The following is a 72,089-nucleotide window of genomic DNA, read 5'->3' on the forward strand; positions in this document are numbered from 1 at the left end:
TTCCAGTCTACCTCCTGAAATCGGTTTCCTGCAATTCTGCCCCGCTTTCAAGTCCTCTTGGCAGCCTTACTTCAGTATATTTGTGGACGATAGCTGTCATTTATAACTCTGCAGGTTTGTGAATTACAGTGCCCCTGAGCTCCTTTCTTCAACTCGCTTTCTCGTCAGCTGGCCGCAACACCGCAGGATGGCTTCAGGCCCTAATCTGGTTCCGGCACGGCACGCTGAGCCTTTGGTTAATTCCTCTTCCTGGTGGGAAATGAGAGTTAAATTTGCCCGTCCAGACACCTCCAGCTAGTCTGTCATTGGTTCTCCCTATTCCTGTTCATCTTCCGCAGAAATTGCAAACTGGGCCAAACAGGAGGTTAAAGGCACTGACTCTCCAAGTCGGGAGAGTGTTAGTAAAGCGTCTGGAATGTTGCACCCGAGTACCAGGGGACGAAAACTGAGACATAATGGAACACGTCTCCCGATCACACGGTTGATCATACTCTGGGTTCCACATGCATGTTTTAGCTGAAGGAAGAATACCTTAAACCTGGAGAGTTGAGACCCGTGGAATGGGTACCATGCAATATGACTTCAAAGGGTCTTCATTTGCTCACCGAACCTCTCCAGTCCTATCACTGCTGCGTTTATGCCCCTGTACACACGCTTGGTTCTCTTTCGGAGACATAGCAATCCATAGGTTTTAAGATACTTCCTAGTCAGGTACATGCTTAGGCGTTTAATATGGGGTGTTGAGTCCATTTCCTTGAGCAAGGAGTAGCTCTTGTCTATTCCATACTTGGCTTAAGGAACTTTATCTGTGCTCATTTCAATCTCTGGTTTTATGCAGCACCCCAACTCACCTTTCCCCTTAAGCAAGCATAAGTTGAGTTTCTAAATTTGAGACCCTGTTCTGTTTTGGAATTCAGTTCCTGTGTAGCCAAGTTTACATTCCGTGTATTAGTGATATCTTATGATGTTTCTTTCTCTGTGTGACTTATTTCAGTTAGAATCATCATACCTGAATCCACTCATTATGCTGCTACGGGCCTGATGACATAGATTTCCTTGCTGAGTGATATTGCATTGTACGTAAGTACCACAACTTCTTTATCCATTTTTCACTTTCTGTGATATTGAACTTGTACCGTAAATCAGGTTCTTGTAAACAGAGCCGTCCCAACCTTTGGGGTGGCTGTGTCTTTTTGACTTTAATTTCCCTAAGCTATAGGACCATAAGTGGAAGTGCCCTAGGCTCTGTTGCTTTGTTTTTTAGATGTTTCAGGAAACACCATACACTTCTCCCGAGTGGCTGTTGGCAATTGACATCCCGCCCATCAGCATAACAAGGCTCCCAGTTCTCCATGGCCTGTCCTGCCTTTCTGGATTTTACACTTTTTTCAGATGGCCCTTTTGACCACGGGGAAGTGAGACTTCATTGTAGTGAAGATTTCCTTTGCAAGCTTGCTTGGTTGGCCAAAAAGGGCGTATGCGTTTTTTCCTGAATATATTCAGGAAAAAACGCATACGCCCTTTTTGGCCAAGTGCATCATTGTGGACGTTCTGCCTCTTTTCCTATGCTTTAAATGCAATTCCAGTCTACCTCCTGAAATCGGTTTCCTGCAATTCTGCCCCGCTTTCAAGTCCTCTTGGCAGCCTTACTTCAGTATATTTGTGGACGATAGCTGTCATTTATAACTCTGCAGGTTTGTGAATTACAGTGCCCCTGAGCTCCTTTCTTCAACTCGCTTTCTCGTGAGCTGGCCGCAACACCGCAGGATGGTTTCAGGCCCTAATCTGGTTCCGGCACGGCACGCTGAGCCTTTGGTTAATTCCTCTTCCTGGTGGGAAATGAGAGTTAAATTTGCCCGTCCAGACACCTCCAGCTAGTCTGTCATTGGTTCTCCCTATTCCTGTTCATCTTCCGCAGAAATTGCAAACTGGGCCAAACAGGAGGTTAAAGGCACTGACTCTCCAAGTCGGGAGAGTGTTAGTAAAGCGTCTGGAATGTTGCACCCGAGTACCAGGGGACGAAAACTGACACATATTGGAACACGTCTCCCGATCACACGGTTGATCATACTCTGGGTTCCACATGCATGTTTTAGCTGAAGGAAGAATACCTTAAACCTGGAGAGTTGAGACCCGTGGAATGGGTACCATGCAATATGACTTCAAAGGGTCTTCATTTGCTCACCGAACCTCTCCAGTCCTATCACTGCTGCGTTTATGCCCCTGTACACACGCTTGGTTCTCTTTCGGAGACATAGCAATCCATAGGTTTTAAGATACTTCCTAGTCAGGTACATGCTTAGGCGTTTAATATGGGGTGTTGAGTCCATTTCCTTGAGCAAGGAGTAGCTCTTGTCTATTCCATATTTGGCTTAAGGAACTTTATCTGTGCTCATTTCAATCTCTGGTTTTATGCAGCACCCCAACTCACATTTCCCCTTAAGCAAGCATAAGTTGGGTTTCTAAATTTGAGACCCTGTTCTGTTTTGTAATTCAGTTCCTGTGTAGCCAAGTTTACATTCCGTGTATTAGTGATATCTTATGATGTTTCTTTTTCTGTGTGACTTATTTCAGTTAGAATCATCATACCTGAATCCACTCATTATGCTGCTACGGGCCTGATGTCATAGATTTCCTTGCTGAGTGATATTGCATTGTACGTAAGTACCACATCTTCTTTATCCACTTTTCACTTTCTGCGGTATTGAACTTGTACCGTAAATCAGGTTCTTGTAAACAGAGCCGTCCCAACCTTTGGGGTGGCTGTGTCTTTTTGACTTTAATTTCCCTAAGCTATAGGACCATAATTGGAAGTGCCCTAGGCTCTGGTGCTTTGTTTTTTAGATGTTTCAGGAAACACCATACACTTCTCCCGAGTGGCTGTTGGCAATTGACATCCCGCCCATCAGCATAACAAGGCTCCCAGTTCTCCATGGCCTGTCCTGCCTTTCTGGATTTTACACTTTTTTCAGATGGCCCTTTTGACCGGGGGGAAGTGAGACTTCATTGTAGTGCAGATTTCCATTGCAAGCTTGCTTGGTTGGCCAAAAAGGGCGTATGCGTTTTTTCCTGAATATATTCAGGAAAAAACGCATACGCCCTTTTTGGCCAAGTGCATCATTGTGGACGTTCTGCCTCTTTTCCTATGCTTTCAATGCAATTCCAGTCTACCTCCTGAAATCGGTTTCCTGCAATTCTGCCCCGCTTTCAAGTCCTCTTGGCAGCCTTACTTCAGTATATTTTTGGACGATAGCTGTCATTTATAACTCTGCAGGTTTGTGAATTACAGTGCCCCTGAGCTCCTTTCTTCAACTCGCTTTCTCGTGAGCTGGCTGCAACACCGCAGGATGGCTTCAGGCCCTATTCTTGTTCCGGCACGGCACGCTGAGCCTTTGGTTAATTCCTCTTCCTGGTGGGAAATGAGAGTTAAATTTGCCCGTCCAGACACCTCCAGCTAGTCTGTCATTGGTTCTCCCTATTCCTGTTCATCTTCCGCAGAAATTGCAAACTGGGCCAAACAGGAGGTTAAAGGCACTGACTCTCCAAGTCGGGAGAGTGTTAGTAAAGAGTCTGGAATGTTGCACCCGAGTACCAGGGGACGAAAACTGACACATATTGGAACACGTCTCCCGATCACACGGTTGATCATACTCTGGGTTCCACATGCATGTTTTAGCTGAAGGAAGAATACCTTAAACCTGGAGAGTTGAGACCCGTGGAATGGGTACCATGCAATATGACTTCAAAGGGTCTTCATTTGCTCACCGAACCTCTCCAGTCCTATCACTGCTGCGTTTATGCCCCTGTACACACGCTTGGTTCTCTTTCAGAGACATAGCAATCCATAGGTTTTAAGATACTTCCTAGTCAGGTACACTCTTAGGCATTTAATATGGGGTGTTGAGTCCATTTCGTTGAGCAAGGAGTAGCTCTTGTCTATTCCATATTTGGCTTAAGGAACTTTATCTGTGCTCATTTCAATCTCTGATTTTATGCAGCACCCCAACTCACCTTTCCCCTTAAGCAAGCGTAAGTTGGGTTTCTAAATTTGAGACCCTGTTCTGTTTTGTAATTCTGTTCCTGTGTAGCCAAGTTTACATTCCGTGTATTAGTGATATCTTATGATGTTTCTTTTTCTGTGTGTCTTATTTCAGTTAGAATCATCGTACGTGAATCCACTCATTATGCTGCTACGGGCCTGATGACATAGATTTCATTGCTGAGTGATATTGCATTGTACGTAAGTACCACAACTTCTTTATCCATTTTTCACTTTCTGCGATATTGAACTTGTACCGTAAACCAGGTTCTTGTAAACAGAGCCGTCCCAACCTTTGGGGTGGCTGTGTCTTTTGATTTTAATTTCCCTAAGCTATAGGACCATAAGTGGAAGTGCCCTAGGCTCTGTTGCTTTGTTTTTTAGATGTTTCAGGAAACACCATACACTTCTCCCGAGTGGCTGTTGGCAATTGACATCCCGCCCATCAGCATAACAAGGCTCCCAGTTCTCCATGGCCTGTCCTGCCTTTCTGGATTTTACACTTTTATCAGATGGCCCTTTTGACCGGGGGGAAGTGAGACTTCATTGTAGTGCAGATTTCCTTTGCAAGCTTGCTTGGTTGGCCAAAAAGGGCGTATGCGTTTTTTCCTGAATATATTCAGGAAAAAACGCATACGCCCTTTTTGGCCAAGTGCATCATTGTGGACGTTCTGCCTCTTTTCCTATGCTTTCAATGCAATTCCAGTCTACCTCCTGAAATCGGTTTCCTGCAATTCTGCCCCGCTTTCAAGTCCTCTTGGCAGCCTTACTTCAGTATATTTTTGGACGAGAGCTGTCATTTATAATTCTGCAGGTTTGTGAATTACAGTGCCCCTGAGCTCCTTTCTTCAACTCGCTTTCTCGTGAGCTGGCCGCAACACCGCACGATTGCTTCAGGCCCTAATCTGGTTCCGGCACGGCACGCTGAGCCTTTGGTTAATTCCTCTTCCTGGTGGGAAATGAGAGTTAAATTTGCCCATCCAGACACCTCCAGCTAGTCTGTCATTGGTTCTCCCTATTCCTGTTCATCTTCCGCAGAAATTGCAAACTGGGCCAAACAGGAGGTTAAAGGCACTGACTTTCCAAGTCGGGAGAGTGTTAGTAAAGCGTCTGGAATGTTGCACCCGAGTACCAGGGGACGAAAACTGACACATATTGGAACACGTCTCCCGATCACACGGTTGATCATACTCTGGGTTCCACATGCATGTTTTAGCTGAAGGAAGAATACCTTAAACCTGGAGAGTTGAGACCCGTGGAATGGGTACCATGCAATATGACTTCAAAGGGTCTTCATTTGCTCACCAAACCTCTCCAGTCCTATCACTGCTGCGTTTATGCCCCTGTACACACGCTTGGTTCTCTTTCGGAGACATAGCAATCCATAGGTTTTAAGATACTTCCTAGTCAGGTACATGCTTAGGCGTTTAATATGGGGTGTTGAGTCCATTTCCTTGAGCAAGGAGTAGCTCTTGTCTATTCCATATTTGGCTTAAGGAACTTTATCTGTGCTCATTTCAATCTCTGGTTTTATGCAGCACCCCAACTCACCTTTCCCCTTAAGCAAGCATAAGTTGGGTTTCTAAATTTGAGACCCTGTTCTGTTTTGGAATTCAGTTCCTGTGTAGCCAAGGTTACATTCCGTGTATTAGTGATATCTTATGATGTTTCTGTTTCTGTGTGACTTATTTCAGTTAGAATCATCATACCTGAATCCACTCATTATGCTGCTACGGGCCTGATGACATAGATTTCCTTGCTGAGTGTTATTGCATTGTAAGTAAGTACCACAACTTCTTTATCCATTTTTCACTTTCTGCGATATTGAACTTGTACCATAAACCAGGTTCTTGTAAACAGAGCCGTCCCAACCTTTGGGGTGGCTGTGTCTTTTTGATTTTAATTTCCCTAAGCTATAGGACCATAAGTGGAAGTGCCCTAGGCTCTGTTGCTTTGTTTTTTAGATGTTTCAGGAAACACCATACACTTCTCCCGAGTGGCTGTTGGCAATTGACATCCCGCCCATCAGCATAACAAGGCTCCCAGTTCTCCATGGCCTGTCCTGCCTTTCTGGATTTTACACTTTTTTCAGATGGCCCTTTTGACCGGGGGGAAGTGAGACTTCATTGTAGTGCAGATTTCCTTTGCAAGCTTGCTTGGTTGGCCAAAAAGGGCGTATGCGTTTTTTCCTGAATATATTCAGGAAAAAACGCATACGCCCTTTTTGGCCAAGTGCATCATTGTGGACGTTCTGCCTCTTTTCCTATGCTTTCAATGCAATTCCAGTCTACCTCCTGAAATCGGTTTCCTGCAATTCTGCCCCGCTTTCAAGTCCTCTTGGCAGCCTTACTTCAGTATATTTGTGGACGATAGCTGTCATTTATAGCTCTGTAGGTTTGTGAATTACAGTGCCCCTGAGCTCCTTTCTTCAACTCGCTTTCTCGTGAGCTGGCCGCAACACCGCAGGATGGCTTCAGGCCCTAATCTGGTTCCGGCACGGCACGCTGAGCCTTTGGTTAATTCCTCTTCCTGGTGGGAAATGAGAGTTAAATTTGCCCGTCCAGACACCTCCAGCTAGTCTGTCATTGGTTCTCCCTATTCCTGTTCATCTTCCGCAGAAATTGCAAACTGGGCCAAACAGGAGTTTAAAGGCACTGACTCTCCAAGTCGGGAGAGTGTTAGTAAAGCGTCTGGAATGTTGCACCCGAGTACCAGGGGACGAAAACTGACACATATTGGAACACGTCTCCCGATCACACGGTTGATCATACTCTGGGTTCCACATGCATGTTTTAGCTGAAGGAAGAATACCTTAAACCTGGAGAGTTGAGACCCGTGGAATGGGTACCATGCAATATGACTTCAAAGGGTCTTCATTTGCTCACCGAACCTCTCCAGTCCTATCACTGCTGCGTTTATGCCCCTGTACACACGCTTGATTCTCTTTCAGAGACATAGCAATCCATAGGTTTTAAGATACTTCCTAGTCAGGTACATTTTTAGGCATTTAATATGGGGTGTTGAGTCCATTTCCTTGAGCAAGGAGTAGCTCTTGTCTATTCCATATTTGGCTTAAGGAAATTTATATGTGCTCACTTCAATCTCTGGTTTTATGCAGCACCCCAACTCACCTTTCCCCTTAAGCAAGCATAAGTTGGTTTTCTAAATTTGAGACCCTGTTCTGTTTTGTAATTCAGTTCCTGTGTAGCCAAGGTTACATTCCGTGTATTAGTGATATCTTATGATGTTTCTTTTTCTGTGTGACTTATTTCAGTTAGAATCATCATACCTGAATCCACTCATTATGCTGCTACGGGCCTGATGACATAGATTTCATTGCTGAGTGATATTGCATTGTTCGTAAGTACCACAATTTCTTTATCCATTTTTCACTTTCTGCGATATTGAACTTGTACCGTAAACCAGGTTCTTGTAAACAGAGCCGTCCCAACCTTTGGGGTGGCTGTGTCTTTTTGATTTTAATTTCCCTAAGCTATAGGACCATAAGTGGAAGTGCCCTAGGCTCTGTTGCTTTGTTTTTTAGATGTTTCAGGAAACACCATACACTTCTCCCGAGTGGCTGTTGGCAATTGACATCCCGCCCATCAGCATAACAAGGCTCCCAGTTCTCCATGGCCTGTCCTGCCTTTCTGGATTTTACACTTTTTTCAGATGGCCCTTTTGACCGGGGGGAAGTGAGACTTCATTGTAGTGCAGATTTCCTTTGCAAGCTTGCTTGGTTGGCCAAAAAGGGCGTATGCGTTTTTTCCTGAATATATTCAGGAAAAAACGCATACGCCCTTTTTGGCCAAGTGCATCATTGTGGACGTTCTGCCTCTTTTCCTATGCTTTCAATGCAATTCCAGTCTACCTCCTGAAATCGGTTTCCTGCAATTCTGCCCCGCTTTCAAGTCCTCTTGGCAGCCTTACTTCAGTATATTTTTGGACGAGAGCTGTCATTTATAATTCTGCAGGTTTGTGAATTACAGTGCCCCTGAGCTCCTTTCTTCAACTCGCTTTCTCGTGAGCTGGCCGCAACACCGCAGGACGGCTTCAGGCCCTAATCTGGTTCCGGCACGGCACGCTGAGCCTTTGGTTAATTCCTCTTCCTGGTGCGAAATGAGAGTTAAATTTGCCCATCCAGACACCTCCAGCTAGTCTGTCATTGGTTCTCCCTATTCCTGTTCATCTTCCGCAGAAATTGCAAACTGGGCCAAACAGGAGGTTAAAGGCACTGACTCTCCAAGTCGGGAGAGTGTTAGTACAGCGTCTGGAATGTTGCACCCGAGTACCAGGGGACGAAAACTGACACATATTGGAACACGTCTCCCGATCACACGGTTGATCATACTCTGGGTTCCACATGCATGTTTTAGCTGAAGGAAGAATACCTTAAACCTGGAGAGTTGAGACCCGTGGAATGGGTACCATGCAATATGACTTCAAAGGGTCTTCATTTGCTCACCGAACCTCTCCAGTCCTATCACTGCTGCGTTTATGCCCCTGTACACACGCTTGATTCTCTTTCGGAGACATAGCAATCCATAGGTTTTAAGATACTTCCTAGTCAGGTACATGCTTAGGCGTTTAATATGGGGTGTTGAGTCCATTTCGTTGAGCAAGGAGTAGCTCTTGTCTATTCCATATTTGGCTTAAGGAACTTTATATGTGCTCATTTCAATCTCTGGTTTTATGCATTACCCCAACTCACCTTTCCCCTTAAGCAAGCATAAGTTGGTTTTCTAAATTTGAGACCCTGTTCTGTTTTGTAATTCAGTTCCTGTGTAGCCAAGGTTACATTCCGTGTATTAGTGATATCTTATGATGTTTCTTTTTCTGTGTGACTTATTTCAGTTAGAATCATCATACCTGAATCCACTCATTATGCTGCTACGGGCCTGATGACATAGATTTCATTGCTGAGTGATATTGCATTGTTCGTAAGTACCACAACTTCTTTATCCATTTTTCACTTTCTGCGATATTGAACTTGTACCATAAACCAGGTTCTTGTAAACAGAGCCGTCCCAACCTTTGGGGTGGCTGTGTCTTTTTGATTTTAATTTCCCTAAGCTATAGGACCATAAGTGGAAGTGCCCTAGGCTCTGTTGCTTTGTTTTTTAGATGTTTCAGGAAACACCATACACTTCTCCCGAGTGGCTGTTGGCAATTGACATCCCGCCCATCAGCATAACAAGGCTCCCAGTTCTCCATGGCCTGTCCTGCCTTTCTGGATTTTACACTTTTTTCAGATGGCCCTTTTGACCGGGGGGAAGTGAGACTTCATTGTAGTGCAGATTTCCTTTGCAAGCTTGCTTGGTTGGCCAAAAAGGGCGTATGCGTTTTTTCCTGAATATATTCAGGAGAAAACGCATACGCCCTTTTTGGCCAAGTGCATCATTGTGGACGTTCTGCCTCTTTTCCTATGCTTTCAATGCAATTCCAGTCTACCTCCTGAAATCGGTTTCCTGCAATTCTGCCCCGCTTTCAAGTCCTCTTGGCAGCCTTACTTCAGTATATTTTTGGACGAGAGCTGTCATTTATAATTCTGCAGGTTTGTGAATTACAGTGCCCCTGAGCTCCTTTCTTCAACTCGCTTTCTCGTGAGCTGGCCGCAACACCGCAGGACGGCTTCAGGCCCTAATCTGGTTCCGGCACGGCACGCTGAGCCTTTGGTTAATTCCTCTTCCTGGTGCGAAATGAGAGTTAAATTTGCCCATCCAGACACCTCCAGCTAGTCTGTCATTGGTTCTCCCTATTCCTGTTCATCTTCCGCAGAAATTGCAAACTGGGCCAAACGGGAGGTTAAAGGCACTGACTCTCCAAGTCGGGAGAGTTTTAGTAAAGCGTCTGGAATGTTGCACCCGAGTACCAGGGGACGAAAACTGACACATATTGGAACACGTCTCCCGATCACACGGTTGATCATACTCTGGGTTCCACATGCATGTTTTAGCTGAAGGAAGAATACCTTAAACCTGGAGAGTTGAGACCCGTGGAATGGGTACCATGCAATATGACTTCAAAGGGTCTTCATTTGCTCACCGAACCTCTCCAATCCTATCACTGCTGCGTTTATGCCCCTGTACACACGCTTGATTCTCTTTCGGAGACATAGCAATCCATAGGTTTTAAGATACTTCCTAGTCAGGTACATGCTTAGGCGTTTAATATGGGGTGTTGAGTCCATTTCGTTGAGCAAGGAGTAACTCTTGTCTATTCCATATTTGGCTTAAGGAACATTATCTGTGCTCACTTCAATCTCTGGTTTTATGCATTACCCCAACTCACCTTTCCCCTTAAGGAAGCATAAGTTGGTTTTCTAAATTTGAGACCCTGTTCTGTTTTGTAATTCAGTTCCTGTGTAGCCAAGGTTACATTCCGTGTATTAGTGATATCTTATGATGTTTCTTTTTCTGTGTGACTTATTTCAGTTAGAATCATCATACCTGAATCCACTCATTATGCTGCTACGGGCCTGATGACATAGATTTCATTGCTGAGTGATACTGCATTGTACGTAAGTACCCCAACTTCTTTATCCATTTTTCACTTTCTGCGATATTGAACTTGTACCGTAAACCAGGTTCTTGTAAACAGAGCCGTCCCAACCTTTGGGGTGGCTGTGTCTTTTTGATTTTAATTTCCCTAAGCTATAGGACCATAAGTGGAAGTGCCCTAGGCTCTGTTGCTTTGTTTTTTAGATGTTTCAGGAAACACCATACACTTCTCCCGAGTGGCTGTTGGCAATTTACATCCCGCCCATCAGCATAACAAGGCTCCCAGTTCTCCATGGCCTGTCCTGCCTTTCTGGATTTTACACTTTTTCAGATGGCCCTTTTGAGCGGGGGGAAGTGAGACTTCATTGTAGTGCAGATTTCCTTTGCAAGCTTGCTTGGTTGGCCAAAAAGGGCGTATGCGTTTTTTCCTGAATATATTCAGGAAAAAACGCATACACACTTTTTGGCCAAGTGCATCATTGTGGACGTTCTGCCTCTTTTCCTATGCTTTCAATGCAATTCCAGTCTACCTCCTGAAATCGGTTTCCTGCAATTCTGCCCCGCTTTCAAGTCCTCTTGGCAGCCTTACTTCAGTATATTTTTGGACGATAGCTGTCATTTATAACTCTGTAGGTTTGTGAATTACAGTGCCCCTGAGCTCCTTTCTTCAACTCGCTTTCTCGTGAGCTGGCCGCAACACCGCAGGATTGCTTCAGGCCCTAATCTGGTTCCGGCACGGCACGCTGAGCCTTTGGTTAATTCCTCTTCCTGGTGGGAAATGAGAGTTAAATTTGCCCGTCCAGACACCTCCAGCTAGTCTGTCATTGGTTCTCCCTATTCCTGTTCATCTTCCGCAGAAATTGCAAACTGGGCCAAACAGGAGGTTAAAGGCACTGACTTTCCAAGTCGGGAGAGTGTTAGTAAAGCGTCTGGAATGTTGCACCTGAGTACCAGGGGACGAAAACTGACACATATTGGAACACGTCTCCCGATCACACGGTTGATCATACTCTGGGTTCCACATGCATGTTTTAGCTGAAGGAAGAATACCTTAAACCTGGAGAGTTGAGACCCGTGGAATGGGTACCATGCAATATGACTTCAAAGGGTCTTCATTTGCTCACCAAACCTCTCCAGTCCTATCACTGCTGCGTTTATGCCCCTGTACACACGCTTGGTTCTCTTTCGGAGACATAGCAATCCATAGGTTTTAAGATACTTCCTAGTCAGGTACATGCTTAGGCGTTTAATATGGGGTGTTGAGTCCATTTCCTTGAGCAAGGAGTAGCTCTTGTCTATTCCATATTTGGCTTAAGGAAATTTATATGTGCTCATTTCAATCTCTGGTTTTATGCAGCACCCCAACTCACCTTTCCCCTTAAGCAAGCATAAGTTGGGTTTCTAAATTTGAGACCCTGTTCTGTTTTGTAATTCAGTTCCTGTGTAGCCAAGGTTACATTCCGTGTATTAGTGATATCTTATGATGTTTCTTTTTCTGTGTGACTTATTTCAGTTAGAATCATCATACCTGAATCCACTCATTATGCTGCTACGGGCCTGATGACATAGATTTCATTGCTGAGTGATATTGCATTGTTCGTAAGTACCACAACTTCTTTATCCATTTTTCACTTTCTGCGATATTGAACTTGTACCGTAAACCAGGTTCTTGTAAACAGAGCCGTCCCAACCTTTGGGGTGGCTGTGTCTTTTTGATTTTAATTTCCCTAAGCTATAGGACCATAAGTGGAAGTGCCCTAGGCTCTGTTGCTTTGTTTTTTAGATGTTTCAGGAAACACCATACACTTCTCCCGAGTGGCTGTTGGCAATTGACATCCCGCCCATCAGCATAACAAGGCTCCCAGTTCTCCATGGCCTGTCCTGCCTTTCTGGATTTTACACTTTTTTCAGATGGCCCTTTTGACCGGGGGGAAGTGAGACTTCATTGTAGTGCAGATTTCCTTTGCAAGCTTGCTTGGTTGGCCAAAAAGGGCATATGCGTTTTTTCCTGAATATATTCAGGAAAAAACGCATACGCCCTTTTTGGCCAAGTGCATCATTGTGGACGTTCTGCCTCTTTTCCTATGCTTTCAATGCAATTCCAGTCTACCTCCTGAAATCGGTTTCCTGCAATTCTGCCCCGCTTTCAAGTCCTCTTGGCAGCCTTACTTCAGTATATTTTTGGACGAGAGCTGTCATTTATCATTCTGCAGGTTTGTGAATTACAGTGCCCCTGAGCTCCTTTCTTCAACTCGCTTTCTCGTGAGCTGGCCGCAACACCGCACGATTGCTTCAGGCCCTAATCTGGTTCTGGCACGGCACGCTGAGCCTTTGGTTAATTCCTCTTCCTGGTGGGAAATGAGAGTTAAATTTGCCCATCCAGACACCTCCAGCTAGTCTGTCATTGGTTCTCCCTATTCCTGTTCATCTTCCGCAGAAATTGCAAACTGGGCCAAACAGGAGGTTAAAGGCACTGACTCTCCAAGTCGGGAGAGTTTTAGTAAAGCGTCTGGAATGTTGCACCCGAGTACCAGGGGACGAAAACTGACACATATTGGAACACGTCTCCCGATCACACGGTTGATCATACTCTGGGTTCCACATGCATGTTTTAGCTGAAGGAAGAATACCTTAAACCTGGAGAGTTGAGACCCGTGGAATGGGTACCATGCAATATGACTTCAAAGGGTCTTCATTTGCTCACCGAACCTCTCCAGTCCTATCACTGCTGCGTTTATGCCCCTGTACACACGCTTGATTCTCTTTCGGAGACATAGCAATCCATAGGTTTTAAGATACTTCCTAGTCAGGTACATGCTTAGGCGTTTAATATGGGGTGTTGAATCCATTTCGTTGAGCAAGGAGTAGCTCTTGTCTATTCCATATTTGGCTTAAGGAACATTATCTGTGCTCACTTCAATCTCTGGTTTTATGCATTACCCCAACTCACCTTTCCCCTTAAGTAAGCATAAGTTGGTTTTCTAAATTTGAGACCCTGTTCTGTTTTGTAATTCAGTTCCTGTGTAGCCAAGGTTACATTCCGTGTATTAGTGATATCTTATGATGTTTCTTTTTCTGTGTGACTTATTTCAGTTAGAATCATCATACCTGAATCCACTCATTATGCTGCTACGGGCCTGATGACATAGATTTCATTGCTGAGTGATACTGCATTGTACGTAAGTACCACAACTTCTTTATCCATTTTTCACTTTCTGCGATATTGAACTTGTACCGTAAACCAGGTTCTTGTAAACAGAGCCATCGCAACCTTTGGGGTGGCTGTGTCTTTTTGATTTTAATTTCCCTAAGCTATAGGACCATAAGTGGAAGTGCCCTAGGCTCTGTTGCTTTGTTTTTTAGATGTTTCAGGAAACACCATACACTTCTCCCGAGTGGCTGTTGGCAATTTACATCCTGCCCATCAGCATAACAAGGCTCCCAGTTCTCCATGGCCTGTCCTGCCTTTCTGGATTTTACACTTTTTTCAGATGGCCCTTTTGACCGGGGGGAAGTGAGACTTCATTGTAGTGCAGATTTCCTTTGCAAGCTTGCTTGGTTGGCCAAAACGGGCGTATGCGTTTTTTCCTGAATATATTCAGGAAAAAACGCATACGCCCTTTTTGGCCAAGTGCATCATTGTGGACGTTCTGCCTCTTTTCCTATGCTTTCAATGCAATTCCAGTCTACCTCCTGAAATCGGTTTCCTGCAATTCTGCCCCGCTTTCAAGTCCTCTTGGCAGCCTTACTTCAGTATATTTTTGGACGATAGCTGTCATTTATAACTCTGCAGGTTTGTGAATTACAGTGCCCCTGAGCTCCTTTCTTCAACTCGCTTTCTTGTGAGCTGGCCGCAACACCGCAGGATTGCTTCAGGCCCTAATCTGGTTCCGGCACGGCACGCTGAGCCTTTGGTTAATTCCTCTTCCTGGTGGGAAATGAGAGTTAAATTTGCCCGTCCAGACACCTCCAGCTAGTCTCTCATTGGTTCTCCCTATTCCTGTTCATCTTCCGCAGAAATTGCAAACTGGGCCAAACAGGAGGTTAAAGGCACTGACTCTCCAAGTCGGGAGAGTGTTAGTAAAGCGTCTGGAATGTTGCACCCGAGTACCAGGGGACGAAAACTGACACATATTGGAACACGTCTCCCGATCACATGGTTGATCATACTCTGGGTTCCACATGCATGTTTTAGCTGAAGGAAGAATACCTTCAACCTGGAGAGTTGAGACCCGTGGAATGGGTACCATGCAATATGACTTCAAAGGGTCTTCATTTGCTCACCGAACCTCTCCAGTCCTATCACTGCTGCGTTTATGCCCCTGTACACACGCTTGGTTCTCTTTCGGAGACATAGCAATCCATAGGTTTTAAGATACTTCCTAGTCAGGTACATGCTTAGGCGTTTAATATGGGGTGTTGAGTCCATTTCGTTGAGCAAGGAGTAACTCTTGTCTATTCCATATTTGGCTTAAGGAACATTATCTGTGCTCACTTCAATCTCTGGTTTTATGCAGCACCCCAACTCACCTTTCCCCTTAAGCAAGCATAAGTTGGTTTTCTAAATTTGAGACCCTGTTCTGTTTTGTAATTCAGTTCCTGTGTAGCCAAGGTTACATTCCGTGTATTAGTGATATCTTATGATGTTTCTTTTTCTGTGTGACTTATTTCAGTTAGAATCATCATACCTGAATCCACTCATTATGCTGCTACGGGCCTGATGACATAGATTTCATTGCTGAGTGATATTGCATTGTTCGTAAGTACCACAACTTCTTTATCCATTTTTCACTTTCTGCGATATTGAACTTGTACCGTAAACCAGGTTCTTGTAAACAGAGCCGTCCCAACCTTTGGGGTGGCTGTGTCTTTTTGATTTTAATTTCCCTAAGCTATAGGACCATAAGTGGAAGTGCCCTAGGCTCTGTTGCTTTGTTTTTTAGATGTTTCAGGAAACACCATACACTTCTCCCGAGTGGCTGTTGGCAATTGACATCCCGCCCATCAGCATAACAAGGCTCCCAGTTCTCCATGGCCTGTCCTGCCTTTCTGGATTTTACACTTTTTTCAGATGGCCCTTTTGACCGGGGGGAAGTGAGACTTCATTGTAGTGCAGATTTCCTTTGCAAGCTTGCTTGGTTGGCCAAAAAGGGCGTATGCGTATTTTCCTGAATATATTCAGGAAAAAACGCATACACCCTTTTTGGCCAAGTGCATCATTGTGGACGTTCTGCCTCTTTTCCTATGCTTTAAATGCAATTCCAGTCTACCTCCTGAAATCGGTTTCCTGCAATTCTGCCCCGCTTTCAAGTCCTCTTGGCAGCCTTACTTCAGTATATTTGTGGACGATAGCTGTCATTTATAACTCTGTAGGTTTGTGAATTACAGTGCCCCTGATCTCCTTTCTTCAACTCGCTTTCTCGTGAGCTGGCCGCAACACCGCAGGATTGCTTCAGGCCCTAATCTGGTTCCGGCACGGCACGCTGAGCCTTTGGTTAATTCCTCTTCCTGGTGGGAAATGAGAGTTAAATTTGCCCGTCCAGACACCTCCAGCTAGTCTGTCATTGGTTCTCCCTATTCCTGTTCATCTTCCGCAGAAATTGCAAACTGGGCCAAACAGGAGTTTAAAGGCACTGACTCTCCAAGTCGGGAGAGTGTTAGTAAAGCGTCTGGAATGTTGCACCCGAGTACCAGGGGACGAAAACTGACACATATTGGAACACGTCTCCCGATCACACGGTTGATCATACTCTGGGTTCCACATGCATGTTTTAGCTGAAGGAAGAATACCTTAAACCTGGAGAGTTGAGACCCGTGGAATGGGTACCATGCAATATGACTTCAAAGGGTCTTCATTTGCTCACCGAACCTCTCCAGTCCTATCACTGCTGCGTTTATGCCCCTGTACACACGCTTGATTCTCTTTCAGAGACATAGCAATCCATAGGTTTTAAGATACTTCCTAGTCAGGTACATTTTTAGGCATTTAATATGGGGTGTTGAGTCCATTTCGTTGAGCAAGGAGTAGCTCTTGTCTATTCCATATTTGGCTTAAGGAACTTTATATGTGCTCACTTCAATCTCTGGTTTTATGCAGCACCCCAACTCACCTTTCCCCTTAAGCAAGCATAAGTTGGTTTTCTAAATTTGAGACCCTGTTCTGTTTTGTAATTCAGTTCCTGTGTAGCCAAGGTTACATTCCGTGTATTAGTGATATCTTATGATGTTTCTTTTTCTGTGTGACTTATTTCAGTTAGAATCATCATACCTGAATCCACTCATTATGCTGCTACGGGCCTGATGACATAGATTTCATTGCTGAGTGATATTGCATTGTTCGTAAGTACCACAACTTCTTTATCCATTTTTCACTTTCTGCGATATTGAACTTGTACCGTAAACCAGGTTCTTGTAAACAGAGCCGTCCCAACCTTTGGGGTGGCTGTGTCTTTTTGATTTTAATTTCCCTAAGCTATAGGACCATAAGTGGAAGTGCCCTAGGCTCTGTTGCTTTGTTTTTTAGATGTTTCAGGAAACACCATACACTTCTCCCGAGTGGCTGTTGGCAATTTACATCCCGCCCATCAGCATAACAAGGCTCCCAGTTCTCCATGGCCTGTCCTGCCTTTCTGGATTTTACACTTTTTTCAGATGGCCCTTTTGACCGGGGGGAAGTGAGACTTCATTGTAGTGCAGATTTCCTTTGCAAGCTTGCTTGGTTGGCCAAAAAGGGCATATGCGTTTTTTCCTGAATATATTCAGGAAAAAACGCATACGCCCTTTTTGGCCAAGTGCATCATTGTGGACGTTCTGCCTCTTTTCCTATGCTTTCAATGCAATTCCAGTCTACCTTCTGAAATCGGTTTTCTGCAATTCTGCCCCGCTTTCAAGTCCTCTTGGCAGCCTTACTTCAGTATATTTTTGGACGATACCTGTCATTTACAACTCTGTAGGTTTGTGAATTACAGTGCCCCTGAGCTCCTTTCTTCAACTCGCTTTCTCGTGAGCTGGCCGCAACACCGCACGATTGCTTCAGGCCCTAATCTGGTTCCGGCACGGCACGCTGAGCCTTTGGTTAATTCCTCTTCCTGGTGGGAAATGAGAGTTAAATTTGCCCGTCCAGACACCTCCAGCTAGTCTGTCATTGGTTCTCCCTATTCCTGTTCATCTTCCGCAGAAATTGCAAACTGGGCCAAACAGGAGGTTAAAGGCACTGACTCTCCAAGTCGGGAGAGTGTTAGTAAAGCGTCTGGAATGTTGCACCCGAGTACCAGGGGACGAAAACTGACACATATTGGAACACGTCTCCCGATCACACGGTTGATCATACTCTGGGTTCCACATGCATGTTTTAGCTGAAGGAAGAATACCTTAAACCTGGAGAGTTGAGACCCGTGGAATGGGTACCATGCAATATGACTTCAAAGGGTCTTCATTTGCTCACCGAACCTCTCCAGTCCTATCACTGCTGCGTTTATGCCCCTGTACACACGCTTGATTATCTTTCAGAGACATAGCAATCCATAGGTTTTAAGATACTTCCTAGTCAGGTACATTTTTAGGCATTTAATATGGGGTGTTGAGTCCATTTCCTTGAGCAAGGAGTAGCTCTTGTCTATTCCATATTTGGCTTAAGGAACTTTATATATGCTCACTTCAATCTCTGGTTTTATTCATTACCCCAACTCACCTTTCCCCTTAAGCAAGCATAAGTTGGTTTTCTAAATTTGAGACCCTGTTCTGTTTTGTAATTCAGTTCCTGTGTAGCCAAGGTTACATTCCGTGTATTAGTGATATCTTATGATGTTTCTTTTTCTGTGTGACTTATTTCAGTTAGAATCATCATACCTGAATCCACTCATTATGCTGCTACGGGCCTGATGACATAGATTTCATTGCTGAGTGATATTGCATTGTTCGTAAGTACCACAACTTCTTTATCCATTTTTCACTTTCTGCGATATTGAACTTGTACCGTAAACCAGGTTCTTGTAAACAGAGCCGTCCCAACCTTTGGGGTGGCTGTGTCTTTTTGATTTTAATTTCCCTAAGCTATAGGACCATAAGTGGAAGTGCCCTAGGCTCTGTTGCTTTGTTTTTTAGATGTTTCAGGAAACACCATACACTTCTCCCGAGTGGCTGTTGGCAATTGACATCCCGCCCATCAGCATAACAAGGCTCCCAGTTCTCCATGGCCTGTCCTGCCTTTCTGGATTTTACACTTTTTTCAGATGGCCCTTTTGACCGGGGGGAAGTGAGACTTCATTGTAGTGCAGATTTCCTTTGCAAGCTTGCTTGGTTGGCCAAAAAGGGCATATGCGTTTTTTCCTGAATATATTCAGGAAAAAACGCATACGCCCTTTTTGGCCAAGTGCATCATTGTGGACGTTCTGCCTCTTTTCCTATGCTTTCAATGCAATTCCAGTCTACCTCCTGAAATCGGTTTCCTGCAATTCTGCCCCGCTTTCAAGTCCTCTTGGCAGCCTTACTTCAGTATATTTTTGGACGAGAGCTGTCATTTATAATTCTGCAGGTTTGTGAATTACAGTGCCCCTGAGCTCCTTTCTTCAACTCGCTTTCTCGTGAGCTGGCCGCAACACCGCACGATTGCTTCAGGGCCTAATCTGGTTCCGGCACGGCACGCTGAGCCTTTGGTTAATTCCTCTTCCTGGTGGGAAATGAGAGTTAAATTTGCCCATCCAGACACCTCCAGCTAGTCTGTCATTGGTTCTCCCTATTCCTGTTCATCTTCCGCAGAAATTGCAAACTGGGCCAAACAGGAGGTTAAAGGCACTGACTCTCCAAGTCGGGAGAGTGTTAGTAAAGCGTCTGGAATGTTGCACCCGAGTACCAGGGGACGAAAACTGACACATATTGGAACACGTCTCCCGATCACACGGTTGATCATACTCTGGGTTCCACATGCATGTTTTAGCTGAAGGAAGAATACCTTAAACCTGGAGAGTTGAGACCCGTGGAATGGGTACCATGCAATATGACTTCAAAGGGTCTTCATTTGCTCACCGAACCTCTCCAGTCCTATCACTGCTGCGTTTATGCCCCTGTACACACGCTTGATTCTCTTTCGGAGACATAGCAATCCATAGGTTTTAAGATACTTCCTAGTCAGGTACATGCTTAGGCGTTTAATATGGTGTGTTGAATCCATTTCGTTGAGCAAGGAGTAGCTCTTGTCTATTCCATATTTGGCTTAAGGAACATTATCTGTGCTCACTTCAATCTCTGGTTTTATGCATTACCCCAACTCACCTTTCCCCTTAAGGAAGCATAAGTTGGTTTTCTAAATTTGAGACCCTGTTCTGTTTTGTAATTCAGTTCCTGTGTAGCCAAGGTTACATTCCGTGTATTAGTGATATCTTATGATGTTTCTTTTTCTGTGTGACTTATTTCAGTTAGAATCATCATACCTGAATCCACTCATTATGCTGCTACGGGCCTGATGACATAGATTTCATTGCTGAGTGATACTGCATTGTACGTAAGTACCACAACTTCTTTATCCATTTTTCACTTTCTGCGATATTGAACTTGTACCGTAAACCAGGTTCTTGTAAACAGAGCCGTCCCAACCTTTGGGGTGGCTGTGTCTTTTTGATTTTAATTTCCCTAAGCTATAGGACCATAAGTGGAAGTGCCCTAGGCTCTGTTGCTTTGTTTTTTAGATGTTTCAGGAAACACCATACACTTCTCCCGAGTGGCTGTTGGCAATTTACATCCCGCCCATCAGCATAACAAGGCTCCCAGTTCTCCATGGCCTGTCCTGCCTTTCTGGATTTTACACTTTTTTCAGATGGCCCTTTTGACCGGGGGGAAGTGAGACTTCATTGTAGTGCAGATTTCCTTTGCAAGCTTGCTTGGTTGGCCAAAACGGGCGTATGCGTTTTTTCCTGAATATATTCAGGAAAAAACGCATACGCCCTTTTTGGCCAAGTGCATCATTGTGGACGTTCTGCCTCTTTTCCTATGCTTTCAATGCAATTCCAGTCTACCTCCTGAAATCGGTTTCCTGCAATTCTGCCCCGCTTTCAAGTCCTCTTGGCAGCCTTACTTCAGTATATTTTTGGACGATAGCTCTCATTTATAACTCTGCAGGTTTGTGAATTACAGTGCCCCTGAGCTCCTTTCTTCAACTCGCTTTCTTGTGAGCTGGCCGCAACACCGCAGGATTGCTTCAGGCCCTAATCTGGTTCCGGCACGGCACGCTGAGCCTTTGGTTAATTCCTCTTCCTGGTGGGAAATGAGAGTTAAATTTGCCCGTCCAGACACCTCCAGCTAGTCTGTCATTGGTTCTCCCTATTCCTGTTCATCTTCCGCAGAAATTGCAAACTGGGCCAAACAGGAGGTTAAAGGCACTGACTCTCCAAGTCGGGAGAGTGTTAGTAAAGCGTCTGGAATGTTGCACCCGAGTACCAGGGGACGAAAACTGACACATATTTGAACACGTCTCCCGATCACACGGTTGATCATACTCTGGGTTCCACATGCATGTTTTAGCTGAAGGAAGAATACCTTCAACCTGGAGAGTTGAGACCCGTGGAATGGGTACCATGCAATATGACTTCAAAGGGTCTTCATTTGCTCACCGAACCTCTCCAGTCCTATCACTGCTGCGTTTATGCCCCTGTACACACGCTTGGTTCTCTTTCGGAGACATAGCAATCCATAGGTTTTAAGATACTTCCTAGTCAGGTACATGCTTAGGCGTTTAATATGGGGTGTTGAGTCCATTTCCTTGAGCAAGGAGTAGCTCTTGTCTATTCCATATTTGGCTTAAGGAACTTTATCTGTGCTCATTTCAATCTCTGGTTTTATGCAGCACCCCAACTCACCTTTCCCCTTAAGCAAGCATAAGTTGGGTTTCTAAATTTGAGACCGTGTTCTGTTTTGGAATTCAGTTCCTGTGTAGCCAAGGTTACATTCCGTGTATTAGTGATATCTTATGATGTTTCTGTTTCTGTGTGACTTATTTCAGTTAGAATCATCATACCTGAATCCACTCATTATGCTGCTACGGGCCTGATGACATAGATTTCCTTGCTGAGTGTTATTGCATTGTAAGTAAGTACCACAACTTCTTTATCCATTTTTCACTTTCTGCGATATTGAACTTGTACCGTAAACCAGGTTCTTGTAAACAGAGCCGTCCCAACCTTTGGGGTGGCTGTGTCTTTTTGATTTTAATTTCCCTAAGCTATAGGACCATAAGTGGAAGTGCCCTAGGCTCTGTTGCTTTGTTTTTTAGATGTTTCAGGAAACACCATACACTTCTCCCGAGTGGCTGTTGGCAATTTACATCCCGCCCATCAGCATAACAAGGCTCCCAGTTCTCCATGGCCTGTCCTGCCTTTCTGGATTTTACACTTTTTTCAGATGGCCCTTTTGACCGGGGGGAAGTGAGACTTCATTGTAGTGCATATTTCCTTTGCAAGCTTGCTTGGTTGGCCAAAAAGGGCGTATGCGTATTTTCCTGAATATATTCAGGAAAAAACGCATACACCCTTTTTGGCCAAGTGCATCATTGTGGACGTTCTGCCTCTTTTCCTATGCTTTAAATGCAATTCCAGTCTACCTCCTGAAATCGGTTTCCTGCAATTCTGCCCCGCTTTCAAGTCCTCTTGGCAGCCTTACTTCAGTATATTTGTGGACGATAGCTGTCATTTATAACTCTGTAGGTTTGTGAATTACAGTGCCCCTGATCTCCTTTCTTCAACTCGCTTTCTCGTGAGCTGGCCGCAACACCGCAGGATTGCTTCAGGCCCTAATCTGGTTCCGGCACGGCACGCTGAGCCTTTGGTTAATTCCTCTTCCTGGTGGGAAATGAGAGTTAAATTTGCCCGTCCAGACACCTCCAGCTAGTCTGTCATTGGTTCTCCCTATTCCTGTTCATCTTCCGCAGAAATTGCAAACTGGGCCAAACAGGAGGTTAAAGGCACTGACTCTCCAAGTCGGGAGAGTGTTAGTAAAGCGTCTGGAATGTTGCACCCGAGTACCAGGGGACGAAAACTGACACATATTGGAACACGTCTCCCGATCACACGGTTGATCATACTCTGGGTTCCACATGCATGTTTTAGCTGAAGGAAGAATACCTTAAACCTGGAGAGTTGAGACCCGTGGAATGGGTACCATGCAATATGACTTCAAAGGGTCTTCATTTGCTCACCGAACCTCTCCAGTCCTATCACTGCTGCGTTTATGCCCCTGTACACACGCTTGATTCTCTTTCAGAGACATAGCAATCCATAGGTTTTAAGATACTTCCTAGTCAGGTACATTTTTAGGCATTTAATATGGGGTGTTGAGTCCATTTCGTTGAGCAAGGAGTAGCTCTTGTCTATTCCATATTTGGCTTAAGGAACTTTATATGTGCTCACTTCAATCTCTGGTTTTATGCAGCACCCCAACTCACCTTTCCCCTTAAGCAAGCATAAGTTGGTTTTCTAAATTTGAGACCCTGTTCTGTTTTGTAATTCAGTTCCTGTGTAGCCAAGGTTACATTCCGTGTATTAGTGATATCTTATGATGTTTCTTTTTCTGTGTGACTTATTTCAGTTAGAATCATCATACCTGAATCCACTCATTATGCTGCTACGGGCCTGATGACATAGATTTCATTGCTGAGTGATATTGCATTGTTCGTAAGTACCACAACTTCTTTATCCATTTTTCACTTTCTGCGATATTGAACTTGTACCGTAAACCAGGTTCTTGTAAACAGAGCCGTCCCAACCTTTGGGGTGGCTGTGTCTTTTTGATTTTAATTTCCCTAAGCTATAGGACCATAAGTGGAAGTGCCCTAGGCTCTGTTGCTTTGTTTTTTAGATGTTTCAGGAAACACCATACACTTCTCCCGAGTGGCTGTTGGCAATTGACATCCCGCCCATCAGCATAACAAGGCTCCCAGTTCTCCATGGCCTGTCCTGCCTTTCTGGATTTTACACTTTTTTCAGATGGCCCTTTTGACCGGGGGGAAGTGAGACTTCATTGTAGTGCAGATTTCCTTTGCAAGCTTGCTTGGTTGGCCAAAAAGGGCATATGCGTTTTTTCCTGAATATATTCAGGAAAAAACGCATACGCCCTTTTTGGCCAAGTGCATCATTGTGGACGTTCTGCCTCTTTTCCTATGCTTTCAATGCAATTCCAGTCTACCTTCTGAAATCGGTTTTCTGCAATTCTGCCCCGCTTTCAAGTCCTCTTGGCAGCCTTACTTCAGTATATTTTTGGACGATACCTGTCATTTATAACTCTGTAGGTTTGTGAATTACAGTGCCCCTGAGCTCCTTTCTTCAACTCGCTTTCTCGTGAGCTGGCCGCAACACCGCACGATTGCTTCAGGCCCTAATCTGGTTCCGGCACGGCACGCTGAGCCTTTGGTTAATTCCTCTTCCTGGTGGGAAATGAGAGTTAAATTTGCCCGTCCAGACACCTCCAGCTAGTCTGTCATTGGTTCTCCCTATTCCTGTTCATCTTCCGCAGAAATTGCAAACTGGGCCAAACAGGAGGTTAAAGGCACTGACTCTCCAAGTCGGGAGAGTGTTAGTAAAGCGTCTGGAATGTTGCACCCGAGTACCAGGGGACGAAAACTGACACATATTGGAACACGTCTCCCAATCACACGGTTGATCATACTCTGGGTTCCACATGCATGTTTTAGCTGAAGGAAGAATACCTTAAACCTGGAGAGTTGAGACCCGTGGAATGGGTACCATGCAATATGACTTCAAAGGGTCTTCATTTGCTCACCGAACCTCTCCAGTCCTATCACTGCTGCGTTTATGCCCCTGTACACACGCTTGATTCTCTTTCGGAGACATAGCAATCCATAGGTTTTAAGATACTTCCTAGTCAGGTACATGCTTAGGCGTTTAATATGGGGTGTTGAGTCCATTTCGTTGAGCAAGGAGTAGCTCTTGTCTATTCCATATTTGGCTTAAGGAACTTTATCTGTGCTCACTTCAATTTCTGGTTATGCATTACCCCAACTCACCTTTCCCCTTAAGGAAGCATAAGTTGGTTTTCTAAATTTCAGACCCTGTTCTGTTTTGTAATTCAGTTCCTGTGTAGCCAAGGTTACATTCCGTGTATTAGTGATATCTTATGATGTTTCTTTTTCTGTGTGACTTATTTCAGTTAGAATCATCATACCTGAATCCACTCATTATGCTGCTACGGGCCTGATGACATAGATTTCATTGCTGAGTGATACTGCATTGTACGTAAGTACCACAACTTCTTTATCCATTTTTCACTTTCTGCGATATTGAACTTGTACCGTAAACCAGGTTCTTGTAAACAGAGCCGTCCCAACCTTTGGGGTGGCTGTGTCTTTTTGATTTTAATTTCCCTAAGCTATAGGACCATAAGTGGAAGTGCCCTAGGCTCTGTTGCTTTGTTTTTTAGATGTTTCAGGAAACACCATACACTTCTCCCGAGTGGCTGTTGGCAATTTACATCCCGCCCATCAGCATAACAAGGCTCCCAGTTCTCCATGGCCTGTCCTGCCTTTCTGGATTTTACACTTTTTTCAGATGGCCCTTTTGACCGGGGGGAAGTGAGACTTCATTGTAGTGCAGATTTCCTTTGCAAGCTTGCTTGGTTGGCCAAAACGGGCGTATGCGTTTTTTCCTGAATATATTCAGGAAAAAACGCATACGCCCTTTTTGGCCAAGTGCATCATTGTGGACGTTCTGCCTCTTTTCCTATGCTTTAAATGCAATTCCAGTCTACCTCCTGAAATCGGTTTCCTGCAATTCTGCCCCGCTTTCAAGTCCTCTTGGCAGCCTTACTTCAGTATATTTTTGGACGATAGCTGTCATTTATAACTCTGCAGGTTTGTGAATTACAGTGCCCCTGAGCTCCTTTCTTCAACTCGCTTTCTTGTGAGCTGGCCGCAACACCGCAGGATTGCTTCAGGCCCTAATCTGGTTCCGGCACGGCACGCTGAGCCTTTGGTTAATTCCTCTTCCTGGTGGGAAATGAGAGTTAAATTTGCCCGTCCAGACACCTCCAGCTAGTCTCTCATTGGTTCTCCCTATTCCTGTTCACCTTCCGCAGAAATTGCAAACTGGGCCAAACAGGAGGTTAAAGGCACTGACTCTCCAAGTCGGGAGAGTGTTAGTAAAGCGTCTGGAATGTTGCACCCGAGTACCAGGGGACGAAAACTGACACATATTGGAACACGTCTCCCGATCACACGGTTGATCATACTCTGGGTTCCACATGCATGTTTTAGCTGAAGGAAGAATACCTTAAACCTGGAGAGTTGAGACCCGTGGAATGGGTACCATGCAATATGACTTCAAAGGGTCTTCATTTGCTCACCAAACCTCTCCAATCCTATCACTGCTGCGTTTATGCCCCTGCACACACGCTTGATTCTCTTTCGGAGACATAGCAATCCATAGGTTTTAAGATACTTCCTAGTCAGGTATATTCTTAGGTGTTTAATATGGGGTGTTGAATCCATTTCGTTGAGCAAGGAGTAGCTCTTGTCTATTCCATATTTGGCTTAAGGAACTTTATCTGTGCTCATTTCAATCTCTGGTTTTATGCAGCACCCCAACTCACCTTTCCCCTTAAGCAAGCATAAGTTGGGTTTCTAAATTTGAGACCCTGTTCTCTTTTGGAATTCAGTTCCTGTGTAGCCAAGTTTACATTCCGTGTATTAGTGATATCTTATGATGTTTCTTTTTCTGTGTGACTTATTTCAGTTAGAATCATCATACCTGAATCCACTCATTATGGTGCTATGGGCCTGATGACATAGATTTCCTTGCTGAGTGATATTGCATTGTACGTAAGTACCACAACTACTTTATCTATTTTTCACTTTCTGCGATATTGAACTTGTACCGTAAACGTGGTTCTTGTAAACAGAGCCGTCCCAACCTTTGGGGTGGCTGTGTCTTTTTGATTTTAATTTCCCTAAGCTATAGGACCATAAGTGGAAGTGCCCTAGGCTCTGTTGCTTTGTTTTTTAGATGTTTCAGGAAACACCATACACTTCTCCCGAGTGGCTGTTGGCAATTTACATTCCGCCCATCAGCATAACAAGGCTCCCAGTTCTCCATGGCCTGTCCTGCCTTTCTGGATTTTACACTTTTTTCAGATGGCCCTTTTGACCGGGGGGAAGTGAGACTTCATTGTAGTGCAGATTTCCTTTGCAAGCTTGCTTGGTTGGCCAAAAAGGGCGTATGCGTTTTTTCCTGAATATATTCAGGAAAAAACGCATACGCCCTTTTTGGCCAAGTGCATCATTGTGGACGTTCTGCCTCTTTTCCTATGCTTTCAATGCAATTCCAGTCTACCTCCTGAAATCGGTTTCCTGCAATTCTGCCCCGCTTTCAAGTCCTCTTGGCAGCCTTACTTCAGTATATTTCTGGACGATAGCTGTCATTTATAACTCTGTAGGTTTGTGAATTACAGTGCCCCTGAGCTCCTTTCTTCAACTCGCTTTCTCGTGAGCTGGCCGCAACACCGCACGATTGCTTCAGGCCCTAATCTGGTTCCGGCACGGCACGCTGAGCCTTTGGTTAATTCCTCTTCCTGGTGGGAAATGAGAGTTAAATTTGCCCGTCCAGACACCTCCAGCTAGTCTGTCATTGGTTCTCCCTATTCCTGTTCATCTTCCGCAGAAATTGCAAACTGGGCCAAACAGGAGGTTAAAGGCACTGACTCTCCAAGTCGGGAGAGTGTTAGTAAAGCGTCTGGAATGTTACACCCGAGTACCAGGGGATGAAAACTGACACATATTGGAACACGTCTCCCGATCACACGGTTGATCATACTCTGGGTTCCACATGCATGTTTTAGCTGAAGGAAGAATACCTTAAACCTGGAGAGTTGAGACCCGTGGAATGGGTACCATGCAATATGACTTCAAAGGGTCTTCATTTGCTCACCGAACCTCTCCAGTCCTATCACTGCTGCGTTTATGCCCCTGTACACACGCTTGATTCTCTTTCAGAGACATAGCAATCCATAGGTTTTAAGATACTTCCTAGTCAGGTACATTTTTAGGCATTTAATATGGGGTGTTGAGTCCATTTCCTTGAGCAAGGAGTAGCTCTTGTCTATTCCATATTTGGCTTAAGGAACTTTATATATGCTCACTTCAATCTCTGGTTTTATTCATTACCCCAACTCACCTTTCCCCTTAAGCAAGCATAAGTTGGTTTTCTAAATTTGAGACCCTGTTCTGTTTTGTAATTCAGTTCCTGTGTAGCCAAGGTTACATTCCGTGTATTAGTGATATCTTATGATGTTTCTTTTTCTGTGTGACTTATTTCAGTTAGAATCATCATACCTGAATCCACTCATTATGCTGCTACGGGCCTGATGACATAGATTTCATTGCTGAGTGATATTGCATTGTTCGTAAGTACCACAACTTCTTTATCCATTTTTCACTTTCTGCGATATTGAACTTGTACCGTAAACCAGGTTCTTGTAAACAGAGCCGTCCCAACCTTTGGGGTGGCTGTGTCTTTTTGATTTTAATTTCCCTAAGCTATAGGACCATAAGTGGAAGTGCCCTAGGCTCTGTTGCTTTGTTTTTTAGATGTTTCAGGAAACACCATACACTTCTCCCGAGTGGCTGTTGGCAATTGACATCCCGCCCATCAGCATAACAAGGCTCCCAGTTCTCCATGGCCTGTCCTGCCTTTCTGGATTTTACACTTTTTTCAGATGGCCCTTTTGACCGGGGGGAAGTGAGACTTCATTGTAGTGCAGATTTCCTTTGCAAGCTTGCTTGGTTGGCCAAAAAGGGCATATGCGTTTTTTCCTGAATATATTCAGGAAAAAACGCATACGCCCTTTTTGGCCAAGTGCATCATTGTGGACGTTCTGCCTCTTTTCCTATGCTTTCAATGCAATTCCAGTCTACCTCCTGAAATCGGTTTCCTGCAATTCTGCCCCGCTTTCAAGTCCTCTTGGCAGCCTTACTTCAGTATATTTTTGGACGAGAGCTGTCATTTATAATTCTGCAGGTTTGTGAATTACAGTGCCCCTGAGCTCCTTTCTTCAACTCGCTTTCTCGTGAGCTGGCCGCAACACCGCACGATTGCTTCAGGCCCTAATCTGGTTCCGGCACGGCACGCTGAGCCTTTGGTTAATTCCTCTTCCTGGTGGGAAATGAGAGTTAAATTTGCCCATCCAGACACCTCCAGCTAGTCTGTCATTGGTTCTCCCTATTCCTGTTCATCTTCCGCAGAAATTGCAAACTGGGCCAAACAGGAGGTTAAAGGCACTGACTCTCCAAGTCGGGAGAGTGTTAGTAAAGCGTCTGGAATGTTGCACCCGAGTACCAGGGGACGAAAACTGACACATATTGGAACACGTCTCCCGATCACACGGTTGATCATACTCTGGGTTCCACATGCATGTTTTAGCTGAAGGAAGAATACCTTAAACCTGGAGAGTTGAGACCCGTGGAATGGGTACCATGCAATATGACTTCAAAGGGTCTTCATTTGCTCACCGAACCTCTCCAGTCCTATCACTGCTGCGTTTATGCCCCTGTACACACGCTTGATTCTCTTTCGGAGACATAGCAATCCATAGGTTTTAAGATACTTCCTAGTCAGGTACATGCTTAGGCGTTTAATATGGGGTGTTGAGTCCATTTCGTTGAGCAAGGAGTAGCTCTTGTCTATTCCATATTTGGCTTAAGGAACATTATCTGTGCTCACTTCAATCTCTGGTTTTATGCATTACCCCAACTCACCTTTCCCCTTAAGGAAGCATAAGTTGGTTTTCTAAATTTGAGACCCTGTTCTGTTTTGTAATTCAGTTCCTGTGTAGCCAAGGTTACATTCCGTGTATTAGTGATATCTTATGATGTTTCTTTTTCTGTGTGACTTATTTCAGTTAGAATCATCATACCTGAATCCACTCATTATGCTGCTACGGGCCTGATGACATAGATTTCATTGCTGAGTGATACTGCATTGTACGTAAGTACCACAACTTCTTTATCCATTTTTCACTTTCTGCGATATTGAACTTGTACCGTAAACCAGGTTCTTGTAAACAGAGCCGTCCCAACCTTTGGGGTGGCTGTGTCTTTTTGATTTTAATTTCCCTAAGCTATAGGACCATAAGTGGAAGTGCCCTAGGCTCTGTTGCTTTGTTTTTTAGATGTTTCAGGAAACACCATACACTTCTCCCGAGTGGCTGTTGGCAATTGACATCCCGCCCATTAGCATAACAAGGCTCCCATTTCTCCATGGCCTGTCCTGCCTTTCTGGATTTTACACTTTTTTCAGATGGCCCTTTTGACCGGGGGGAAGTGAGACTTCATTGTAGTGCAGATTTCCTTTGCAAGCTTGCTTGGTTGGCCAAAAAGGGCGTATGCGTTTTTTCCTGAATATATTCAGGAAAAAACGCATACGCCCTTTTTGGCCAAGTGCATCATTGTGGACGTTCTGCCTCTTTTCCTATGCTTTCAATGCAATTCCAGTCTACCTCCTGAAATCGGTTTCCTGCAATTCTGCCCCACTTTCAAGTCCTCTTGGCAGCCTTACTTCAGTATATTTTTGGACGATAGCTGTCATTTATAACTCTGCAGGTTTGTGAATTACAGTGCCCCTGAGCTCCTTTCTTCAACTCGCTTTCTCGTGAGCTGGCCGCAACACCGCAGGATGGCTTCAGGCCCTAATCTGGTTCCGGCACGGCACGCTGAGCCTTTGGTTAATTCCTCTTCCTGGTGGGAAATGAGAGTTAAATTTGCCCGTCCAGACACCTCCAGCTAGTCTGTCATTGGTTCTCCCTATTCCTGTTCATCTTCCGCAGAAATTGCAAACTGGGCCAAACAGGAGGTTAAAGGCACTGACTCTCCAAGTCGGGAGAGTGTTAGTAAAGCGTCTGGAATGTTGCACCCGAGTACCTGGGGACGAAAACTGAGACCTATTGGAACACGTCTCCCGATCACACGGTTGATCATACTCTGGGTTCCACATGCATGTTTTAGCTGAAGGAAGAATACCTTAAACCTGGAGAGTTGAGACCCGTGGAATGGGTACCATGCAATATGACTTCAAAGGGTCTTCATTTGCTCACCGAACCTCTCCAGTCCTATCACTGCTGCGTTTATGCCCCTGTACACACGCTTGATTATCTTTCAGAGACATAGCAATCCATAGGTTTTAAGATACTTCCTAGTCAGGTACATTTTTAGGCATTTAATATGGGGTGTTGAGTCCATTTCCTTGAGCAAGGAGTAGCTCTTGTCTATTCCATATTTGGCTTAAGGAACTTTATATATGCTCACTTCAATCTCTGGTTTTATTCATTACCCCAACTCACCTTTCCCCTTAAGCAAGCATAAGTTGGTTTTCTAAATTTGAGACCCTGTTCTGTTTTGTAATTCAGTTCCTGTGTAGCCAAGGTTACATTCCGTGTATTAGTGATATCTTATGATGTTTCTTTTTCTGTGTGACTTATTTCAGTTAGAATCATCATACCTGAATCCACTCATTATGCTGCTACGGGCCTGATGACATAGATTTCATTGCTGAGTGATATTGCATTGTTCGTAAGTACCACAACTTCTTTATCCATTTTTCACTTTCTGCGATATTGAACTTGTACCGTAAACCAGGTTCTTGTAAACAGAGCCGTCCCAACCTTTGGGGTGGCTGTGTCTTTTTGATTTTAATTTCCCTAAGCTATAGGACCATAAGTGGAAGTGCCCTAGGCTCTGTTGCTTTGTTTTTTAGATGTTTCAGGAAACACCATACACTTCTCCCGAGTGGCTGTTGGCAATTGACATCCCGCCCATCAGCATAACAAGGCTCCCAGTTCTCCATGGCCTGTCCTGCCTTTCTGGATTTTACACTTTTTTCAGATGGCCCTTTTGACCGGGGGGAAGTGAGACTTCATTGTAGTGCAGATTTCCTTTGCAAGCTTGCTTGGTTGGCCAAAAAGGGCATATGCGTTTTTTCCTGAATATATTCAGGAAAAAACGCATACGCCCTTTTTGGCCAAGTGCATCATTGTGGACGTTCTGCCTCTTTTCCTATGCTTTCAATGCAATTCCAGTCTACCTCCTGAAATCGGTTTCCTGCAATTCTGCCCCGTTTTCAAGTCCTCTTGGCAGCCTTACTTCAGTATATTTTTGGACGAGAGCTGTCATTTATAATTCTGCAGGTTTGTGAATTACAGTGCCCCTGAGCTCCTTTCTTCAACTCGCTTTCTCGTGAGCTGGCCGCAACACCGCACGATTGCTTCAGGCCCTAATCTGGTTCCGGCACGGCACGCTGAGCCTTTGGTTAATTCCTCTTCCTGGTGGGAAATGAGAGTTAAATTTGCCCATCCAGACACCTCCAGCTAGTCTGTCATTGGTTCTCCCTATTCCTGTTCATCTTCCGCAGAAATTGCAAACTGGGCCAAACAGGAGGTTAAAGGCACTGACTCTCCAAGTCGGGAGAGTGTTAGTAAAGCGTCTGGAATGTTGCACCCGAGTACCAGGGGACGAAAACTGACACATATTGGAACACGTCTCCCGATCACACGGTTGATCATACTCTGGGTTCCACATGCATGTTTTAGCTGAAGGAAGAATACCTTAAACCTGGAGAGTTGAGACCCGTGGAATGGGTACCATGCAATATGACTTCAAAGGGTCTTCATTTGCTCACCGAACCTCTCCAGTCCTATCACTGCTGCGTTTATGCCCCTGTACACACGCTTGATTCTCTTTCGGAGACATAGCAATCCATAGGTTTTAAGATACTTCCTAGTCAGGTACATGCTTAGGCGTTTAATATGGGGTGTTGAGTCCATTTCGTTGAGCAAGGAGTAGCTCTTGTCTATTCCATATTTGGCTTAAGGAACATTATCTGTGCTCACTTCAATCTCTGGTTTTATGCATTACCCCAACTCACCTTTCCCCTTAAGGAAGCATAAGTTGGTTTTCTAAATTTGAGACCCTGTTCTGTTTTGTAATTCAGTTCCTGTGTAGCCAAGGTTACATTCCGTGTATTAGTGATATCTTATGATGTTTCTTTTTCTGTGTGACTTATTTCAGTTAGAATCATCATACCTGAATCCACTCATTATGCTGCTACGGGCCTGATGACATAGATTTCATTGCTGAGTGATATTGCATTGTTCGTAAGTACCACAACTTCTTTATCCATTTTTCACTTTCTGCGATATTGAACTTGTACCGTAAACCAGGTTCTTGTAAACAGAGCCGTCCCAACCTTTGGGGTGGCTGTGTCTTTTTGATTTTAATTTCCCTAAGCTATAGGACCATAAGTGGAAGTGCCCTAGGCTCTGTTGCTTTGTTTTTTAGATGTTTCAGGAAACACCATACACTTCTCCCGAGTGGCTGTTGGCAATTGACATCCCGCCCATCAGCATAACAAGGCTCCCAGTTCTCCATGGCCTGTCCTGCCTTTCTGGATTTTACACTTTTTTCAGATGGCCCTTTTGACCGGGGGGAAGTGAGACTTCATTGTAGTGCAGATTTCCTTTGCAAGCTTGCTTGGTTGGCCAAAAAGGGCATATGCGTTTTTTCCTGAATATATTCAGGAAAAAACGCATACGCCCTTTTTGGCCAAGTGCATCATTGTGGACGTTCTGCCTCTTTTCCTATGCTTTCAATGCAATTCCAGTCTACCTCCTGAAATCGGTTTCCTGCAATTCTGCCCCGCTTTCAAGTCCTCTTGGCAGCCTTACTTCAGTATATTTTTGGACGAGAGCTGTCATTTATAATTCTGCAGGTTTGTGAATTACAGTGCCCCTGAGCTCCTTTCTTCAACTCGCTTTCTCGTGAGCTGGCCGCAACACCGCACGATTGCTTCAGGCCCTAATCTGGTTCCGGCACGGCACGCTGAGCCTTTGGTTAATTCCTCTTCCTGGTGGGAAATGAGAGTTAAATTTGCCCATCCAGACACCTCCAGCTAGTCTGTCATTGGTTCTCCCTATTCCTGTTCATCTTCCGCAGAAATTGCAAACTGGGCCAAACAGGAGGTTAAAGGCACTGACTCTCCAAGTCGGGAGAGTGTTAGTAAAGCGTCTGGAATGTTGCACCCGAGTACCAGGGGACGAAAACTGACACATATTGGAACACGTCTCCCGATCACACGGTTGATCATACTCTGGGTTCCACATGCATGTTTTAGCTGAAGGAAGAATACCTTAAACCTGGAGAGTTGAGACCCGTGGAATGGGTACCATGCAATATGACTTCAAAGGGTCTTCATTTGCTCACCGAACCTCTCCAGTCCTATCACTGCTGCGTTTATGCCCCTGTACACACGCTTGATTCTCTTTCGGAGACATAGCAATCCATAGGTTTTAAGATACTTCCTAGTCAGGTACATGCTTAGGCGTTTAATATGGGGTGTTGAGTCCATTTCGTTGAGCAAGGAGTAGCTCTTGTCTATTCCATATTTGGCTTAAGGAACATTATCTGTGCTCACTTCAATCTCTGGTTTTATGCATTACCCCAACTCACCTTTCCCCTTAAGGAAGCATAAGTTGGTTTTCTAAATTTGAGACCCTGTTCTGTTTTGTAATTCAGTTCCTGTGTAGCCAAGGTTACATTCCGTGTATTAGTGATATCTTATGATGTTTCTTTTTCTGTGTGACTTATTTCAGTTAGAATCATCATACCTGAATCCACTCATTATGCTGCTACGGGCCTGATGACATAGATTTCATTGCTGAGTGATACTGCATTGTACGTAAGTACCACAACTTCTTTATCCATTTTTCACTTTCTGCGATATTGAACTTGTACCGTAAACCAGGTTCTTGTAAACAGAGCCGTCCCAACCTTTGGGGTGGCTGTGTCTTTTTGATTTTAATTTCCCTAAGCTATAGGACCATAAGTGGAAGTGCCCTAGGCTCTGTTGCTTTGTTTTTTAGATGTTTCAGGAAACACCATACACTTCTCCCGAGTGGCTGTTGGCAATTGACATCCCGCCCATTAGCATAACAAGGCTCCCATTTCTCCATGGCCTGTCCTGCCTTTCTGGATTTTACACTTTTTTCAGATGGCCCTTTTGACCGGGGGGAAGTGAGACTTCATTGTAGTGCAGATTTCCTTTGCAAGCTTGCTTGGTTGGCCACAAAGGGCGTATGCGTTTTTTCCTGAATATATTCAGGAAAAAACGCATACGCCCTTTTTGGCCAAGTGCATCATTGTGGACGTTCTGCCTCTTTTCCTATGCTTTCAATGCAATTCCAGTCTACCTCCTGAAATCGGTTTCCTGCAATTCTGCCCCACTTTCAAGTCCTCTTGGCAGCCTTACTTCAGTATATTTTTGGACGATAGCTGTCATTTATAACTCTGCAGGTTTGTGAATTACCGTGCCCCTGAGCTCCTTTCTTCAACTCGCTTTCTCGTGAGCTGGCCGCAACACCGCAGGATGGCTTCAGGCCCTAATCTGGTTCCGGCACGGCACGCTGAGCCTTTGGTTAATTCCTCTTCCTGGTGGGAAATGAGAGTTAAATTTGCCCGTCCAGACACCTCCAGCTAGTCTGTCATTGGTTCTCCCTATTCCTGTTCATCTTCCGCAGAAATTGCAAACTGGGCCAAACAGGAGGTTAAAGGCACTGACTCTCCAAGTCGGGAGAGTGTTAGTAAAGCGTCTGGAATGTTGCACCCGAGTACCAGGGGACGAAAACTGAGACCTATTGGAACACGTCTCCCGATCACACGGTTGATCATACTCTGGGTTCTACATGCATGTTATAGCTGAAGGAAGAATACCTTAAACCTGGAGAGTTGAGACCCGTGGAATGGGTACCATGCAATATGACTTCAAAGGGTCTTCATTTGCTCACCGAACCTCTCCAATCCTATCACTGCTGCGTTTATGCCCCTGTACACACACTTGATTCTCTTTCAGAGACATAGCAATCCATAGGTTTTAAGATACTTCCTAGTCAGGTACACTCTTAGGCATTTAATATGGGGTGTTGAGTCCATTTCGTTGAGCAAGGAGTAGCTCTTGTCTATTCCATATTTGGCTTAAGGAACTTTATCTGTGCTCATTTCAATCTCTGGTTTTATGCAGCACCCCAACTCACCTTTCCCCTTAAGCAAGCATAAGTTGGTTTTCTAAATTTGAGACCCTTTTCTGTTTTGTAATTCAGTTCCTGTGTAGCCAAGGTTACATTCCGTGTATTAGTGATATCTTATGATGTTTCTTTTCCTGTGTGACTTATTTCAGTTAGAATCATCGTACCTGAATCCACTCATTATGCTGCTACGGGCCTGATGACATAGATTTCATTGCTGAGTGATACTGCATTGTACGTAAGTACCACAACTTCTTTATCCATTTTTCACTTTCTGCGATATTGAACTTGTACCGTAAACCAGGTTCTTGTAAACAGAGCCGTCCCAACCTTTGGGGTGGCTGTGTCTTTTTGATTTTAATTTCCCTAAGCTATAGGACCATAAGTGGAAGTGCCCTAGGCTCTGTTGCTTTGTTTTTTAGATGTTTCAGGAAACACCATACACTTCTCCCGAGTGGCTGTTGGCAATTGACATCCCGCCCATCAGCATAACAAGGCTCCCAGTTCTCCATGGCCTGTCCTGCCTTTCTGGATTTTACACTTTTTGCAGATGGCCCTTTTGACCGGGGGGAAGTGAGACTTCATTGTAGTGCAGATTTCCTTTGCAAGCTTGCTTGGTTGGCCAAAAAGGGCGTATGCGTTTTTTCCTGAATATATTCAGGAAAAAACGCATACGCCCTTTTTGGCCAAGTGCATCATTGTGGACGTTCTGCCTCTTTTCCTATGCTTTCAATGCAATTCCAGTCTACCTCCTGAAATCGGTTTCCTGCAATTCTGCCCCACTTTCAAGTCCTCTTGGCAGCCTTACTTCAGTATATTTTTGGACGATAGCTGTCATTTATAACTCTGCAGGTTTGTGAATTACAGTGCCCCTGAGCTCCTTTCTTCAACTCGCTTTCTCGTGAGCTGGCCGCAACACCGCAGGATGGCTTCAGGCCCTAATCTGGTTCCGGCACGGCACGCTGAGCCTTTGGTTAATTCCTCTTCCTGGTGGGAAATGAGAGTTAAATTTGCCCGTCCAGACACCTCCAGCTAGTCTGTCATTGGTTCTCCCTATTCCTGTTCATCTTCCGCAGAAATTGCAAACTGGGCCAAACAGGAGGTTAAAGGCACTGACTCTCCAAGTCGGGAGAGTGTTAGTAAAGCGTCTGGAATGTTGCACCCGAGTACCAGGGGACGAAAACTGACACGTATTGGAACACGTCTCCCGATCACACGGTTGATCATACTCTGGGTTCCACATGCATGTTTTAGCTGAAGGAAGAATACCTTAAACCTGGAGAGTTGAGACCCGTGGAATGGGTACCATGCAATATGACTTCAAAGGGTCTTCATTTGCTCACCGAACCTCTCCAGTCCTATCACTGCTGCGTTTATGCCCCTGTACACACGCTTGATTCTCTTTCAGAGACATAGCAATCCATAGGTTTTAAGATACTTCCTAGTCAGGTACATTTTTAGGCATTTAATATGGGGTGTTGAGTCCATTTCGTTGAGCAATGAGTAGCTCTTGTCTATTCCATATTTGGCTTAAGGAACTTAATATGTGCTCATTTCAATCTCTGGTTTTATGCATTACCCCAACTCACCTTTCCCCTTAAGCAAGCATAAGTTGGTTTTCTAAATTTGAGACCCTGTTCTGTTTTGTAATTCAGTTCCTGTGTAGCCAAGGTTACATTCCGTGTATTAGTGATATCTTATGATGTTTCTTTTTCTGTGTTACTTATTTCAGTTAGAATCATCATACCTGAATCCACTCATTATGCTGCTACGGGCCTGATGACATAGATTTCATTGCTGAGTGATATTGCATTGTTCGTAAGTACCACAACTTCTTTATCCATTTTTCACTTTCTGCGATATTGAACTTGTACCGTAAACCAGGTTCTTGTAAACAGAGCCGTCCCAACCTTTGGGGTGGCTGTGTCTTTTTGATTTTAATTTCCCTAAGCTATAGGACCATAAGTGGAAGTGCCCTAGGCTCTGTTGCTTTGTTTTTTAGATGTTTCAGGAAACACCATACACTTCTCCCGAGTGGCTGTTGGCAATTGACATCCCGCCCATCAGCATAACAAGGCTCCCAGTTCTCCATGGCCTGTCCTGCCTTTCTGGATTTTACACTTTTTTCAGATGGCCCTTTTGACCGGGGGGAAGTGAGACTTCATTGTAGTGCAGATTTCCTTTGCAAGCTTGCTTGGTTGGCCAAAAAGGGCGTATGCGTTTTTTCCTGAATATATTCAGGAAAAAACGCATACGCCCTTTTTGGCCAAGTGCATCATTGTGGACGTTCTGCCTCTTTTCCTATGCTTTCAATGCAATTCCAGTCTACCTCCTGAAATCGGTTTCCTGCAATTCTGCCCCGCTTTCAAGTCCTCTTGGCAGCCTTACTTCAGTATATTTTTGGACGAGAGCTGTCATTTATAATTCTGCAGGTTTGTGAATTACAGTGCCCCTGAGCTCCTTTCTTCAACTCGCTTTCTCGTGAGCTGGCCGCAACACCGCAGGACGGCTTCAGGCCCTAATCTGGTTCCGGCACGGCACGCTGAGCCTTTGGTTAATTCCTCTTCCTGGTGGGAAATGAGAGTTAAATTTGCCCATCCAGACACCTCCAGCTAGTCTGTCATTGGTTCTCCCTATTCCTGTTCATCTTCCGCAGAAATTGCAAACTGGGCCAAACAGGAGGTTAAAGGCACTGACTCTCCAAGTCGGGAGAGTGTTAGTAAAGCGTCTGGAATGTTGCACCCGAGTACCAGGGGACGAAAACTGACACATATTGGAACACGTCTCCCGATCACACGGTTGATCATACTCTGGGTTCCACATGCATGTTTTAGCTGAAGGAAGAATACCTTCAACCTGGAGAGTTGAGACCCGTGGAATGGGTACCATGCAATATGACTTCAAAGGGTCTTCATTTGCTCACCGAACCTCTCCAATCCTATCACTGCTGCGTTTATGCCCCTGTACACACGCTTGATTCTCTTTCAGAGACATAGCAATCCATAGGTTTTAAGATACTTCCTAGTCAGGTATATTCTTAGGTGTTTAATATGGGGTGTTGAGTCCATTTCGTTGAGCAAGGAGTAGCTCTTGTCTATTCCATATTTGGCTTAAGGAACTTTATCTGTGCTCATTTCAATCTCTGGTTTTATGCAGCACCCCAACTCACCTTTCCCCTTAAGCAAGCATAAGTTGGTTTTCTAAATTTGAGACCCTGTTCTGTTTTGTAATTCAGTTCCTGTGTAGCCAAGGTTACATTCCGTGTATTAGTGATATCTTATGATGTTTCTTTTTCTGTGTGACTTATTTCAGTTAGAATCATCATACCTGAATCCACTCATTATGCTGCTACGGGCCTGATGACATAGATTTCATTGCTGAGTGATACTGCATTGTACGTAAGTACCACAACTTCTTTATCCATTTTTCACTTTCTGCGATATTGAACTTGTACCGTAAACCAGGTTCTTGTAAACAGAGCCGTCCCAACCTTTGGGGTGGCTGTGTCTTTTTGATTTTAATTTCCCTAAGCTATAGGACCATAAGTGGAAGTGCCCTAGGCTCTGTTGCTTTGTTTTTTAGATGTTTCAGGAAACACCATACACTTCTCCCGAGTGGCTGTTGGCAATTGACATCCCGCCCATCAGCATAACAAGGCTCCCAGTTCTCCATGGCCTGTCCTGCCTTTCTGGATTTTACACTTTTTTCAGATGGCCCTTTTGACCGGGGGGAAGTGAGACTTCATTGTAGTGCAGATTTCCTTTGCAAGCTTGCTTGGTTGGCCAAAAAGGGCGTATGCGTTTTTTCCTGAATATATTCAGGAAAAAACGCATACGCCCTTTTTGGCCAAGTGCATCATTGTGGACGTTCTGCCTCTTTTCCTATGCTTTCAATGCAATTCCAGTCTACCTCCTGAAATCGGTTTCCTGCAATTCTGCCCCGCTTTCAAGTCCTCTTGGCAGCCTTACTTCAGTATATTTTTGGAAGATAGCTGTCATTTATAACTCTGCAGGTTTGTGAATTACAGTGCCCCTGAGCTCCTTTCTTCAACTCGCTTTCTCGTGAGCTGGCCGCAACACCGCAGGATGGCTTCAGGCCCTAATCTGGTTCCGGCACGGCACGCTGAGCCTTTGGTTAATTCCTCTTCCTGGTGGGAAATGAGAGTTAAATTTGCCCGTCCAGACACCTCCAGCTAGTCTGTCATTGGTTCTCCCTATTCCTGTTCATCTTCCGCAGAAATTGCAAACTGGGCCAAACAGGAGGTTAAAGGCACTGACTCTCCAAGTCGGGAGAGTGTTAGTAAAGCGTCTGGAATGTTGCACCCGAGTACCAGGGGACGAAAACTGACACATATTGGAACACGTCTCCCGATCACACGGTTGATCATACTCTGGGTTCCACATGCATGTTTTAGCTGAAGGAAGAATACCTTAAACCTGGAGAGTTGAGACCCGTGGAATGGGTACCATGCAATATGACTTCAAAGGGTCTTCATTTGCTCACCGAACCTCTCCAATCCTATCACTGCTGCGTTTATGCCGCTGTACACACGCTTGATTCTCTTTCAGAGACATAGCAATCCATAGGTTTTAAGATACTTCCTAGTCAGGTACACTCTTAGGCATTTAATATGGGGTGTTGAGTCCATTTCGTTGAGAAAGGAGTAGCTCTTGTCTATTCCATATTTGGCTTTAGGAACTTTATCTGTGCTCATTTCAATCTCTGGTTTTATGCAGCACCCCAACTCACCTTTCCCCTTAAGCAAGCATAAGTTGGTTTTCTAAATTTGAGACCCTGTTCTGTTTTGTAATTCAGTTCCTGTGTAGCCAAGTTTACATTCCGTGTATTAGTGATATCTTATGATGTTTCTTTTCCTGTGTGACTTATTTCAGTTAGAATCATCGTACCTGAATCCACTCATTATGCTGCTACGGGCCTGATGACATAGATTTCATTGCTGAGTGATACTGCATTGTACGTAAGTACCACAACTTCTTTATCCATTTTTCACTTTCTGCGATATTGAACTTGTACCGTAAACCAGGTTCTTGTAAACAGAGCCGTCCCAACCTTTGGGGTGGCTGTGTCTTTTTGATTTTAATTTCCCTAAGCTATAGGACCATAAGTGGAAGTGCCCTAGGCTCTGTTGCTTTGTTTTTTAGATGTTTCAGGAAACAACATACACTTTTCCCGAGTGGCTGTTGGCAATTTACATCCCGCCCATCAGCATAACAAGGCTCCCAGTTCTCCATGGCCTGTCCTGCCTTTCTGGATTTTACACTTTTTTCAGATGGCCCTTTTGACCGGGGGGAAGTGAGACTTCATTGTAGTGCAGATTTCCTTTGCAAGCTTGCTTGGTTGGCCAAAAAGGGCATATGCGTTTTTTCCTGAATATATTCAGGAAAAAACGCATACGCCCTTTTTGGCCAAGTGCATCATTGTGGACGTTCTGCCTCTTTTCCTATGCTTTCAATGCAATTCCAGTCTACCTCCTGAAATCGGTTTCCTGCAATTCTGCCCCGCTTTCAAGTCCTCTTGGCAGCCTTACTTCAGTATATTTTTGGACGATAGCTGTCATTTATAACTCTGCAGGTTTGTGAATTACAGTGCCCCTGAGCTCCTTTCTTCAACTCGCTTTCTCGTGAGCTGGCCGCAACACCGCAGGATGGCTTCAGGCCCTAATCTGGTTCCGGCACGGCACGCTGAGCCTTTGGTTAATTACTCTTCCTGGTGGGAAATGAGAGTTAAATTTGCCCGTCCAGACACCTCCAGCTAGTCTGTCACTGGTTCTCCCTATTCCTGTTCATCTTCCGCAGAAATTGCAAACTGGGCCAAACAGGAGGTTAAAGGCACTGACTCTCCAAGTCGGGAGAGTGTTAGTAAAGCATCTGGAATGTTGCACCCGAGTACCAGGGGACGAAAACTGACACATATTGGAACACGTCTCCCGATCACATGGTTGATCATACTCTGGGTTCCACATGCATGTATTAGCTGAAGGAAGAATACCTTCAACCTGGAGAGTTGAGACCCGTGGAATGGGTACCATGCAATATGACTTCAAAGGGTCTTCATTTGCTCACCGAACCTCTCCAATCCTATCACTGCTGCGTTTATGCCCCTGTACACACACTTGATTCTCTTTAAGAGACATAGCAATCCATAGGTTTTAAGATACTTCCTAGTCAGGTACACTCTTAGGCATTTAATATGGGGTGTTGAGTCCATTTCGTTGAGCAAGGAGTAGCTCTTGTCTATTCCATATTTGGCTTAAGGAACTTTATCTGTGCTCATTTCAATCTCTGGTTTTATGCAGCACCCCAACTCACCTTTCCCCTTAAGCAAGCATAAGTTGGTTTTCTAAATTTGAGACCCTGTTCTGTTTTGTAATTCAGTTCCTGTGTAGCCAAGTTTACATTCCGTGTATTAGTGATATCTTATGACGTTTCTTTTTCTGTGTGACTTATTTCAGTTAGGATCATCATACCTGAATCCACTCATTATGCTGCTACGGGCCTGATGACATAGATTTCATTGCTGAGTGATACTGCATTGTACGTAAGTACCACAACTTCTTTATCCATTTTTCACTTTCTGCAATATTGAACTTGTACCGTAAACCAGGTTCTTGTAAACAGAGCCGTCCCAACCTTTGGGGTGGCTGTGTCTTTTTGATTTTAATTTCCCTAAGCTATAGGACCATAAGTGGAAGTGCCTTAGGCTCTGTTGCTTTGTTTTTTAGATGTTTCAGGAAACACCATACACTTCTCCCGAGTGGCTGTTGGCAATTGACATCCCGCCCATCAGCATAACAAGGCTCCCAGTTCTCCATGGCCTGTCCTGCCTTTCTGGATTTTACACTTTTTTCAGATGGCCCTTTTGACCGGGGGGAAGTGAGACTTCATTGTAGTGCAGATTTCCTTTGCAAGCTTGCTTGGTTGGCCAAAAAGGGCGTATGCGTTTTTTCCTGAATATATTCAGGAAAAAACGCATACGCCCTTTTTGGCCAAGTGCATCATTGTGGACGTTCTGCCTCTTTTCCTATGCTTTCAATGCAATTCCAGTCTACCTCCTGAAATCGGTTTCCTGCAATTCTGCCCCTCTTTCAAGTCCTCTTGGCAGCCTTACTTCAGTATATTTTTGGACGATAGCTGTCATTTATAACTCTGCAGGTTTGTGAATTACTGTGTCCCTGAGCTCCTTTCTTCAACTCGCTTTCTCGTGAGCTGGCCGCAACACCGCAGGATGGCTTCAGGCCCTAATCTGGTTCCGGCACGGCACGCTGAGCCTTTGGTTAATTCCTCTTCCTGGTGGGAAATGAGAGTTAAATTTGCCCGTCCAGACACCTCCAGCTAGTCTGTCATTGGTTCTCCCTATTCCTGTTCATCTTCCGCAGAAATTGCAAACTGGGCCAAACAGGAGGTTAAAGGCACTGACTCTCCAAGTCGGGAGAGTGTTAGTAAAGCGTCTGGAATGTTGCACCCGAGTACCAGGGGACGAAAACTGACACATATTGGAACACGTCTCCCGATCACATGGTTGATCATACTCTGGGTTCCACATGCATGTTTTAGCTGAAGGAAGAATACCTTCAACCTGGAGAGTTGAGACCCGTGGAATGGGTACCATGCAATATGACTTCAAAGGGTCTTCATTTGCTCACCGAACCTCTCCAATCCTATCACTGCTGCGTTTATGCCCCTGTACACACGCTTGATTCTCTTTCAGAGACATAGCAATCCATAGGTTTTAAGATACTTCCTAGTCAGGTACACTCTTAGGCATTTAATATGGGGTGTTGAGTCCATTTCGTTGAGCAAGGAGTAGCTCTTGTCTATTCCATATTTGGCTTAAGGAACTTTATCTGTGCTCATTTCAATCTCTGGTTTTATGCAGCACCCCAACTCACCTTTCCCCTTAAGCAAGCATAAGTTGGGTTTCTAAATTTGAGACCCTGTTCTGTTTTGTAATTCAGTTCCTGTGTAGCCAAGGTTACATTCCGTGTATTAGTGATATCTTATGACGTTTCTTTTTCTGTGTGACTTATTTCAGTTAGAATCATCGTACCTGAATCCACTCATTATGCTGCTACGGGCCTGATGACATAGATTTCATTGCTGAGTGATACTGCATTGTACGTAAGTACCACAACTTCTTTATCCATTTTTCACTTTCTGCGATATTGAACTTGTACCGTAAACCATGTTCTTGTAAACAGAGCCGTCCCAACCTTTGGGGTGGCTGTGTCTTTTTGATTTTAATTTCCCTAAGCTATAGGACCATAAGTGGAAGTGCCCTAGGCTCTGTTGCTTTGTTTTTTAGATGTTTCAGGAAACACCATACACTTCTCCCGAGTGGCTGTTGGCAATTGACATCCCGCCCATCAGCATAACAAGGCTCCCAGTTCTCCATGGCCTGTCCTGCCTTTCTGGATTTTACACTTTTTTCAGATGGCCCTTTTGACCGGGGGGAAGTGAGACTTCATTGTAGTGCAGATTTCCTTTGCAAGCTTGCTTGGTTGGCCAAAAAGGGCGTATGCGTTTTTTCCTGAATATATTCAGGAAAAAACGCATACGCCCTTTTGGGCCAAGTGCATCATTGTGGACGTTCTGCCTCTTTTCCTATGCTTTCAATGCAATTCCAGTCTACCTCCTGAAATCGGTTTCCTGCAATTCTGCCCCGCTTTCAAGTCCTCTTGGCAGCCTTACTTCAGTATATTTTTGGACGATAGCTGTCATTTATAACTCTGCAGGTTTGTGAATTACAGTGCCCCTGAGCTCCTTTCTTCAACTCGCTTTCTCGTGAGCTGGCCGCAACACCGCAGGATGGCTTCAGGCCCTAATCTGGTTCCGGCACGGCACGCTGAGCCTTTGGTTAATTCCTCTTCCTGGTGGGAAATGAGAGTTAAATTTGCCCGTCCAGACACCTCCAGCTAGTCTGTCATTGGTTCTCCCTATTCCTGTTCATCTTCCGCAGAAATTGCAAACTGGGCCAAACAGGAGGTTAAAGGCACTGACTCTCCAAGTCGGGAGAGTGTTAGTAAAGCGTCTGGAATGTTGCACCCGAGTACCAGGGGACGAAAACTGACACATATTGGAACACGTCTCCCGATCACACGGTTGATCATACTCTGGGTTCCACATGCATGTTTTAGCTGAAGGAAGAATACCTTCAACCTGGAGAGTTGAGACCCGTGGAATGGGTACCATGCAATATGACTTCAAAGGGTCTTCATTTGCTCACCGAACCTCTCCAATCCTATCACTGCTGCGTTTATGCCCCTGTACACACGCTTGATTCTCTTTCAGAGACGTAGCAATCCATAGGTTTTAAGATACTTCCTAGTCAGGTACACTCTTAGGCATTTAATATGGGGTGTTGAGTCCATTTCGTTGAGCAAGGAGTAGCTCTTGTCTATTCCATATTTGGCTTAAGGAACTTTATCTGTGCTCATTTCAATCTCTGGTTTTATGCAGCACCCCAACTCACCTTTCCCCTTAAGCAAGCATAAGTTGGTTTTCTAAATTTGAGACCCTGTTCTGTTTTGTAATTCAGTTCCTGTGTCGCCAAGGTTACATTCCGTGTATTAGTGATATCTTATGATGTTTCTTTTTCTGTGTGACTTATTTCAGTTAGAATCATCGTACCTGAATCCACTCATTATGCTGCTACGGGCCTGATGACATAGATTTCATTGCTGAGTGATACTGCATTGTACGTAAGTACCACAACTTCTTTATCCATTTTTCACTTTCTGCGATATTGAACTTGTACCGTAAACCAGGTTCTTGTAAACAGAGCCGTCCCAACCTTTGGGGTGGCTGTGTCTTTTTGATTTTAATTTCCCTAAGCTATAGGACCATAAGTGGAAGTGCCCTAGGCTCTGTTGCTTTGTTTTTTAGATGTTTCAGGAAACACCATACACTTCTCCCGAGTGGCTGTTGGCAATTGACATCCCGCCCATCAGCATAACAAGGCTCCCAGTTCTCCATGGCCTGTCCTGCCTTTCTGGATTTTACACTTTTTTCAGATGGCCCTTTTGACCGGGGGGAAGTGAGACTTCATTGTAGTGCAGATTTCCTTTGCAAGCTTGCTTGGTTGGCCAAAAAGGGCGTATGCGTTTTTTCCTGAATATATTCAGGAAAAAACGCATACGCCCTTTTTGGCCAAGTGCATCATTGTGGACGTTCTGCCTCTTTTCCTATGCTTTCAATGCAATTCCAGTCTACCTCCTGAAATCGGTTTCCTGCAATTCTGCCCCGCTTTCAAGTCCTCTTGGCAGCCTTAATTCAGTATATTTTTGGACGATAGCTGTCATTTATAACTCTGCAGGTTTGTGAATTACAGTGCCCCTGAGCTCCTTTCTTCAACTCGCTTTCTCGTGAGCTGGCCGCAACACCGCAGGATGGCTTCAGGCCCTAATCTGGTTCCGGCACGGCACGCTGAGCCTTTGGTTAATTCCTCTTCCTGGTGGGAAATGAGAGTTAAATTTGCCCGTCCAGACACCTCCAGCTAGTCTGTCATTGGTTCTCCCTATTCCTGTTCATCTTCCGCAGAAATTGCAAACTGGGCCAAACAGGAGGTTAAAGGCACTGACTCTCCAAGTCGGGAGAGTGTTAGTAAAGCGTCTGGAATGTTGCACCCGAGTATCAGGGGACGAAAACTGACACATATTGGAACACGTCTCCCGATCACACGGTTGATCATACTCTGGGTTCCACATGCCTGTTTTAGCTGAAGGAAGAATACCTTCAACCTGGAGAGTTGAGACCCGTGGAATGGGTACCATGCAATATGACTTCAAAGGGTCTTCATTTGCTCACCGAACCTCTCCAATCCTATCACTGCTGCGTTTATGCCCCTGTACACACACTTGATTCTCTTTCAGAGACAGAGCAATCCATAGGTTTTAAGATACTTCCTAGTCAGGTACACTCTTAGGCATTTAATATGGGGTGTTGAGTCCATTTCGTTGAGCAAGGAGTAGCTCTTGTCTATTCCATATTTGGCTTAAGGAACTTTATCTGTGCTCATTTCAATCTCTGGTTTTATGCAGCACCCCAACTCACCTTTCCCCTTAAGCAAGCATAAGTTGGGTTTCTAAATTTGAGACCCTGTTCTGTTTTGTAATTCAGTTCCTGTGTCGCCAAGGTTACATTCCGTGTATTAGTGATATCTTATGATGTTTCTTTTTCTGTGTGACTTATTTCAGTTAGAATCATCGTACCTGAATCCACTCATTATGCTGCTACGGGCCTGATGACATAGATTTCATTGCTGAGTGATACTGCATTGTACGTAAGTACCACAACTTCTTTATCCATTTTTCACTTTCTGCGATATTGAACTTGTACCGTAAACCAGGTTCTTGTAAACAGAGCCGTCCCAACCTTTGGGGTGGCTGTGTCTTTTTGATTTTAATTTCCCTAAGCTATAGGACCATAAGTGGAAGTGCCCTAGGCTCTGTTGCTTTGTTTTTTAGATGTTTCAGGAAACACCATACACTTCTCCCGAGTGGCTGTTGGCAATTGACATCCCGCCCATCAGCATAACAAGGCTCCCAGTTCTCCATGGCCTGTCCTGCCTTTCTGGATTTTACACTTTTTTCAGATGGCCCTTTTGACCGGGGGGAAGTGAGACTTCATTGTAGTGCAGATTTCCTTTGCAAGCTTGCTTGGTTGGCCAAAAAGGGCGTATGCGTTTTTTCCTGAATATATTCAGGAAAAAACGCATACGCCCTTTTGGGCCAAGTGCATCATTGTGGACGTTCTGCCTCTTTTCCTATGCTTTCAATGCAATTCCAGTCTACCTCCTGAAATCGGTTTCCTGCAATTCTGCCCCGCTTTCAAGTCCTCTTGGCAGCCTTACTTCAGTATATTTTTGGACGATAGCTGTCATTTATAACTCTGCAGGTTTGTGAATTACAGTGCCCCTGAGCTCCTTTCTTCAACTCGCTTTCTCGTGAGCTGGCCGCAACACCGCAGGATGGCTTCAGGCCCTAATCTGGTTCCGGCACGGCACGCTGAGCCTTTGGTTAATTCCTCTTCCTGGTGGGAAATGAGAGTTAAATTTGCCCGTCCAGACACCTCCAGCTAGTCTGTCATTGGTTCTCCCTATTCCTGTTCATCTTCCGCAGAAATTGCAAACTGGGCCAAACAGGAGGTTAAAGGCACTGACTCTCCAAGTCGGGAGAGTGTTAGTAAAGCGTCTGGAATGTTGCACCCGAGTACCAGGGGACGAAAACTGACACATATTGGAACACGTCTCCCGATCACACGGTTGATCATACTCTGGGTTCCACATGCATGTTTTAGCTGAAGGAAGAATACCTTCAACCTGGAGAGTTGAGACCCGTGGAATGGGTACCATGCAATATGACTTCAAAGGGTCTTCATTTGCTCACCGAACCTCTCCAATCCTATCACTGCTGCGTTTATGCCCCTGTACACACGCTTGATTCTCTTTCAGAGACGTAGCAATCCATAGGTTTTAAGATACTTCCTAGTCAGGTACACTCTTAGGCATTTAATATGGGGTGTTGAGTCCATTTCGTTGAGCAAGGAGTAGCTCTTGTCTATTCCATATTTGGCTTAAGGAACTTTATCTGTGCTCATTTCAATCTCTGGTTTTATGCAGCACCCCAACTCACCTTTCCCCTTAAGCAAGCATAAGTTGGTTTTCTAAATTTGAGACCCTGTTCTGTTTTGTAATTCAGTTCCTGTGTCGCCAAGGTTACATTCCGTGTATTAGTGATATCTTATGATGTTTCTTTTTCTGTGTGACTTATTTCAGTTAGAATCATCGTACCTGAATCCACTCATTATGCTGCTACGGGCCTGATGACATAGATTTCATTGCTGAGTGATACTGCATTGTACGTAAGTACCACAACTTCTTTATCCATTTTTCACTTTCTGCGATATTGAACTTGTACCGTAAACCAGGTTCTTGTAAACAGAGCCGTCCCAACCTTTGGGGTGGCTGTGTCTTTTTGATTTTAATTTCCCTAAGCTATAGGACCATAAGTGGAAGTGCCCTAGGCTCTGTTGCTTTGTTTTTTAGATGTTTCAGGAAACACCATACACTTCTCCCGAGTGGCTGTTGGCAATTGACATCCCGCCCATCAGCATAACAAGGCTCCCAGTTCTCCATGGCCTGTCCTGCCTTTCTGGATTTTACACTTTTTTCAGATGGCCCTTTTGACCGGGGGGAAGTGAGACTTCATTGTAGTGCAGATTTCCTTTGCAAGCTTGCTTGGTTGGCCAAAAAGGGCGTATGCGTTTTTTCCTGAATATATTCAGGAAAAAACGCATACGCCCTTTTTGGCCAAGTGCATCATTGTGGACGTTCTGCCTCTTTTCCTATGCTTTCAATGCAATTCCAGTCTACCTCCTGAAATCGGTTTCCTGCAATTCTGCCCCGCTTTCAAGTCCTCTTGGCAGCCTTACTTCAGTATATTTTTGGACGATAGCTGTCATTTATAACTCTGCAGGTTTGTGAATTACAGTGCCCCTGAGCTCCTTTCTTCAACTCGCTTTCTCGTGAGCTGGCCGCAACACCGCAGGATGGCTTCAGGCCCTAATCTGGTTCCGGCACGGCACGCTGAGCCTTTGGTTAATTCCTCTTCCTGGTGGGAAATGAGAGTTAAATTTGCCCGTCCAGACACCTCCAGCTAGTCTGTCATTGGTTCTCCCTATTCCTGTTCATCTTCCGCAGAAATTGCAAACTGGGCCAAACAGGAGGTTAAAGGCACTGACTCTCCAAGTCGGGAGAGTGTTAGTAAAGCGTCTGGAATGTTGCACCCGAGTACCAGGGGACGAAAACTGACACATATTGGAACACGTCTCCCGATCACACGGTTGATCATACTCTGGGTTCCACATGCATGTTTTAGCTGAAGGAAGAATACCTTCAACCTGGAGAGTTGAGACCCGTGGAATGGGTACCATGCAATATGACTTCAAAGGGTCTTCATTTGCTCACCGAACCTCTCCAATCCTATCACTGCTGCGTTTATGCCCCTGTACACACGCTTGATTCTCTTTCAGAGACGTAGCAATCCATAGGTTTTAAGATACTTCCTAGTCAGGTACACTCTTAGGCATTTAATATGGGGTGTTGAGTCCATTTCGTTGAGCAAGGAGTAGCTCTTGTCTATTCCATATTTGGCTTAAGGAACTTTATCTGTGCTCATTTCAATCTCTGGTTTTATGCAGCACCCCAACTCACCTTTCCCCTTAAGCAAGCATAAGTTGGTTTTCTAAATTTGAGACCCTGTTCTGTTTTGTAATTCAGTTCCTGTGTCGCCAAGGTTACATTCCGTGTATTAGTGATATCTTATGATGTTTCTTTTTCTGTGTGACTTATTTCAGTTAGAATCATCGTACCTGAATCCACTCATTATGCTGCTACGGGCCTGATGACATAGATTTCATTGCTGAGTGATACTGCATTGTACGTAAGTACCACAACTTCTTTATCCATTTTTCACTTTCTGCGATATTGAACTTGTACCGTAAACCAGGTTCTTGTAAACAGAGCCGTCCCAACCTTTGGGGTGGCTGTGTCTTTTTGATTTTAATTTCCCTAAGCTATAGGACCATAAGTGGAAGTGCCCTAGGCTCTGTTGCTTTGTTTTTTAGATGTTTCAGGAAACACCATACACTTCTCCCGAGTGGCTGTTGGCAATTGACATCCCGCCCATCAGCATAACAAGGCTCCCAGTTCTCCATGGCCTGTCCTGCCTTTCTGGATTTTACACTTTTTTCAGATGGCCCTTTTGACCGGGGGGAAGTGAGACTTCATTGTAGTGCAGATTTCCTTTGCAAGCTTGCTTGGTTGGCCAAAAAGGGCGTATGCGTTTTTTCCTGAATATATTCAGGAAAAAACGCATACGCCCTTTTTGGCCAAGTGCATCATTGTGGACGTTCTGCCTCTTTTCCTATGCTTTAAATGCAATTCCAGTCTACCTCCTGAAATCGGTTTCCTGCAATTCTGCCCCACTTTCAAGTCCTCTTGGCAGCCTTACTTCAGTATATTTTTGGACGATAGCTGTCATTTATAACTCTGCAGGTTTGTGAATTACAGTGCCCCTGAGCTCCTTTCTTCAACTCGCTTTCTCGTGAGCTGGCCGCAACACCGCAGGATGGCTTCAGGCCCTAATCTGGTTCCGGCACGGCACGCTGAGCCTTTGGTTAATTCCTCTTCCTGGTGGGAAATGAGAGTTAAATTTGCCCGTCCAGACACCTCCAGCTAGTCTGTCATTGGTTCTCCCTATTCCTGTTCATCTTCCGCAGAAATTGCAAACTGGGCCAAACAGGAGGTTAAAGGCACTGACTCTCCAAGTCGGGAGAGTGTTAGTAAAGCGTCTGGAATGTTGCACCCGAGTACCAGGGGACGAAAACTGACACATATTGGAACACGTCTCCCGATCACACGGTTGATCATACTCTGGGTTCCACATGCCTGTTTTAGCTGAAGGAAGAATACCTTCAACCTGGAGAGTTGAGACCCGTGGAATGGGTACCATGCAATATGACTTCAAAGGGTCTTCATTTGCTCACCGAACCTCTCCAATCCTATCACTGCTGCGTTTATGCCCCTGTACACACGCTTGATTCTCTTTCAGAGACATAGCAATCCATAGGTTTTAAGATACTTCCTAGTCAGGTATATTCTTAGGTGTTTAATATGGGATGTTGAGTCCATTTCGTTGAGCAAGGAGTAGCTCTTGTCTATTCCATATTTGGCTTAAGGAACTTTATCTGTGCTCATTTCAATCTCTGGTTTTATGCAGCACCCCAACTCACCTTTCCCCTTAAGCAAGCATAAGTTGGGTTTCTAAATTTGAGACCCTGTTCTGTTTTGTAATTCAGTTCCTGTGTAGCCAAGTTTACATTCCGTGTATTAGTGATATCTTATGATGTTTCTGTTTCTGTGTGACTTATTTCAGTTAGAATCATCATACCTGAATCCACTCATTATGCTGCTACGGGCCTGATGACATAGATTTCATTGCTGAGTGATACTGCATTGTACGTAAGTACCACAACTTCTTTATCCATTTTTCACTTTCTGCGATATTGAACTTGTACCGTAAACCAGGTTCTTGTAAACAGAGCCGTCCCAACCTTTGGGGTGGCTGTGTCTTTTTGATTTTAATTTCCCTAAGCTATAGGACCATAAGTGGAAGTGCCCTAGGCTCTGTTGCTTTGTTTTTTAGATGTTTCAGGAAACACCATACACTTCTCCCGAGTGGCTGTTGGCAATTGACATCCCGCCCATCAGCATAACAAGGCTCCCAGTTCTCCATGGCCTGTCCTGCCTTTCTGGATTTTACACTTTTTTCAGATGGCCCTTTTGACCGGGGGGAAGTGAGACTTCATTGTAGTGCAGATTTCCTTTGCAAGCTTGCTTGGTTGGCCAAAAAGGGCGTATGCGTTTTTTCCTGAATATATTCAGGAAAAAACGCATACGCCCTTTTGGGCCAAGTGCATCATTGTGGACGTTCTGCCTCTTTTCCTATGCTTTCAATGCAATTCCAGTCTACCTCCTGAAATCGGTTTCCTGCAATTCTGCCCCGCTTTCAAGTCCTCTTGGCAGCCTTACTTCAGTATATTTTTGGACGATAGCTGTCATTTATAACTCTGCAGGTTTGTGAATTACAGTGCCCCTGAGCTCCTTTCTTCAACTCGCTTTCTCGTGAGCTGGCCGCAACACCGCAGGATGGCTTCAGGCCCTAATCTGGTTCCGGCACGGCACGCTGAGCCTTTGGTTAATTCCTCTTCCTGGTGGGAAATGAGAGTTAAATTTGCCCGTCCAGACACCTCCAGCTAGTCTGTCATTGGTTCTCCCTATTCCTGTTCATCTTCCGCAGAAATTGCAAACTGGGCCAAACAGGAGGTTAAAGGCACTGACTCTCCAAGTCGGGAGAGTGTTAGTAAAGCGTCTGGAATGTTGCACCCGAGTACCAGGGGACGAAAACTGACACATATTGGAACACGTCTCCCGATCACACGGTTGATCATACTCTGGGTTCCACATGCATGTTTTAGCTGAAGGAAGAATACCTTCAACCTGGAGAGTTGAGACCCGTGGAATGGGTACCATGCAATATGACTTCAAAGGGTCTTCATTTGCTCACCGAACCTCTCCAATCCTATCACTGCTGCGTTTATGCCCCTGTACACACGCTTGATTCTCTTTCAGAGACATAGCAATCCATAGGTTTTAAGATACTTCCTAGTCAGGTATATTCTTAGGTGTTTAATATGGGATGTTGAGTCCATTTCGTTGAGCAAGGAGTAGCTCTTGTCTATTCCATATTTGGCTTAAGGAACTTTATCTGTGCTCATTTCAATCTCTGGTTTTATGCAGCACCCCAACTCACCTTTCCCCTTAAGCAAGCATAAGTTGGTTTTCTAAATTTGAGACCCTGTTCTGTTTTGTAATTCAGTTCCTGTGTAGCCAAGTTTACATTCCGTGTATTAGTGATATCTTATGATGTTTCTGTTTCTGTGTGACTTATTTCAGTTAGAATCATCATACCTGAATCCACTCATTATGCTGCTACGGGCCTGATGACATAGATTTCATTGCTGAGTGATACTGCATTGTACGTAAGTACCACAACTTCTTTATCCATTTTTCACTTTCTGCGATATTGAACTTGTACCGTAAACCAGGTTCTTGTAAACAGAGCCGTCCCAACCTTTGGGGTGGCTGTGTCTTTTTGATTTTAATTTCCCTAAGCTATAGGACCACAAGTGGAAGTGCCCTAGGCTCTGTTGCTTTGTTTTTTAGATGTTTCAGGAAACACCATACACTTCTCCCGAGTGGCTGTTGGCAATTGACATCCCGCCCATCAGCATAACAAGGCTCCCAGTTCTCCATGGCCTGTCCTGCCTTTCTGGATTTTACACTTTTTTCAGATGGCCCTTTTGACCGGGGGGAAGTGAGACTTCATTGTAGTGCAGATTTCCTTTGCAAGCTTGCTTGGTTGGCCAAAAAGGGCGTATGCGTTTTTTCCTGAATATATTCAGGAAAAAACGCATACGCCCTTTTTGGCCAAGTGCATCATTGTGGACGTTCTGCCTCTTTTCCTATGCTTTAAATGCAATTCCAGTCTACCTCCTGAAATCGGTTTCCTGCAATTCTGCCCCGCTTTCAAGTCCTCTTGGCAGCCTTACTTCAGTATATTTTTGGACGATAGCTGTCATTTATAACTCTGCAGGTTTGTGAATTACAGTGCCCCTGAGCTCCTTTCTTCAACTCGCTTTCTCGTGAGCTGGCCGCAACACCGCAGGATGGCTTCAGGCCCTAATCTGGTTCCGGCACGGCACGCTGAGCCTTTGGTTAATTCCTCTTCCTGGTGGGAAATGAGAGTTAAATTTGCCCGTCCAGACACCTCCAGCTAGTCTGTCATTGGTTCTCCCTATTCCTGTTCATCTTCCGCAGAGATTGCAAACTGGGCCAAACAGGAGGTTAAAGGCACTGACTCTCCAAGTCGGGAGAGTGTTAGTAAAGCGTCTGGAATGTTGCACCCGAGTACCAGGGGACGAAAACTGAGACATATTGGAACACGTCTCCCGATCACACGGTTGATCATACTCTGGGTTCCACATGCATGTTTTAGCTGAAGGAAGAATACCTTAAACCTGGAAAGTTGAGACCCGTGGAATGGGTACCATGCAATATGACTTCAAAGGGTCTTCATTTGCTCACCGAACCTCTCCAATCCTATCACTGCTGCGTTTATGCCCCTGTACACACACTTGATTCTCTTTCAGAGACATAGCAATCCATAGGTTTTAAGATACTTCCTAGTCAGGTACACTCTTAGGCATTTAATATGGGGTGTTGAGTCCATTTCGTTGAGCAAGGAGTAGCTCTTGTCTATTCCATATTTGGCTTAAGGAACTTTATCTGTGCTCATTTCAATCTCTGGTTTTATGCAGCACCCCAACTCACCTTTCCCCTTAAGCAAGCATAAGTTGGTTTTCTAAATTTGAGACCGTGTTCTGTTTTGTAATTCAGTTCCTGTGTCGCCAAGTTTACATTCCGTGTATTAGTGATATCTTATGACGTTTCTTTTTCTGTGTGACTTATTTCAGTTAGAATCATCGTACCTGAATCCACTCATTATGCTGCTACGGGCCTGATGACATAGATTTCATTGCTGAGTGATACTGCATTGTACGTAAGTACCACAACTTCTTTATCCATTTTTCACTTTCTGCGATATTGAACTTGTACCGTAAACCAGGTTCTTGTAAACAGAGCCGTCCCAACCTTTGGGGTGGCTGTGTCTTTTTGATTTTAATTTCCCTAAGCTATAGGACCATAAGTGGAAGTGCCCTAGGCTCTGTTGCTTTGTTTTTTAGATGTTTCAGGAAACACCATACACTTTTCCCGAGTGGCTGTTGGCAATTTACATCCCGCCCATCAGCATAACAAGGCTCCCAGTTCTCCATGGCCTGTCCTGCCTTTCTGGATTTTACACTTTTTTCAGATGGCCCTTTTGACCGGGGGGAAGTGAGACTTCATTGTAGTGCAGATTTCCTTTGCAAGCTTGCTTGGTTGGCCAAAAAGGGCGTATGCGTTTTTTCCTGAATATATTCAGGAAAAAACGCATACGCCCTTTTTGGCCAAGTGCATCATTGTGGACGTTCTGCCTCTTTTCCTATGCTTTCAATGCAATTCCAGTCTACCTCCTGAAATCGGTTTCCTGCAATTCTGCCCCGCTTTCAAGTCCTCTTGGCAGCCTTACTTCAGTATATTTTTGGACGATAGCTGTCATTTATAACTCTGCAGGTTTGTGAATTACAGTGCCCCTGAGCTCCTTTCTTCAACTCGCTTTCTCGTGAGCTGGCCGCAACACCGCAGGATGGCTTCAGGCCCTAATCTGGTTCCGGCACGGCACGCTGAGCCTTTGGTTAATTCCTCTTCCTGGTGGGAAATGAGAGTTAAATTTGCCCGTCCAGACACCTCCAGCTAGTCTGTCATTGGTTCTCCCTATTCCTGTTCATCTTCCGCAGAAATTGCAAACTGGGCCAAACAGGAGGTTAAAGGCACTGACTCTCCAAGTCGGGAGAGTGTTAGTAAAGCGTCTGGAATGTTGCACCCGAGTACCAGGGGACGAAAACTGACACATATTGGAACACGTCTCCCGATCACACGGTTGATCATACTCTGGGTTCCACATGCATGTTTTAGCTGAAGGAAGAATACCTTAAACCTGGAAAGTTGAGACCCGTGGAATGGGTACCATGCAATATGACTTCAAAGGGTCTTCATTTGCTCACCGAACCTCTCCAATCCTATCACTGCTGCGTTTATGCCCCTGTACACACACTTGATTCTCTTTCAGAGACATAGCAATCCATAGGTTTAAAGATACTTCCTAGTCAGGTACACTCTTAGGCATTTAATATGGGGTGTTGAGTCCATTTCGTTGAGCAAGGAGTAGCTCTTGTCTATTCCATATTTGGCTTAAGGAACTTTATCTGTGCTCATTTCAATCTCTGGTTTTATGCAGCACCCCAACTCACCTTTCCCCTTAAGCAAGCATAAGTTGGTTTTCTAAATTTGAGACCCTGTTCTGTTTTGTAATTCAGTTCCTGTGTAGCCAAGGTTACATTCCGTGTATTAGTGATATCTTATGACGTTTCTTTTTCTGTGTGACTTATTTCAGTTAGAATCATCGTACCTGAATCCACTCATTATGCTGCTACGGGCCTGATGACATAGATTTCATTGCTGAGTGATACTGCATTGTACGTAAGTACCACAACTTCTTTATCCATTTTTCACTTTCTGCGATATTGAACTTGTACCGTAAACCAGGTTCTTGTAAACAGAGCCGTCCCAACCTTTGGGGTGGCTGTGTCTTTTTGATTTTAATTTCCCTAAGCTATAGGACCATAAGTGGAAGTGCCCTAGGCTCTGTTGCTTTGTTTTTTAGATGTTTCAGGAAACACCATACACTTTTCCCGAGTGGCTGTTGGCAATTTACATCCCGCCCATCAGCATAACAAGGCTCCCAGTTCTCCATGGCCTGTCCTGCCTTTCTGGATTTTACACTTTTTTCAGATGGCCCTTTTGACCGGGGGGAAGTGAGACTTCATTGTAGTGCAGATTTCCTTTTCAAGCTTGCTTGGTTGGCCAAAAAGGGCATATGCGTTTTTTCCTGAATATATTCAGGAAAAAACGCATACGCCCTTTTTGGCCAAGTGCATCATTGTGGACGTTCTGCCTCTTTTCCTATGCTTTCAATGCAATTCCAGTCTACCTCCTGAAATCGGTTTCCTGCAATTCTGCCCCGCTTTCAAGTCCTCTTGGCAGCCTTACTTCAGTATATTTTTGGACGATAGCTGTCATTTATAACTCTGCAGGTTTGTGAATTACAGTGCCCCTGAGCTCCTTTCTTCAACTCGCTTTCTCGTGAGCTGGCCGCAACACCGCAGGATGGCTTCAGGCCCTAATCTGGTTCCGGCACGGCACGCTGAGCCTTTGGTTAATTCCTCTTCCTGGTGGGAAATGAGAGTTAAATTTGCCCGTCCAGACACCTCCAGCTAGTCTGTCATTGGTTCTCCCTATTCCTGTTCATCTTCCGCAGAAATTGCAAACTGGGCCAAACAGGAGGTTAAAGGCACTGACTCTCCAAGTCGGGAGAGTGTTAGTAAAGCGTCTGGAATGTTGCACCCGAGTACCAGGGGACGAAAACTGACACATATTGGAACACGTCTCCCGATCACACGGTTGATCATACTCTGGGTTCCACATGCATGTTTTAGCTGAAGGAAGAATACCTTAAACCTGGAGAGTTGAGACCCGTGGAATGGGTACCATGCAATATGACTTCAAAGGGTCTTCATTTGCTCACCGAACCTCTCCAATCCTATCACTGCTGCATTTATGCCCCTGTACACACACTTGATTCTCTTTCGGAGACATAGCAATCCATAGGTTTTAAGATACTTCCTAGTCAGGTACACTCTTAGGCATTTAATATGGGGTGTTGAGTCCATTTCGTTGAGCAAGGAGTAGCTCTTGTCTATTCCATATTTGGCTTAAGGAACTTTATCTGTGCTCATTTCAATCTCTGGTTTTATGCAGCACCCCAACTCACCTTTCCCCTTAAGCAAGCATAAGTTGGTTTTCTAAATTTGAGACCCTGTTCTGTTTTGAAATTCAGTTCCTGTGTAGCCAAGTTTACATTCCGTGTATTAGTGATATCTTATGACGTTTCTTTTTCTGTGTGACTTATTTCAGTTAGAATCATCGTACCTGAATCCACTCATTATGCTGCTACGGGCCTGATGACATAGATTTCATTGCTGAGTGATACTGCATTGTACGTAAGTACCACAACTTCTTTATCCATTTTTCACTTTCTGCGATATTGAACTTGTACCGTAAACCAGGTTCTTGTAAACAGAGCCGTCCCAACCTTTGGGGTGGCTGTGTCTTTTTGATTTTAATTTCCCTAAGCTATAGGACCATAAGTGGAAGTGCCCTAGGCTCTGTTGCTTTGTTTTTTAGATGTTTCAGGAAACACCATACACTTCTCCCGAGTGGCTGTTGGCAATTTACATCCCGCCCATCAGCATAACAAGGCTCCCAGTTCTCCATGGCCTGTCCTGCCTTTCTGGATTTTACACTTTTTTCAGATGGCCCTTTTGTCCGGGGGGAAGTGAGACTTCATTTTAGTGCAGATTTCCTTTTCAAGCTTGCTTGGTTGGCCAAAAAGGGCGTATGCGTTTTTTCCTGAATATATTCAGGAAAAAACGCATACGCCCTTTTTGGCCAAGTGCATCATTGTGGACGTTCTGCCTCTTTTCCTATGCTTTCAATGCAATTCCAGTCTACCTCCTGAAATCGGTTTCCTGCAATTCTGCCCCGCTTTCAAGTCCTCTTGGCAGCCTTACTTCAGTATATTTTTGGACGATAGCTGTCATTTATAACTCTGCAGGTTTGTGAATTACAGTGCCCCTGAGCTCCTTTCTTCAACTCGCTTTCTCGTGAGCTGGCCGCAACACCGCAGGATGGCTTCAGGCCCTAATCTGGTTCCGGCACGGCACGCTGAGCCTTTGGTTAATTCCTCTTCCTGGTGGGAAATGAGAGTTAAATTTGCCCGTCCAGACACCTCCAGCTAGTCTGTCATTGGTTCTCCCTATTCCTGTTCATCTTCCGCAGAAATTGCAAACTGGGCCAAACAGGAGGTTAAAGGCACTGACTCTCCAAGTCGGGAGAGTGTTAGTAAAGCGTCTGGAATGTTGCACCCGAGTACCAGGGGACGAAAACTGACACATATTGGAACACGTCTCCCGATCACACGGTTGATCATACTCTGGGTTCCACATGCATGTTTTAGCTGAAGGAAGAATACCTTCAACCTGGAGAGTTGAGACCCGTGGAATGGGTACCATGCAATATGACTTCAAAGGGTCTTCATTTGCTCACCGAACCTCTCCAATCCTATCACTGCTGCGTTTATGCCCCTGTACACACGCTTGATTCTCTTTCAGAGACATAGCAATCCATAGGTTTTAAGATACTTCCTAGTCAGGTACACTCTTAGGCATTTAATATGGGGTGTTGAGTCCATTTCGTTGAGCAAGGAGTAGCTCTTGTCTATTCCATATTTGGCTTAAGGAACTTTATCTGTGCTCATTTCAATCTCTGGTTTTATGCAGCACCCCAACTCACCTTTCCCCTTAAGCAAGCATAAGTTGGGTTTCTAAATTTGAGACCCTGTTCTGTTTTGTAATTCAGTTCCTGTGTCGCCAAGGTTACATTCCGTGTATTAGTGATATCTTATGATGTTTCTTTTTCTGTGTGACTTATTTCAGTTAGAATCATCGTACCTGAATCCACTCATTATGCTGCTACGGGCCTGATGACATAGATTTCATTGCTGAGTGATACTGCATTGTACGTAAGTACCACAACTTCTTTATCCATTTTTCACTTTCTGCGATATTGAACTTGTACCGTAAACCAGGTTCTTGTAAACAGAGCCGTCCCAACCTTTGGGGTGGCTGTGTCTTTTTGATTTTAATTTCCCTAAGCTATAGGACCATAAGTGGAAGTGCCCTAGGCTCTGTTGCTTTGTTTTTTAGATGTTTCAGGAAACACCATACACTTCTCCCGAGTGGCTGTTGGCAATTGACATCCCGCCCATCAGCATAACAAGGCTCCCAGTTCTCCATGGCCTGTCCTGCCTTTCTGGATTTTACACTTTTTTCAGATGGCCCTTTTGACCGGGGGGAAGTGAGACTTCATTGTAGTGCAGATTTCCTTTGCAAGCTTGCTTGGTTGGCCAAAAAGGGCGTATGCGTTTTTTCCTGAATATATTCAGGAAAAAACGCATACGCCCTTTTTGGCCAAGTGCATCATTGTGGACGTTCTGCCTCTTTTCCTATGCTTTCAATGCAATTCCAGTCTACCTCCTGAAATCGGTTTCCTGCAATTCTGCCCCGCTTTCAAGTCCTCTTGGCAGCCTTACTTCAGTATATTTTTGGACGATAGCTGTCATTTATAACTCTGCAGGTTTGTGAATTACAGTGCCCCTGAGCTCCTTTCTTCAACTCGCTTTCTCGTGAGCTGGCCGCAACACCGCAGGATGGCTTCAGGCCCTAATCTGGTTCCGGCACGGCACGCTGAGCCTTTGGTTAATTCCTCTTCCTGGTGGGAAATGAGAGTTAAATTTGCCCGTCCAGACACCTCCAGCTAGTCTGTCATTGGTTCTCCCTATTCCTGTTCATCTTCCGCAGAAATTGCAAACTGGGCCAAACAGGAGGTTAAAGGCACTGACTCTCCAAGTCGGGAGAGTGTTAGTAAAGCGTCTGGAATGTTGCACCCGAGTACCAGGGGACGAAAACTGACACATATTGGAACACGTCTCCCGATCACACGGTTGATCATACTCTGGGTTCCACATGCATGTTTTAGCTGAAGGAAGAATACCTTCAACCTGGAGAGTTGAGACCCGTGGAATGGGTACCATGCAATATGACTTCAAAGGGTCTTCATTTGCTCACCGAACCTCTCCAATCCTATCACTGCTGCGTTTATGCCCCTGTACACACGCTTGATTCTCTTTCAGAGACATAGCAATCCATAGGTTTTAAGATACTTCCTAGTCAGGTACACTCTTAGGCATTTAATATGGGGTGTTGAGTCCATTTCGTTGAGCAAGGAGTAGCTCTTGTCTATTCCATATTTGGCTTAAGGAACTTTATCTGTGCTCATTTCAATCTCTGGTTTTATGCAGCACCCCAACTCACCTTTCCCCTTAAGCAAGCATAAGTTGGGTTTCTAAATTTGAGACCCTGTTCTGTTTTGGAATTCAGTTCCTGTGTCGCCAAGTTTACATTCCGTGTATTAGTGATATCTTATGATGTTTCTTTTCCTGTGTGACTTATTTCAGTTAGAATCATCGTACCTGAATCCACTCATTATGCTGCTACGGGCCTGATGACATAGATTTCATTGCTGAGTGATACTGCATTGTACGTAAGTACCACAACTTCTTTATCCATTTTTCACTTTCTGCGATATTGAACTTGTACCGTAAACCAGGTTCTTGTAAACAGAGCCGTCCCAACCTTTGGGGTGGCTGTGTCTTTTTGATTTTAATTTCCCTAAGCTATAGGACCATAAGTGGAAGTGCCCTAGGCTCTGTTGCTTTGTTTTTTAGATGTTTCAGGAAACACCATACACTTCTCCCGAGTGGCTGTTGGCAATTGACATCCCGCCCATCAGCATAACAAGGCTCCCAGTTCTCCATGGCCTGTCCTGCCTTTCTGGATTTTACACTTTTTGCAGATGGCCCTTTTGACCGGGGGGAAGTGAGACTTCATTGTAGTGCAGATTTCCTTTGCAAGCTTGCTTGGTTGGCCAAAAAGGGCGTATGCGTTTTTTCCTGAATATATTCAGGAAAAAACACATACGCCCTTTTTGGCCAAGTGCATCATTGTGGACGTTCTGCCTCTTTTCCTATGCTTTCAATGCAATTCCAGTCTACCTCCTGAAATCGGTTTCCTGCAATTCTGCCCCGCTTTCAAGTCCTCTTGGCAGCCTTACTTCAGTATATTTTTGGACGATAGCTGTCATTTATAACTCTGCAGGTTTGTGAATTACAGTGCCCCTGAGCTCCTTTCTTCAACTCGCTTTCTCGTGAGCTGGCCGCAACACCGCAGGATGGCTTCAGGCCCTAATCTGGTTCCGGCACGGCACGCTGAGCCTTTGGTTAATTCCTCTTCCTGGTGGGAAATGAGAGTTAAATTTGCCCGTCCAGACACCTCCAGCTAGTCTGTCATTGGTTCTCCCTATTCCTGTTCATCTTCCGCAGAAATTGCAAACTGGGCCAAACAGGAGGTTAAAGGCACTGACTCTCCAAGTCGGGAGAGTGTTAGTAAAGCGTCTGGAATGTTGCACCCGAGTACCAGGGGACGAAAACTGACACATATTGGAACACGTCTCCCGATCACACGGTTGATCATACTCTGGGTTCCACATGCATGTTTTAGCTGAAGGAAGAATACCTTCAACCTGGAGAGTTGAGACCCGTGGAATGGGTACCATGCAATATGACTTCAAAGGGTCTTCATTTGCTCACCGAACCTCTCCAATCCTATCACTGCTGCATTTATGCCCCTGTACACACACTTGATTCTCTTTCAGAGACATAGCAATCCATAGGTTTTAAGATACTTCCTAGTCAGGTACACTCTTAGGCATTTAATATGGGGTGTTGAGTCCATTTCGTTGAGCAAGGAGTAGCTCTTGTCTATTCCATATTTGGCTTAAGGAACTTTATCTGTGCTCATTTCAATCTCTGGTTTTATGCAGCACCCCAACTCACCTTTCCCCTTAAGCAAGCATAAGTTGGTTTTCTAAATTTGAGACCCTGTTCTGTTTTGTAATTCAGTTCCTGTGTCGCCAAGTTTACATTCCGTGTATTAGTGATATCTTATGATGTTTCTTTTTCTGTGTGACTTATTTCAGTTAGAATCATCGTACCTGAATCCACTCATTATGCTGCTACGGGCCTGATGACATAGATTTCATTGCTGAGTGATACTGCATTGTACGTAAGTACCACAACTTCTTTATCCATTTTTCACTTTCTGCGATATTGAACTTGTACCGTAAACCAGGTTCTTGTAAACAGAGCCGTCCCAACCTTTGGGGTGGCTGTGTCTTTTTGATTTTAATTTCCCTAAGCTATAGGACCATAAGTGGAAGTGCCCTAGGCTCTGTTGCTTTGTTTTTTAGATGTTTCAGGAAACACCATACACTTCTCCCGAGTGGCTGTTGGCAATTGACATCCCGCCCATCAGCATAACAAGGCTCCCAGTTCTCCATGGCCTGTCCTGCCTTTCTGGATTTTACACTTTTTTCAGATGGCCCTTTTGACCGGGGGGAAGTGAGACTTCATTGTAGTGCAGATTTCCTTTGCAAGCTTGCTTGGTTGGCCAAAAAGGGCGTATGCGTTTTTTCCTGAATATATTCAGGAAAAAACGCATACGCCCTTTTTGGCCAAGTGCATCATTGTGGACGTTCTGCCTCTTTTCCTATGCTTTCAATGCAATTCCAGTCTACCTCCTGAAATCGGTTTCCTGCAATTCTGCCCCGCTTTCAAGTCCTCTTGGCAGCCTTACTTCAGTATAGTTTTGGACGATAGCTGTCATTTATAACTCTGCAGGTTTGTGAATTACAGTGCCCCTGAGCTCCTTTCTTCAACTCGCTTTCTCGTGAGCTGGCCGCAACACCGCAGGATGGCTTCAGGCCCTAATCTGGTTCCGGCACGGCACGCTGAGCCTTTGGTTAATTCCTCTTCCTGGTGGGAAATGAGAGTTAAATTTGCCCGTCCAGACACCTCCAGCTAGTCTGTCATTGGTTCTCCCTATTCCTGTTCATCTTCCGCAGAAATTGCAAACTGGGCCAAACAGGAGGTTAAAGGCACTGACTCTCCAAGTCGGGAGAGTGTTAGTAAAGCGTCTGGAATGTTGCACCCGAGTACCAGGGGACGAAAACTGACACATATTGGAACACGTCTCCCAATCACACGGTTGATCATACTCTGGGTTACACATGCATGTTTTAGCTGAAGGAAGAATACCTTCAACCTGGAGAGTTGAGACCCGTGGAATGGGTACCATGCAATATGACTTCAAAGGGTCTTCATTTGCTCACCGAACCTCTCCAATCCTATCACTGCTGCATTTATGCCCCTGTACACACACTTGATTCTCTTTCAGAGACATAGCAATCCATAGGTTTTAAGATACTTCCTAGTCAGGTACACTCTTAGGCATTTAATATGGGGTGTTGAGTCCATTTCGTTGAGCAAGGAGTAGCTCTTGTCTATTCCATATTTGGCTTAAGGAACTTTATCTGTGCTCATTTCAATCTCTGGTTTTATGCAGCACCCCAACTCACCTTTCCCCTTAAGCAAGCATAAGTTGGTTTTCTAAATTTGAGACCCTGTTCTGTTTTGTAATTCAGTTCCTGTGTCGCCAAGTTTACATTCCGTGTATTAGTGATATCTTATGATGTTTCTTTTTCTGTGTGACTTATTTCAGTTAGAATCATCGTACCTGAATCCACTCATTATGCTGCTACGGGCCTGATGACATAGATTTCATTGCTGAGTGATACTGCATTGTACGTAAGTACCACAACTTCTTTATCCATTTTTCACTTTCTGCGATATTGAACTTGTACCGTAAACCAGGTTCTTGTAAACAGAGCCGTCCCAACCTTTGGGGTGGCTGTGTCTTTTTGATTTTAATTTCCCTAAGCTATAGGACCATAAGTGGAAGTGCCCTAGGCTCTGTTGCTTTGTTTTTTAGATGTTTCAGGAAACACCATACACTTCTCCCGAGTGGCTGTTGGCAATTGACATCCCGCCCATCAGCATAACAAGGCTCCCAGTTCTCCATGGCCTGTCCTGCCTTTCTGGATTTTACACTTTTTGCAGATGGCCCTTTTGACCGGGGGGAAGTGAGACTTCACTGTAGTGCAGATTTCCTTTGCAAGCTTGCTTGGTTGGCCAAAAAGGGCGTATGCGTTTTTTCCTGAATATATTCAGGAGAAAACGCATACGCCCTTTTTGGCCAAGTGCATCATTGTGGACGTTCTGCCTCTTTTCCTATGCTTTCAATGCAATTCCAGTCTACCTCCTGAAATCGGTTTCCTGCAATTCTGCCCCGCTTTCAAGTCCTCTTGGCAGCCTTACTTCAGTATATTTTTGGACGATAGCTGTCATTTATAACTCTGCAGGTTTGTGAATTACAGTGCCCCTGAGCTCCTTTCTTCAACTCGCTTTCTCGTGAGCTGGCCGCAACACCGCAGGATGGCTTCAGGCCCTAATCTGGTTCCGGCACGGCACGCTGAGCCTTTGGTTAATTCCTCTTCCTGGTGGGAAATGAGAGTTAAATTTGCCCGTCCAGACACCTCCAGCTAGAGTGTCATTGGTTCTCCCTATTCCTGTTCATCTTCCGCAGAAATTGCAAACTGGGCCAAACAGGAGGTTAAAGGCACTGACTCTCCAAGTCGGGAGAGTGTTAGTAAAGCGTCTGGAATGTTGCACCCGAGTACCAGGGGACGAAAACTGACACATATTGGAACACGTCTCCCGATCACACGGTTGATCATACTCTGGGTTCCACATGCATGTTTTAGCTGAAGGAAGAATCCCTTAAACCTGGAGACTTGAGACCCGTGGAATGGGTACCATGCAATATGACTTCAAATGGTCTTCATTTGCTCACCGAACCTCTCCAATCCTATCACTGCTGCGTTTATGCCCCTGTACACACACTTGATTCTCTTTCAGAGACATAGCAATCCATAGGTTTTAAGATACTTCCTAGTCAGGTACACTCTTAGGCATTTAATATGGGGTGTTGAGTCCATTTCGTTGAGCAAGGAGTAGCTCTTGTCTATTCCATATTTGGCTTAAGGAACTTTATCTGTGCTCATTTCAATCTCTGGTTTTATGCAGCACCCCAACTCACCTTTCCCCTTAAGCAAGCATAAGTTGGGTTTCTAAATTTGAGACCCTTTTCTGTTTTGTAATTCAGTTCCTGTGTAGCCAAGGTTACATTCCGTGTATTAGTGATATCTTATGATGTTTCTTTTCCTGTGTGACTTATTTCAGTTAGAATCATCGTACCTGAATCCACTCATTATGCTGCTACGGGCCTGATGACATAGATTTCCTTGCTGAGTGATACTGCATTGTACGTAAGTACCACAACTTCTTTATCCATTTTTCACTTTCTGCGATATTGAACTTGTACCGTAAACCAGGTTCTTGTAAACAGAGCCGTCCCAACCTTTGGGGTGGCTGTGTCTTTTTGATTTTAATTTCCCTAAGCTATAGGACCATAAGTGGAAGTGCCCTAGGCTCTGTTGCTTTGTTTTTTAGATGTTTCAGGAAACACCATACACTTCTCCCGAGTGGCTGTTGGCAATTGACATCCCGCCCATCAGCATAACAAGGCTCCCAGTTCTCCATGGCCTGTCCTGCCTTTCTGGATTTTACACTTTTTTCAGATGGCCCTTTTGACCGGGGGGAAGTGAGACTTCATTGTAGTGCAGATTTCCTTTGCAAGCTTGCTTGGTTGGCCAAAAAGGGCGTATGCGTTTTTTCCTGAATATATTCAGGAGAAAACGCATACGCCCTTTTTGGCCAAGTGCATCATTGTGGACGTTCTGCCTCTTTTCCTATGCTTTAAATGCAATTCCAGTCTACCTCCTGAAATCGGTTTCCTGCAATTCTGCCCCGCTTTCAAGTCCTCTTGGCAGCCTTACTTCAGTATATTTTTGGACGATAGCTGTCATTTATAACTCTGCAGGTTTGTGAATTACAGTGCCCCTGAGCTCCTTTCTTCAACTCGCTTTCTCGTGAGCTGGCCGCAACACCGCAGGATGGCTTCAGGCCCTAATCTGGTTCCGGCACGGCACGCTGAGCCTTTGGTTAATTCCTCTTCCTGGTGGGAAATGAGAGTTAAATTTGCCCGTCCAGACACCTCCAGCTAGTCTCTCATTGGTTCTCCCTATTCCTGTTCATCTTCCGCAGAAATTGCAAACTGGGCCAAACAGGAGGTTAAAGGCACTGACTCTCCAAGTCGGGAGAGTGTTAGTAAAGCGTCTGGAATGTTGCACCGAGCACCAGGGGACGAAAACTGACACATATTGGAACACGTCTCCCGATCACATGGTTGATCATACTCTGGGTTCCACATGCATGTTTTAGCTGAAGGAAGAATACCTTAAACCTGGAGAGTTGAGACCCGTGGAATGGGTACCATGCAATATGACTTCAAAGGGTCTTCATTTGCTCACCGAACCAATCCAATCCTATCACTGCTGCGTTTATGCCCCTGTACACACACTTGATTCTCTTTCAGAGACATAGCAATCCTTAGGTTTTAAGATACTTCCTAGTCAGGTACACTCTTAGGCATTTAATATGGGGTGTTGAGTCCATTTCGTTGAGCAAGGAGTAGCTCTTGTCTATTTCATATTTGGCTTAAGGAACTTTATCTGTGCTCATTTCAATCTCTGGTTTTATGCAGCACCCCAACTCACCTTTCCCCTTAAGCAAGCATAAGTTGGGTTTCTAAATTTGAGACCCTGTTCTGTTTTGGAATTCAGTTCCTGTGTAGCCAAGGTTACATTCCGTGTATTAGTGATATCTTATGATGTTTCTTTTTCTGTGTGACTTATTTCAGTTAGAATCATCATACCTGAATCCACTCATTATGCTGCTACGGGCCTGATGACATAGATTTCATTGCTGAGTGATACTGCATTGTACATAAGTATCACAACTTCTTTATCCATTTTTCACTTTCTGCGATATTGAACTTGTACCGTAAACCAGGTTCTTGTAAACAGAGCCGTCCCAACCTTTGGGGCGGCTGTGTCTTTTTGATTTTAATTTCCCTAAGCTATAGGACCATAAGTGGAAGTGCCCTAGGCTCTGTTGCTTTGTTTTTTAGATGTTTCAGGAAACACCATACACTTCTCCCGAGTGGCTGTTGGCAATTGACATCCCGCCCATCAGCATAACAAGGCTCCCAGTTCTCCATGGCCTGTCCTGCCTTTCTGGATTTTACACTTTTTTCAGATGGCCCTTTTGACCGGGGGGAAGTGAGACTTCATTGTAGTGCAGATTTCCTTTGCAAGCTTGCTTGGTTGGCCAAAAAGGGCGTATGCGTTTTTTCCTGAATATATTCAGGAAAAAACGCATACGCCCTTTTTGGCCAAGTGCATCATTGTGGACGTTCTGCCTCTTTTCCTATGCTTTAAATGCAATTCCAGTCTACCTCCTGAAATCGGTTTCCTGCAATTCTGCCCCGCTTTCAAGTCCTCTTGGCAGCCTTACTTCAGTATATTTTTGGACGATAGCTGTCATTTATAACTCTGCAGGTTTGTGAATTACAGTGCCCCTGAGCTCCTTTCTTCAACTCGCTTTCTCGTGAGCTGGCCGCAACACCGCAGGATGGCTTCAGGCCCTAATCTGGTTCCGGCACGGCACGCTGAGCCTTTGGTTAATTCCCCTTCCTAGTGGGAAATGAGAGTTAAATTTGCCCGTCCAGACACCTCCAGCTAGTCTGTCATTGGTTCTCCCTATTCCTGTTCATCTTCCGCAGAAATTGCAAACTGGGCCAAACAGGAGGTTAAAGGCACTGACTCTCCAAGTCGGGAGAGTGTTAGTAAAGCGTCTGGAATGTTGCACCCGAGTACCAGGGGACGAAAACTGACACATATTGGAACACGTCTCCCGATCACACGGTTGATCATACTCTGGGTTCCACATGCATGTTTTAGCTGAAGGAAGAATACCTTAAACCTGGAAAGTTGAGACCCGTGGAATGGGTACCATGCAATATGACTTCAAAGGGTCTTCATTTGCTCACCGAACCTCTCCAATCCTATCACTGCTGCGTTTATGCCCCTGTACACACACTTGATTCTCTTTCAGAGACATAGCAATCCATAGGTTTTAAGATACTTCCTAGTCAGGTACACTCTTAGGCATTTAATATGGGGTGTTGAGTCCATTTCGTTGAGCAAGGAGTAGCTCTTGTCTATTCCATATTTGGCTTAAGGAACTTTATCTGTGCTCATTTCAATCTCTGGTTTTATGCAGCACCCCAACTCACCTTTCCCCTTAAGCAAGCATAAGTTGGTTTTCTAAATTTGAGACCCTGTTCTGTTTTGTAATTCAGTTCCTGTGTAGCCAAGGTTACATTCCGTGTATTAGTGATATCTTATGACGTTTCTTTTTCTGTGTGACTTATTTCAGTTAGAATCATCGTACCTGAATCCACTCATTATGCTGCTACGGGCCTGATGACATAGATTTCATTGCTGAGTGATACTGCATTGTACGTAAGTACCACAACTTCTTTATCCATTTTTCACTTTCTGCGATATTGAACTTGTACCATAAACCAGGTTCTTGTAAACAGAGCCGTCCCAACCTTTGGGGTGGCTGTGTCTTTTTGATTTTAATTTCCCTAAGCTATAGGACCATAAGTGGAAGTGCCCTAGGCTCTGTTGCTTTGTTTTTTAGATGTTTCAGGAAACACCATACACTTTTCCCGAGTGGCTGTTGGCAATTTACATCCCGCCCATCAGCATAACAAGGCTCCCAGTTCTCCATGGCCTGTCCTGCCTTTCTGGATTTTACACTTTTTTCAGATGGCCCTTTTGACCGGGGGGAAGTGAGACTTCATTGTAGTGCAGATTTCCTTTTCAAGCTTGCTTGGTTGGCCAAAAAGGGCATATGCGTTTTTTCCTGAATATATTCAGGAAAAAACGCATACGCCCTTTTTGGCCAAGTGCATCATTGTGGACGTTCTGCCTCTTTTCCTATGCTTTCAATGCAATTCCAGTCTACCTCCTGAAATCGGTTTCCTGCAATTCTGCCCCGCTTTCAAGTCCTCTTGGCAGCCTTACTTCAGTATATTTTTGGACGATAGCTGTCATTTATAACTCTGCAGGTTTGTGAATTACAGTGCCCCTGAGCTCCTTTCTTCAACTCGCTTTCTCGTGAGCTGGCCGCAACACCGCAGGATGGCTTCAGGCCCTAATCTGGTTCCGGCACGGCACGCTGAGCCTTTGGTTAATTCCTCTTCCTGGTGGGAAATGAGAGTTAAATTTGCCCGTCCAGACACCTCCAGCTAGTCTGTCATTGGTTCTCCCTATTCCTGTTCATCTTCCGCAGAAATTGCAAACTGGGCCAAACAGGAGGTTAAAGGCACTGACTCTCCAAGTCGGGAGAGTGTTAGTAAAGCGTCTGGAATGTTGCACCCGAGTACCAGGGGACGAAAACTGACACATATTGGAACACGTCTCCCGATCACACGGTTGATCATACTCTGGGTTCCACATGCATGTTTTAGCTGAAGGAAGAATACCTTAAACCTGGAGAGTTGAGACCCGTGGAATGGGTACCATGCAATATGACTTCAAAGGGTCTTCATTTGCTCACCGAACCTCTCCAATCCTATCACTGCTGCATTTATGCCCCTGTACACACACTTGATTCTCTTTCGGAGACATAGCAATCCATAGGTTTTAAGATACTTCCTAGTCAGGTACACTCTTAGGCATTTAATATGGGGTGTTGAGTCCATTTCGTTGAGCAAGGAGTAGCTCTTGTCTATTCCATATTTGGCTTAAGGAACTTTATCTGTGCTCATTTCAATCTCTGGTTTTATGCAGCACCCCAACTCACCTTTCCCCTTAAGCAAGCATAAGTTGGTTTTCTAAATTTGAGACCCTGTTCTGTTTTGAAATTCAGTTCCTGTGTAGCCAAGTTTACATTCCGTGTATTAGTGATATCTTATGACGTTTCTTTTTCTGTGTGACTTATTTCAGTTAGAATCATCGTACCTGAATCCACTCATTATGCTGCTACGGGCCTGATGACATAGATTTCATTGCTGAGTGATACTGCATTGTACGTAAGTACCACAACTTCTTTATCCATTTTTCACTTTCTGCGATATTGAACTTGTACCGTAAACCAGGTTCTTGTAAACAGAGCCGTCCCAACCTTTGGGGTGGCTGTGTCTTTTTGATTTTAATTTCCCTAAGCTATAGGACCATAAGTGGAAGTGCCCTAGGCTCTGTTGCTTTGTTTTTTAGATGTTTCAGGAAACACCATACACTTCTCCCGAGTGGCTGTTGGCAATTGACATCCCGCCCATCAGCATAACAAGGCTCCCAGTTCTCCATGGCCTGTCCTGCCTTTCTGGATTTTACACTTTTTGCAGATGGCCCTTTTGTCCGGGGGGAAGTGAGACTTCATTTTAGTGCAGATTTCCTTTTCAAGCTTGCTTGGTTGGCCAAAAAGGGCGTATGCGTTTTTTCCTGAATATATTCAGGAAAAAACGCATACGCCCTTTTTGGCCAAGTGCATCATTGTGGACGTTCTGCCTCTTTTCCTATGCTTTCAATGCAATTCCAGTCTACCTCCTGAAATCGGTTTCCTGCAATTCTGCCCCGCTTTCAAGTCCTCTTGGCAGCCTTACTTCAGTATATTTTTGGACGATAGCTGTCATTTATAACTCTGCAGGTTTGTGAATTACAGTGCCCCTGAGCTCCTTTCTTCAACTCGCTTTCTCGTGAGCTGGCCGCAACACCGCAGGATGGCTTCAGGCCCTAATCTGGTTCCGGCACGGCACGCTGAGCCTTTGGTTAATTCCTCTTCCTGGTGGGAAATGAGAGTTAAATTTGCCCGTCCAGACACCTCCAGCTAGTCTCTCATTGGTTCTCCCTATTCCTGTTCATCTTCCGCAGAAATTGCAAACTGGGCCAAACAGGAGGTTAAAGGCACTGACTCTCCAAGTCGGGAGAGTGTTAGTAAAGCGTCTGGAATGTTGCACCCGAGTACCAGGGGACGAAAACTGACACATATTGGAACACGTCTCCCGATCACACGGTTGATCATACTCTGGGTTCCACATGCATGTTTTAGCTGAAGGAAGAATACCTTCAACCTGGAGAGTTGAGACCCGTGGAATGGGTACCATGCAATATGACTTCAAAGGGTCTTCATTTGCTCACCGAACCTCTCCAATCCTATCACTGCTGCGTTTATGCCCCTGTACACACGCTTGATTCTCTTTCAGAGACATAGCAATCCATAGGTTTTAAGATACTTCCTAGTCAGGTACACTCTTAGGCATTTAATATGGGGTGTTGAGTCCATTTCGTTGAGCAAGGAGTAGCTCTTGTCTATTCCATATTTGGCTTAAGGAACTTTATCTGTGCTCATTTCAATCTCTGGTTTTATGCAGCACCCCAACTCACCTTTCCCCTTAAGCAAGCATAAGTTGGGTTTCTAAATTTGAGACCCTGTTCTGTTTTGTAATTCAGTTCCTGTGTCGCCAAGGTTACATTCCGTGTATTAGTGATATCTTATGATGTTTCTTTTTCTGTGTGACTTATTTCAG

This window comes from Lagenorhynchus albirostris, unplaced genomic scaffold (assembly GCF_949774975.1).
Source record: "Lagenorhynchus albirostris unplaced genomic scaffold, mLagAlb1.1 scaffold_29, whole genome shotgun sequence".
Taxonomy (NCBI): Eukaryota; Metazoa; Chordata; class Mammalia; order Artiodactyla; family Delphinidae; genus Lagenorhynchus; species Lagenorhynchus albirostris.